This window comes from Podarcis gaigeae, assembly GCF_964106915.1.
Source record: "Podarcis gaigeae genome assembly, chromosome: 3".
Lineage (NCBI taxonomy): Eukaryota > Metazoa > Chordata > Lepidosauria > Squamata > Lacertidae > Podarcis > Podarcis gaigeae.
The window spans coordinates 31,543,209-31,615,297 of NC_139680.1; the positions used below are offsets into that span (position 1 = coordinate 31,543,209).

Below are 72,089 nucleotides of genomic sequence, written 5' to 3' on the forward strand. Positions count from 1 at the left end.
GTGTTGCAAAATGTACTAACAATCTACGAAAACACAAATGCAACACGCTGGCTAATAACTGTTAGTGAATATATAATCGATTATGATATCATTCAAAATATACGAATACACACACACACACATATATAATGTCATTAAGAATAAATGAGATTTCGGAGAGACGTCTTCCTTTGAGACTTTTGCCTCAAAAGGACAGTACTGTATATCCGGAATAGTTCAACTGTTTCACAATAAAGTCTTCATCAGCAAATAATTATCAATGAAATATTCATACTAGTGGGGATATACTGTCCTTTTGAGACTTTTGTGAGACGTCTTCGTTTGAGAGACGGCTTGGCGTTCCTCGCTATTCATTGATTTGTTTGATTCTTTATTTGACTCTGATACATATAACAACTTGTAGTAACTTGTATATTTTGTGAGATGTGTTGTATGATATACAGTGGTACCTCGGGTTACATATGCTTCAGGTTACATACGGTTCAGGTTACAGACTCTGCTAACCCAGAAGTAGTACCTCGGGTTAAGAACTTTGCTTCAGGATGAGAACAGAAATTGCATGGCCACGGCGTGGCGGCCGCAGGAAGCCCCATTAGCTAAAGTGGTGCTTCAGGTTAAGAACAGTTTCAGGTTAAGAACAGACCTCCGGAATGAATTAAGTACATAACCAGAGGTACCACTGTAAACATCATTTTGAAGTGGCTTATTCGTATATTTTGAATGACATCATAACCGATTATATATTCACTAACCATTTTAATCATGCCTGCCTGCACTTCTGCTGGACCACACGCAGTCCCTGGCTGGCTGGCTGGCTGGCTGGCTGGCTGGCAGCTACAATGGCACCAGCAGTGGCAGGCCCCCCTAAACAACAGCAGACATGGTGCCAGGTATGCTGTGGGGCAGTAGATTATGATGGGGAAGGGCTTTGCATTCTACATGCAAGAGCCTGGTTTGATTCCATGTGTCTTTTGCTGGCACATGACTGGTTTGATGCCACCATCACATCTAGGCTGGCCTTAGTTTTACAGCAAAATTGAGCATCTGCCCAGATTCCTGGGAGCATGCTTCCAACAAAAGCTGGGAACTGGCTTACTTCAATGGGGCATTCTAATTCAAATAAAAATCCAATTCCTCATTGATAAAAGAGAGCTGCCACACTAGTGGGTGGCAAAGATGAGTCACTTAATTAAATAACGATAGATTAATCTCAGGTGGACAGGAATCATTCACCAGTCAACATGGCTCCATTTCCAACACTCCCTGCATCAATGTGAGTTCTGCTATCCGGCATGTAAACAAGACTTCTGTGTTTATACATATATTGTAAGCATTAAGTGGTGGTGAGTTGCTGCAAGCAGATACAAAACATCAGGATGCTAAATGTGGGAAATGCTGTCAGTGCCTTGCGCAGAGCTGTTATCTAGTAGCTGCTGTTGTTTTGCAGCGTTTGCTAAAGTGTTTCAGTCAATCATGGAGCAGAAACCATTTTAATGCCGGAGGGGAAGAGTTCTGATCAGAGAAACCCGTAACTGCTATTGATGAAACCCAAACACTAGCTGCTTGGGAAATATACTGCGGCAAGAAGCAGAATGCCTATACTTGTCTACTCAGTAAGTCTCACTTGATTGCTTCAGTGGGACTTACTCCCAGTGAAGTGTGTATAGGATTGCAGCCTTAATCAGTGACAACAATGCAACATCGATGTTACTCTCCCCTGGGGAAAATAAATGCTTCTCAGTTCAAGTTGACCTTCAATCCCAAGCTTTAAAACAGTAAAAATTAAGCCTGATTAACAAAGGCTGTGCACGTGGAAGTAGTGATCATATAGCTTGGTGGTTTTCAACCACTGGGGTGCCTTGAATGATGGTCAGGGGTGCTGCGGGCAACACTGGCCTCTGCCCCTCTTTCCTTCCCTCCCTCCCTTTGATGCCCTCTCACAACTCCCAAAGGCTTGCACAGCTGTTTGTTGCAGCAGCTCTGGCTCCAAGATCCCTGGGTGAATGGTGCCTCTGGGGCTGGTCAGGGGGTGCTGGTTGCCAGGAGATGAGGCGGCCTCAGAGTAAGCAAGCAAGCAGGCGAGGGAGCCCAGCCAGCCAGCACTTGCTGTTGGGAATGGACAGACAAGTCCCAGGCCCTTGTGGGGCAGTGTGAGGAGGAACCTCTCTTTGGGGTGGGGGACAGCTCAGAGACCAAGGGCAGCAGCAGCAGCTGCCCAGAGGACTCCCAAGGAGAGGGGAGAGGAGAGGAGAGGAGGCTGAGGGAACACTCCACAAGGGAGGGTGTTTGAAAAAGGGTGAGAGGCTGGCAGCTCTGCAGGCAAAGGGTGATGTATCTGGACTCCTGAGCCCCACGGGGGGGGGGGGGGCGGCGCAGAAAGAATGTAGTTGGTCAAGGGATCAATGGACTAAAAAAGAGTGAAAATAATAATAATAATAATAATAATAATAATAATAATAATAATAATAATACTCCAGCCACTCTGGGTAGTTTACAGCACAAAAAATTGTAAAACATTAGTCATAAAAAAATTCCCGATACACAGTTGCCTTCAGATATCTTCTAAACAGTGGCGTAGCGTGGGTTGTCAGCACCCGGGGCAAGGCAAGTAATTTGTGCCCCAACCCATGGATTTCCGCCCCCTAACCCTAACCCCCAGATGTTGCGCCGGGTGCGGTCGGCCCCCCCTGCACCCCCCACGCTATGCCACTGCTTCTAAAAGTCATATACTTGTTTATTTCCTTGGCATCTGATGGGAGGGTGTTCCACAGGGTGGGTGCCACTACCGAGAAAGCCCTCTGCCTGATTGCCTTTTTATTTCACTACCAGAGTTAAGCATGTGCTTAAAATCCTACCACTGAAATCAATGACGCTTACACATGCTTCCTGGGTCTGGAATGTGCTGATATTTTGGGCTCCCGATCAACAGCCTTTTACTCCTTCTGGAGCAATTATGGCCTGAGATAGGTTTGCACAACATGTAGCCCTAGGACATAGATGGCATGCCAGTTCTGTATCCCAGGCAGTGAGGCAGACTCCAGACTTATGCTAGCTGCTGGTATGCATCTAATGAGTAGGTTTGCTAGGTACTGAATCATGCCATCCAGCTATTCTTAATTGGATGGTACAGTACCAGCTTACTTGCCTCTCTTTGTTTTTTTGGCATTGGATCTAACAATTCTTCCTAATATCTAATGAAGTTTCAAATTCCTTATTACAATATTTTGAAGCTAGATTTGCTAGATGCTCTGGAAATGTCGGCACATTTCACATGTAAATATATGCCTCATTCCATGCCCAGTAAGTGTGGGGTGCCTTTGCCCAGTGGTGCTGTCGCCCACAAAAAAATACTGAGCAACTTGTCCAGTATCCTGTCTGTGTGGGCTCATGGGAAAAAGCTGTCCCATTAGCCCTTGCAAAAAAACCCACACTGATCTTTAAGTACAGTGGTACCTCAGGTTAAGAACTTAATTCGTTCTGGAGGTCCGTTCTTAACCTGAAACTGTTCTTAACCTGAGGTACCACTTTAGCTAATGGGGCCTCCTGCTGCCGCAGCACCACAGGAGCACGATTTCTGTTCTCATCCTGAAGCAAAGTTCTTAACCTGAGGCACTATTTCTGGGTTAGCAGAGTCTGTAACCTGAAGCGTCTGTAACCTGAAGCGTCTGTAACCTAAGGTACCACTGTAATCCCTTTGCGAAAGGTCTATCTGATTTAATCAGCAAATGGCACAAGTGGCCTAGTAGCTGAATCTTCAGCCAGCATCTTCCCGTCACCAGAACGCAGCAGACTAGCTTAGGGGATGCAGGGCAAGCTCTGTGCTTCCCCAACTGGGCACCTGCCAGATGTATTGGACTACAACTCCCATCAGCCCCAGCCAAGTATGGCTGTGCTACTTGGGGACTGATGGGAGTTGCAGTCCAAAACTTCCAGAAGGCATCAGGTTGGAGAAGGTTGCCCCTAGCCTGACACATTGTTGCCTGGTGGTTGTTTTTTTAGAAAGAGAAATCTTTGTTATACAACGCTTTTGCTTTTTTGAAGACAGATAGGAAGAACGAATGTCTGGAGAGCTCTTTACAAAGGAAAGAACTAACATTACTCCACCTCAAGTATCATTTCTTTGCAGTGTTCAAAATAGTTAACATTTGAAAGGGTTCATTAACAGTCAAAAAGAAGTTCTTGTATAACGAGCTGTCATAAGAAAGGCACACGACTCTCTCTCTGACAGACCGTCCTTCAGAAGGGTTCACGGCTGTCACAACCGAATTACAATTCAAAGGGGCTCTTCATTATCTTTTTATTTAAGTGTTACTAAATTCTTTTTTTCTTTTTAATTTGTGCTCTCCCCGCTCCCTCAAGAGGCACTGTTTTCTAGGGACAATGCACTGTTAGCACATTTTATAATTGCAAAGTTAATTATTTAGCAGTTTTCATGTTTGCTAAGTGTGTGAGAGAATTATTAGCTCGGCGGTAGAAAAAAAATCAGATACACAATTTCGCTGATATATTTTGCTGCTGGGGAGTGGAGATGGCGGAGGCAGACAAAGAACTGGGTTTGTAATTGTATATAAAGGGACAGAAATTCGTAAAGCAAAACTGGATTAAGAACTCCCAGTTCCCAGTTACCTACGCACTCCATTTCCAAGTAAGGTCCACAGAGAAGGGCATCAATAGATGACCCAAGCCTGCCTGTCTATATCTGTTGGAGGCATTAACCAGTGTGCACTTAATTCAGTCCAAAATACATGTTACTTATTTTCCGCATTCTATCCCACAATGACAATTTTCACACATGGGCACAAATAGTGCAAGAAAAGATTAAGTTGTCCTGATGTGACAAAATCTTTTGCATCTAGCACTTGCCTCCATCTCATTAGGTAGACTGAAATGAAGAACTTTGGCTCCATGTTTATGGGTGGCAGAATGGAAGCTAGGTGAATTATTATAGCAGTCTTGAAGAACGGTGCCTCCTGCTTCAGGATATCTTCAAGTGGCTCTAAAAATCTTTAATTGGCTAAAGAGACATTTGGAATTAGGGAACAACTCCCCCCCCCTGATTACTGGATATGCTAATAAAACTCTTTTCCACGGTAATAGCACATTCAATCTTAAGAGGTTAAGGGATAGGTTTTTAGATTTAAGGAACGCTACTCGGTCCCAGCGCCTGCCAACCTAGCAGTTCGAAAGCACCTCCGGGTGCAAGTAGATAAATAGGGACCGCTTACCAGCGGGAAGGTAAACGGCGTTTCCGTGTGCGGCTCTGGCTCGCCAGAGCAGCGATGTCACGCTGGCCACGTGACCCGGAAGTGTCTCCGGACAGCGCTGGCCCCTGGCCTCTTGAGTGAGATGGGCGCACAACCCCAGAGTCTGTCAAGACTGGCCCGTACGGGCAGGGGTACCTTTACCTTTACCTTTTACTTAAAAAAAACACAAACCCAGTGTTGTGCGGATATTTCTAAGCTTTCTTTGCCTTCTCGTTATCTTCAGATGAGGATGGCACATTAAGGTAGGTAACACTGTAAAAAGAGGAGAACAAATCCCTGGTGTTTAAGTTTCTACTCTCTTGATAAAAAGAACAATAAGATTAAAATGCCGCTCTTGGAAAGATGCTGAACATGATGGGTCTTTGGCCAGATCTAGAGAACTCTTCTTTTTCACTATCGGGAAAGGGAGAAAAGCAAACCTTAAGTGAAACCTGCAACAGTTCTGATAAAGGTAAAGGTAAAGGTACCCCTGCCCGTCCGGGCCAGTCGTGTCTGACTCTAGGGTTGTGCACCCATCTCACTCTAGAGGCCGGGAGCCAGCGCTGTCTGCAAACACTTCTGGGTCACGTGGCCAGTGTGACAAGCTGCATCTGGCAAGCCAGCGCAGCACACGAAACGCCGTTTACCTTCCCGCTAGTAAGCGGCCCCTATTTATCTACTTGCACCCGGGGGTGCTTTCGAACTGCTAGGTTGGCAGGAGCTGGGACCGAGCAACGGGAGCTCACCCTGCCGCGGGGATTCGAACCGCCGACCTGACAATCGGCAAGTCCTAGGCGCTGAGGTTTTACCCACAGCGCCACCCGCGTCCCTAACAGTTCTGATAGATACTAGTATTTATTTATTTACATATACAGTCATACCTCTTGTTACGTGTGCTTCAGGTTGCATGGTTTCAGGTTGCGTCCTGCGGCGACCTGGAAGTACTGGAAAGGGTTACTTCCGGGTTTCGCCGCTCGCACATGCGCAGATGAGCAAAATGATGTCATGCGCATGCGCAGAAGAGGCGAATCGGGACCCGCGCAGACGTGGGTTGCGTTCTGCTCATGTTGCGAACAGGGCTCCGGAACGGATCCCATTCGCAACCAGAGGTACCACTGTACACCCTACAATGTATAGATCGCCCTACAACGAAGGTCTCTAGCCCACCTGCAGGAATCAATGACATCTTCCTCTCCAATCTGAATAAAATATGGGGGGGCAAGTAAGCCCACCCTGCCTAATCAATCACATGACACGGTGCACACACACAGTTTGAATGGCAATACCCATCAACTGGGGGGGGGCTCAAATATTATATGAAGGGGGTTCCACAGGGAGGGCGCCACTGCCGAGAAGGCCCTCTGCCTGGTTCCCTCTTGCAGTGAGGGAACCGCCAAAAGGCCTTCGGAGCTGGATCTCAGTGTCCGGGCTGGACAATGCGGATGGAGACAGGTATACAGGGCATCAGGGACTCCCTACCTGTAAAATGGGGGTGATGGCAGTGGCTTTCATGAAGTGTAAAAATCCCATTTGCATGCCAGCATCATTTGGTACAGAGGGGAGAGGGGCAGGGAAAGTATCACATGAAGAGACCCTCAAGCATATAATTAAATGTTCTTCCTACATTGGGATGGTCTTACTCATGCATTCCTGTTTATTCCAGACATGGTAGCTCAGTCAAACAGACTTATCTGTTTCCAACAGGAAAATGGAAACCCTCGGGTGTTTTCTTCTTCTTCTCACTATTATTATTTGACTGTTATGCATTCTTTTGGAAGCTCAAACCTTTCTGATACAAATGATTTGCCAGCAAACACTTCATCATTTAAGTACTGGAATTGCTGCCAGCTATGCTACGGCGGCTTGTTTCGAAACATTTGTGCTTAGGTGAGTGAAATGAAGACTAGTCATGCAATTTCAAATGCTGCTTTGAAGTATCAAGCACAATGGTGGGACGTGTACTGACGAAGGACCAAGTTATATAACTCCTGCTGATAGTTAAGCCTCGCATTTGAAACAAGATCCAAGGAGTATATGACTATATGGTATAATGGACTGGATAAGAGCCAACAAACAAAAGCTCAGTTCAGATAAGACTGATGCACTCTTAATGGGCAGTTCCCTAGACCGGATGGCTGGAAGGGTGCCTGCTTTTGATGGAGTTACACTCCTTCTGATGGAGCAGGTATACTTGGGGGTACTTATTGATACTTTGCAGTCACTTATGGTTCAGCTGGCCTAGGTGGTGTGGAGTGCCTTCCATCGGTTTTGGCTGGTGGCCCAGCTGTGCCCCTATCTGGAGAGGGATAGCTTAACTTCTCTTGTCTACGCTCTGGTAACCTCTAGGTTAGATTACTGCAACACGTTATATGTGGGGCTGCCTCTGAAGATCGTTTGGAAACTTCCACTGGCGGAGAATTTGGTGGCCAGGAAGCTCACTGGAACAAGATGGTTTGACCATATTATACCGATCCTGGCCCGGCTGTATTGGCTGCCAGTCGGTTTCCATGTACTGTACTGGCTGCCAATCAGTTTCCAATTCAAAGTGCTGGTTTTGACCAGTAAAGCCTTAAAAGGGTTCAGGACTGTGATGTCTCAAGGACTGTTTCCCCAGCACATGAACAGAACCTAACTTACGTGTTGCGACACAGAGTTTTGTAAAGCTCTGGTCCATGCTTCCGGAAGCAGCGCTACCTAGAGCACATGACAGCAACTTCTATGTAAAGGAGTTATAATAGAGTGAGAATAGGGAGAGGCATCTGCACACCTTGGAGATAGCAAAAGGCTGTGACTTGCTCAGGGCCACCCTTCTAGGAAAAAGAAAGGCAGCTCTGTAGGGACATTCCTATTGCGGTGCAGGAAAAATAAGCCTTTAATAAGGAGACTGCTTCAACTGATCATACCAAACAGTTTCATATTCTAAACATATGTCTCTTTGAACTGCTTGCTATAGATCAAGTGCTGTGCGCTGTCTGAAAGATTGGATGACAACAGATCACAAACCAGAGGCGATTTCTAGCAACTTCATTCCATCGTGCCTGCAGCCAGGCATTTCATGAGGACACCAATCTGAGATCTGTGTTCTGTATGACTCTTTGAATTAGTCACCCTACTTTATTTCCCCCCTATTCTTACTCCTTCCATGGCTACCTTTTCATTCCATGGCTTCCTTTTGAAATACCCCTTTTGTTCTTTTGGTTATTCTTAAAAGTTATCATTCATTGTTTGCATTTCATTAGATGAACTATTTTGGGAAAGCACAACAGGACCCTGGTTATTAGAAGTGTCTGTGTGTTCAGAGTTGGCTTTATTCTTCCATTAGTGTGCAAGTAGTGTCAATATCTGGAAGGCTGTAGCCTTAAGCACTCCTACAAGCAGCAAGAAATTTGGACAGGATACACATAATCTTCTCTCAGCGGTGTGATGTCCTGCCAAAATAAACATCTAAGCTTCTCTTTTCCTTTTAATGTTATCATCAGGTAGGAAATTCTTCTTCACAGAGAAGAGGTTTTTGTTCTGGAATGATTTGAATCACATTAGCATTGTGTGTTCTTATATTATCAACTATTTAATAGGATTAGTTCTTCCTTACCTGTTGCCTGCTGGTCCTGCTTATCATTGGTTGAACTCCTGTGATGTCATAGAATGTTAACGTTACCTGATGAAGAGAGAAGGGATTCCACATGCAATGCTGACAAACACTGTAGCTTATCTGTGAGAGGGAAGTGCAAAGTAACAATAGCAGTTGTTGTTGTTGTTGTTGTTGTTGTTGTATGTCACCCATCTGACTGGGTTGCCCCAGCCACTCTGGGCAGCTTCCAACAGAAAACACAATACAGCATAATGTCCTGTCCCTGAGGATACTGTCATTTAGAGCGCTGTGTTTAAATGTACCAGTTCAGAAATAAAAATGCAGGTTAAGAAGGAAGTGAACTCATGCCCAGAACCGACAATCATAGCTTCTTTCATTCAAGTTCATTAAGCGTAAGTGGTCCTCATCTTGAGTCCTAGCTAATATTCACCCTTCAATTAAATTCCCTGATAAAAATGTCACAAGAAACCAACAATAACTATGTCCCGCAAATGTTAACATTTATTTATCGCACTGGCAACAAGGAGAGGTTAGGACTATATAATGGAACCTTTTGGTGCAGGTCTTCACCTCCTGGATGTGTCAATAGTTGCAGGAAACAATTCACACCCCAACATTTGCCTGAAGGGATGGAGAATATACATGCCTTTGTGTTAGCTAAACTGAAATTACCCTTCAAATCAATTAACTGAACGGGACAACACGCCGGGCTGTTTTTAAAAGCAGCTGAACAATTTATGTGCTGTCAAGATTTTGAAGTACTGTTTCAAAACGCTCAGCCTACGATACTAACTCTCATAGTATCTCTCAAGCATATCATCAGTATAAATTTCCACTTAAAGATACAGGACCCTGCGAGGGGGGGGGAGCGGCAACATCAATATCAGGGGTGAGGAATCTGTGACCCTCCAGATGTTGCAGGATTGCAATTCCTATAATCTCTGACCATTGGCACTGCTGGCTGGTGCTGATGGATATTGGAACCCAGCAACACCTAGAGAACCACAGATTACACCCACTCACAATATCCTACTGCAATAGGTAGGGTTCTTGCTTCCCCGCTCCCACCATCTCTCTTAATATATTTTTGTTAATATTTGCACAAATCATCTTTCATTTTTTTTTCAAGCACAAAGGTTAATTAATTAATGGTTAACGTGCACAGGTCAGAACCTCTCAGAGAAACTACACCTTAAGCTGATGCCAAAATGAGCATCAAATATACAACTGTACTGCAATGGTTGCTATTTTTGCCCCATTCGTTTAAAAATAGAACTTGGGCCCTATTGAAATCTATATGACCACATCTATTATTATTAATAATAATAATAATAATAATAATAATAATAATAATTCAACTTATACACCACCCTATACCTGGAGGTCTCAGGACACTTCACAACAAGACCACAACACATAAAATCAAACCAAAAGCAGTAACCCAATAAACGCCCCCCCAGCCACATTCTAAAAGGGTCTTAGATGTCAATAAGATCAACCAAAGGCCTGGTTAAAAAGGAATGTTTTTGCCTGGCTCCTAAAGGCGTATAATGAAGCCGCCAGGTGAACTTCCCTGGGGAGAGCATTCCATAGATGGGGAGCCACTGCAGAGAAGGCCCCTTTCTTGTGTTGCCACCCTCTGGGGTTAGGGGTTGGACGAGGGCAGTCCAACACATGGCCCGAGGAGCGCATGTGGCCCTTGAGGGCTTTTTTTATGGCCCTCAGCAACATTTGACATCCCCTCTCCCACAAAGCCAGGTAAGCAAGGTGCCGGGCTTTGGGAATGAGGTGGGAGGGCTCTAGGACCCTGCAAGAGCTCGGTGCCCCCCTCAGTCCCCTGCAGGATAAGGCATTGTGTAGCCCGCAGGTTCTAAGAATAATAGAATTGTAGGGTTGGAAGTGACCCCAGGGGTCATCTAGTCCAAGCCTCTGCAATGCAGCTTCACTTGGTGTGAGAAATTGTACCGCCCTGGCTTAAGACTAATAATGAAGATGTTTGTATGCATAGATGCGGGCTTAATCCTTGTAGTACTTTATGCTATCATCCAATAATATGGACTATCCCAGAGAGTAGTTTTACCATTGCAACAGAAAGATGTATGATCTGCCGGAGGTTAGCAGAACACCTAAAAAGGAGGCTAGCTTTCTGAGGACATTACCACCAGTTTAAACAGATTTAGACAATGGTTTATTTATTTATTTTTAACATGTCCTTTATCTCCTTGCACTGCCATTGCCATTGGGCAGCAGCGACCAGAGCATTTCAGCTACTGGCACACAATCAGTTAAGGAAGGAACATTGTGACATGATAAATCATCTGAATTAGCATGTTCCATGATTTATTAGCCTTTCAATTCAGTGTGTAAAAAAACAACAACCCTCAAATTCTGGCTTTGAGCAGTATGAAAGGTTACCACTTTTTAAAATAATAATAATAACAACAATAGACTCTATGCCTTGAACAGGCAGAAGAAGTGTTTCCCAGCACAGCGACAAAATTTCAGAAAGACAGTCATATTAGTTTGCTGTGATTATGGAATGGGTGATTTATTGACCCCCAACTCACTTTTTGAGTGACCAGATACAAAGAAAGACATGGTCCTATATCATAAATAACTGGACAGAGGAGACAATTGGCTGGTGCTATAACTATGACTGCTGTGATTCTGCTAAACTATTCACAACTATTTAAAAGTGCAGAAACCCTGCCATCCTTTTGCACAAGACCATGCCGGCTCCCTCGGCTAATAAAGCGAGATGAGCGCCGCAAGCCCAGAGTCGGTCACGACTGGACCTAATGTTCAGGGGTCCCTTTACCTTTTTATTCTGAAGCATTGGTCCCTGGATTGAATTTGGTCCTAAAGTGACAAAATGCAAACTCCTTGCATCGAAGTATTCTTGGTAGGTGCAGCTTGTCGTACAGGTCTGGATTCAAGTTTCTGACATTTTCTCTTCTTCCAGTATAATGATTCTGTCATCCTTTTTCCCTTTACATCTGGTCAACCTGGCCTAGTTGGTGCTATCCAAAGTTGAAATCCACACTATGTAAGATCGTTTGTTTGGAGCAAGTTTCTTCTGAGTATGCTGAAAATTTCTCCCACATTTTTTCCCTGGCCATTTCCCCATCAGTTAATGAGAAAAAAACAACTGATTAAAAAAATTATCAAAGTGGAGAGGAAAAATTCAGTTAAATTCTCACACTTACCTTACTTTTCAGGTGGCGATATATACATTTTAGGAATCAATCAATCAGGGGTACTGCAGGTAAACTAAACCCCCTGCAAGTACATAAACTGATTTAGAGGTTAAACTAAAATAGATAATTCAATTCCACTATATCTGTCCATTCTATCATGCTTCTGCAAAGGTTCTAGGCTTCAATGAAACTTTATTAAAAAGGAGAGATCAGTGATACTCATAATTCCTGTGTATCACCTAAATCTGAAGTTTCTTGTGCACAGGCGAGACAGATACCAAAGCGACTTGCAGGAGATGGTGTGAAATCTGTCAACACCAGGAGCTAGATAAGGTGACTGATGTTACATAGTAAAGCCTGGATGGAAAGTCCAAATCAGCCTGGATAGCTCAGTTGGTTAGAGAATGGTGCTGAGAACGCCAAAGTTGCAGGTTCAATCCCCGTATGGGGCAGATGGACTACATGATCCCTTCCAACTCTACAATTCTATGATTTCTAGGATTCTAACATGAGACCAAAAGTCGTTGCTTCTGAGAGGGAACCATGGCTCAGTGGAAGAACCAATCCCTGGCACCTGCACTTTGAAGGCTCACAGAGTTGGAGGCATGAAAGTCCTAAGACCCTGGAGAGCTGCTGGGCTAAACAGACAAATAGTTTGACCTGGTGTAAAGTCGCTCGGACCACTTGCCTTTTTGAGGTGCAGTGGTGCTTCAGGTTACATACACTTCAGGTTACAGACTCTGCTAACGCAGAAATAGTACCTCAGGTTAAGAACTTTGCTTCACGATGAGAACAGAAATCGTGCTCCGGTGGCGCAGCAGCAGCAGGAGGCTCCATTAGCTAAAGTGGTGCTTCAGGTAAAGAACAGTTTCAGGTTAAGAACGGACCTCCAGAACGAATTAAGTACTTAACTCGAGGTACCACTGTATTAGTCTCAGGACAGACTCTGGCATATGTGGATAAAGCCAAACAAGACTTCTAGGATCGAACCAACTTTACAAGCACTTGCAGGTTTGCATTGCGAGATCCGAAGAGATGGCAGTAGTTCTGAAAGAGGTTTTTTTTTTAATATATAAAGAAGAGAGTGAATTTCTTTGTTGTGCTGTAAAACAATGGTGTTTTCTTGTGGGTGCTTGCATGTTTGTGTAAAAGAGGAGGCAATAAGGCTCCCGCCCTCTCCCCCATCTATGGTAACCGCCAGAGATAGCCCAATTATTTATGTGACACAGAAATAAACAAATGTTTTAACTCTGATTTACTGAAGCTGGGCTGGCGATAATAAAACCATCAATAGTCCATAAAGGGCTTTAAAGGGTCTCAACGAACTTTCATTGCTGCAATAAGTGTGAGGCTGTTTCCTTTGCTGTTAACAGAGGGGTTTTTTATGACGAACCTTTGAAGAACGTTCCAGAGCTTATCAGCGCAGCTCTATCTGCTGCATGTAAAACAAGAACAAACAGAGGGAATAACTTTCAAGTTCTGGCCCATGGTTACAAATGGAACCAGGCCAAGTCAAGAGCTTCAGTCAGACTAAAGAGGGTGGGGAAGAAAGCTAGGTGAGTTTCAAGGGATCAACATCTGTTTACACTACTGTTCCGAGGTATCTATTTATTTCTCCGTCTCTCCCAGTCTCTCTTTTGACAGAACTCGCAGCTTGTGCCTGAAGTTTGAACACATTTGCAAGACTCTTGTTGATTTCTGTGAAACTTGCTCCCAGGAGCTTCTGCTTAAGATGCAGTCTTAAAAACTCCCGAGACAGATGCTTCAATGACCAATTTCTTTAAAAAAGAGACATGTCCAGAAATCAGAGCCTCTTGGATGTCTAATGCATGGAGCTTGGCTGTGGTTGCTTTATAGTAAAGGAACAGCATTCTACACATGCTCAGAGGCATCTGTATGGTCATCTATATTCCACCCTTGAGGTCTGCACTGGACCCAAACTGAAGCTAAGGGTTTCTGCCGGTAACGAGGCCTGTGGATGAGGAAGTAGAGTCCAGAGGGATAAAGTATAGTGGTACCTCTAGTTACAAACTTAATTCATTCTGGAGGTCCGTTCTTAACCTGAAACTGTTCTTAACTAGAGGCGTGCTTTCGCTAATGGGGCCTCTTGTTGCCGCTGCGCTGCTGGCACACGATTTCCATTTTCATCCTGGGGCAAAGTTCTCAACTCGAGGTAACTCTTCCAGGTTAGCGGAGTTTGTAACCTGAAGCATTTGTAACCTGAGCCGTTTGTGACTCGAGGTACCACTCGAGCTTGGTATAGGGCTCCAAAAATGGTGTCTTGGATAATTTTTTGGAAATCAGACAAATGCCCTGGAAAACCGACAATGGGGGCAAAATTGTGCCGAAAATGTTTAAGAAATGCTCCCAAACTAAAATATTCTTGTAGCAATTACTAAAAGAAGCTCAAGAACTTTTGTGTTTTTCCTAGAAAAGCTTGACAAATTAGGTGATCTCCTCAACAAACAACAACAAAAACAAATACTATTGGGGTCTTTATTTAAAAAGCTCAACAACTTTCAGGGTGCCCTGGCTTTTACTTTTTAAAATATGGCAACCCTGGTTGAATAGAAGGTGCCACTTCAAGCTGCAAGTGGGGCACGCCATTTTAAAACGTCTCCTCACGTTAAAAACACACCATCCCAAGATATATAGATATAGATGTGGCGTAAATTCCCTTTCCTACTTGGTGGTACTATTTGTGGGGAGTTTTGAACAGGTGAAACCTTGTTGTCCTGTTTCACTGCGTGAGGCGAAACAGGAAGGTGCCGCCCACCACCAAACCTCGCTTACCAGGGGCGCGCGAGATTACGAGATCTTGCCAGAAGTTGCGTAACCCTGGCAGCGATGGCAGGTGTGTGGGGGGGGTGTCTGCAGAAGCACCGCCTCACGGGATTCTGCTGCCTGAGGCAGCTGCTTCAGTCCCTGGTTTCAAATGGACAGCAGAATTTAAAAATGGCGCCCGCCACCTGCAGCCTAAAGTGCCACGGTCTATTCTATCTCCTCAGAAGCCTGTGGACCTTGTGACTACCAAGTCCAAGGTTTTAATAGCTGAAAGCGGTATCCGAACCCAGGGCTCTCAAGTCTACAGCGCATGTCTGTAGCATCCATTAGGGGCTACCATCCTAAATGTGTAGAGCTGCAAATGCTTTCAGGGTTAATCCTCCTTTCGGCTTATGTTCGAAAATGAGTATCAGATGCAGGAAATGAAAGCCTTCCACCTCAAACATAAAGCAGATTCCGAAAGCAAAAGCTAAAGGATTCACGCTTGAAGCTCACTCTCAGTGGGGATATTCGCCCCACCCCCTCTATTGATGCCATTTGGAGATATTTGAGATGGGGGCTGGTGGCTATATATCTGTCTGTCATAGCACAAAACTGCATTCCCCACTCGGGGAAACCCTGCCCTGTGCTGTGGGAGATATCAGGCTGTCTCCTCACACCTCCTTACTATGGTTGGAAAAAATAGAGAAGGAGGCAAGTGGTGTAGTTGTTAGAGTGTTGGACTAGGACCTGGGAGACCAGGGTTCAAATCCCTGCTCAGTCATGAAACTCACCTTGGGCAAGTCACCGACAGCCTCTGAGCCTTACTTAGCTCACCGAGTTGTCGAAGGATAAAATGAGGAGGAAGAAAACCATGCAGACTACCATGAGACACTTGGAAGAAAAGGGTGGTGTAAATGTAGCAAATGAAATAATAAATAAAATCGCCTCATTGTTGTTTATTATTTCTACTGCTGTTGCTTTTTATGTACCGTATTTTTCGCTCTATAAGATGTACTTTTTCCCTCCAAAAAAGTAAGGGGAAATGTGTGTATGTTATGGAGCGAATGCAGGCTGTGCAGCTTTCTCTGAAGCCAGGAGAGTGTCAGGGATAGCTTCAGGGATAGCCACCCGAAGCCTCCTGAGTGCAGCCGCTGTGCTTCCGCTGTGCTCCGGAGGCTTCGCTGAAGAGGTGCTGCGCAGCTTTCCCTTTCTGCGCAACACCCCTTCAGCAAAGCGGGAGAAATGGAAAGGGCTCTGCTTCTCCTGCCGCTTCGCTGAAGGGGTGCTGCGCAGAGAGGGAGAGCTGTGCAGCACCCCTTCAGCGAAGGAGGAGGAGAAACGGAGCCCCTTCCATTTCTCCTCCCGCTTTGCTGGAGCAGCGCTGAGCAGAGAGGGAAAGAATATATTTTTTCTTGTTCTCCTCTAAAACTAGGTGTGTCTTGTGGTCGGGTGCATCTTATAGAGCAAGAAATACAGTATATACCCTTTTAAATGCCCTTTTAAAATGTGTTGGAGAGGGAGGGAAGGGGTCAAATATTGGGTTGTTCTTGTTCTTGTTTTATTATGCATTTTTGCGTTTTTATATTGCACAGCATTGCGGGAGAAGTTTGAAAAGAAGCACGATGGCCAGATACAGAGAAGTAGCATTGGTGGCGAGAGGGAAATGAGAGAAAGAGGAGGGAAGAAAGAGACATGGATGGTGAAATATACTCGGAGTTGAGTGCTGATTTCATGTTCTTTATTTCATCTCATGGTAAACAGTGAGTGAGTGCTTTCCCCCAAAACGTCTGGCTATATATACATTATTTACAGAATGGGTCCCGCGTGCTTGGCTGTTTCAACTCCCCTCCTGGAGCCTGATTGGACTGTTCCTGCAGACCAATCAGGTTGCTGCCTTCTAGGATCCTACCTGCCTATTGTCCTAGGATCCAAACTCAGTACATAACTGATGGGGAAATAGGAGTGGAGGGGAGCATAGCCTAACTGTGAAACAAGGGTCACCAGCTTGGGAAACTGAAAGGAGATGGAACAAATTTGGGAAGATTATCAAGGGTGGCTACTGGTCAGGATGACTAGGTCCAATTTTAGAGGCACTATGCCTCTTAATACCGGTTACTGGGGAATGTGGGAATTCAACCCTCCTAGAATCGATGACAGACACCAATTTGGATTGATTTAGAAGAGGATTAGACACATTCATGGAGGACACGGCCACCAGTGCCTACTAGCCATTAGCTGTGCACTATCTTTAATGCCACTTGCAACTCAGGTCTGGATTTGGGCTTCCCAGAGCCATCTGTTTGGCCACTATGCTAGATGAACTTTTGGCCGGATCCAGCAGGGCTCTTCTCATGCTCTTACGTTCAAACGTATAGGGAGTGGGGAGTAAAATTGCAGGTCTAAGCTGCCTAGAGTGGCTGGGGCAACCCAGCCAGATCAGTGGGGTAAGGTAGGTAAAGGCAAAGGACCCCTGCTTGGTTAAGTCCAGTCAAAGGTGACTATGGGGTTGCGGCGCTCATCTTGCTTTCAGGCCAAGGGAGCCAGTGTTTTTCCACAGACAGCTTTCCAGGTCATGTGGCCAGCATGACTAAACCGCTTCTGGAGCAACGGGACACTGTGACAGAAACCAGAGTGCACGGAAATACCATTTACTTTCCTGCCGCAGTGGTATCTATTTATCTACTTGGCTGGTGTGCTTTTGAACTGCTAGGTTGGCAGAAGCTGGGACAGAGCAACAGGAGTTCACTCCATTGCGGGGATTCGAACCACCAACCTTCTGATCGGCAAGCCCAAGAATCTCAGTGGTTTAGACCACAGTGCCACGTGCGTCCCTACACATGCTCCTCATGCTCTTATGTTCAGAAGTATAGGGAGCAGGAAGTAAAATTGCAGGTCTAAGTTGCCTAGAGTAGCTGTAGTACAAACATAACAACAACAACAACAACAACAACAACAACAACAACAACAACAACCTCTATTCATTAGCCCCAAGTCAGACTAAAGCTGAAGAGCAGAAAAATAATTCTAATTCCCGCCCAGTTTTGCGCATTCTGACATTATTTATTTGCTGGCATTCACAATGGATTAAAGACTACTGCAAACATCTCCCCATCCCATCAGGAATACAAACCCAGAATCTTGAGCGCTACTACGAAAAATATTTCCTAAAACATATTATTGGCTTAAAGCTGATTTTTGCTTTTAATCCTTCCTTTTAAGCCTTTTTCCATCTACGCTTTGGGATTACGCTTTCAAGTAGTCCTTGGCTACTTTGAGGAGGAGAAATATTAGACCCAGCTTTTTAAGTAGGTTTTACAAATAAATCATAAAGACTCGTAAAGTGATCGGGGAGGAACGTATTTCTGAATACAATTTAATTTGTAGTTTAAAAAAGAAAAAAGGTGTCGATACCTATGGTTCACTTTGCAATTAAGAAGACTTAAAATGAAATCTGAATTGGGTATTTTAAGAATATTATGGCATTAGGCATTATTTATATTATATTATATTAATTATATTATCATATCATATCATATCATATCATATCATATTATTATATTTTATATTATATTATTATATTATGGCATTATGTAGTCTGTTTTCTTGGGGGAGTACCATTTCTCTTGTGGAGAAATGTGCTTTTATTTTCAGAAAAATGCTTGGAGAATATTCTTTTTTTCTTTCTTGGCAAACTTATGTGAAACAAGGCAAATTCTAGGGACAGCTGCTGGAGAAATTTACTTCCTCACCCTCTCGTTTGAAATAATAGGAATAATCTCAATGAAGTGAGGGGGAGGGATTGCACTGCTCTGCACAAGTCATCTGCTACCAATGAGAGACTATGGTGACTTGCTCAGGGTTAGTCTGTACTACTGGTACCGTATATCCCATGCATATCCAATCTGGACATTTATAAAGGCAGGGCTGATTTAAAAAAACAAAACAAAACAATCCTGATGTGTTGTTTCTCAACACACCACTCTCAACACCAGAGCAGCACTGGATTGTGGGGTTTTTTTTAGGTAGGTGTGTGCTTGGTCCTCAGTGGCTACAGCATGCTGACGTTTGAAGGTGGGGGGATTGAAAACTGGGGTGAGGGGAGAAGAGACTGGAATGGAGACTGGAATGGCCACACTGCAACATTTTGTTGCAAACTCCACACTGCAATATTTTGCTGCAGACTCTACTTGTCTCTATAAAGCCTATTATTATTATTATTATTATTATTATTATTATTATTATTATTATTATACAGTGGTACCTCAGGTTAAGAACTTAATTCGTTCTGAAGGTCCATTCTTAACCTGAAACTGTTCTTAACCTGAGGTACCACTTTAGCTAATGGAGCCTCCTGCTGCCGCTGCTGCACGATTTCTGTTCTCATTCTGAAGTAAAGTTCTTAACCTGAGGTACTATTTCTGGGTTAGCGGAATCTGTAACCTGAAGCGTCTGTAACCCGAGGTACCACTGTACTGCCCTATATCTGTAGATGTCAAGGTATTTGACAACATAAAATTACAATATATAAAAAACTCAAAATACGTAATAAAAATAAGAACAAACCAACATAATGAAGGCGCCAGACAGCTGCGGAGTATATGTCTGCGCTGCCCAGGGTGGGCGTGCTCCTGAGGGGGGCAGGGCGCAGAGGGTGCCCCCCCAGGCATGGAATGGCCACTCGGGTGCATGTTGCCATGCGCACATCCTGCAGCCGGGGGCGGAGCGAGCCGCCATTGGTGGATATACGGTGTGCCGCCCGCCTGCAACTCCCCAGCCTCCTCCAGCTGTCAAAACGAAGGGGGAAGGGGGGAATGCAGCCAGCTAAGCAGCGCAGCTTCCTCCGACAGCTTGGGCCCCCCCCACCTTGCTCCACCACCGGCGCCAGGTGAACCTCCCTGGGAAGAGCACCCCACAAAATTCTACATAGAATTGTTGAGTTGGAAGAGACCCACCAAAGCTGTCTAGTCCAGCCCCTGGAATACATGAAACATGGCTACAGAATCCCTGACAGACGACCGTCCAACTTCTGTTAAAGAAACCTTCAATCAATGAGAGTCCACCCAGCCCCCAGCCCCCCCCGCCCCCCGGAAGGAGACCGTTCCATTGTTTAATAATAATACTATTTATTTATTTATTTATTTATTTATTTATTTATTTATTCATTCATTCATTCATTCATTCATTCATTCCCCGCCCATCTGGCTGGGTTTCCCCAGCCACTCTGGGTGCCTTTCAACAGAATATTAAAATACAGTAGTCCATCAAACATCAAAAGCTTCCCCAAACAGGGCTGCCTTCAGATGTCTTCTAAAAGTCTGGTAGTTGTTTTTCTCTTTGACATCTGATGGGAGGGCGTTCCACAGGGCAGGTGCCACTACCAAGAAGGCCCTCTGCCGGGTTCCCTGTAACTTGGCTTCTCGCTGTGAGGGAACCGCCAGAAGGCCCTCGGCACTGAACCTCAGTGAGCACTTGAACAGCTCTCACCGACACAAACTTCTTCCTAATGTTTAGTCAGAATCTCCTTTCTTGAAATTTGAATCCATTGGTTCAGGTGCTACCCTCTGGAGCAGCAGAAAATATGTGTATTCTGCACATGCCTAGGAACATACTCCTCTCCTGTTGACTGGCATGAAGTTTGGGATGGTGACGGTTCAGAGGTGGCTCTCTGAACCCAACTCCCAGTTTAGGCAAAGCTTAGCTCAGAATGTTGCGTCACTTGGAACCAAGGTGGGACTACGCAGATGAAGGAGTAAGAGAAGATAGACAGGAACAAGGTTGGTGTTTAATGGCCAGGCGGAATAAAGCAATATTAGGCCTCATTCCAATGGCATCCCATGCAGTGTTAGAAACTGAGATATGAAGGCTAGGAGACCTTGAACTTAGGTTATGAGTGCCGCAACGGAATCTGTGTTTTTTTATATATAACAAGAATACAAAGCTGAAAATGAATGAACTGCAGCTAAAATCTTATGTTCATTTTTCACATGGCCTAGTCCTCATCTGAAGACTGCAAAAAACAAAGCCATGCTTCCCCTGCCCACCCGTCCCTAATATTCTTATGAGGGCCTCTTCTCCAGTCCTTGGAGAGTGGCTGGAAGTGGGGAGGCAGAAAAAAGGTCCTCCTTTCATTCCAGCAGTGGAAGTTTTAAACTGAAACCTTAGGTACCCAGAGCTCAGACACTGCTCACGTTAATGAAATTCCCCATCGCAAAACACGCCTAGAAGAATGGGGTCAGTTCCGAACGCTGATCCCATGTGAACGGATGTTATTCACTCCTATGGGAGTGAATTCTATGCTGAGTTTAGACTCCTCAGTGTTCAAAGTGGCCCTGGAGGTCATTCGATGCAATAATGCAGGATCTCCAATGCAGGGAGCAACTACAGCATCCTTGACGCATCCTCTGCTTAAATACCTCCAGATGTATTAGGACTTGTCTTCTGTTCCTGGTGTTAGGTGGCTTGGTTTTCCCTGGGTGGAATCCACCAAACACTCAAGACGTATACGACAACTTCTCAAAGTCGTCACAATGTACAACTTCTCCTTGCCTGCATACGTACCACCCGTTGCGATAACAGGAAATACCATATTTTTTGCTCTATAAGACTCACTTTTTCTCTCCTAAGAAGTAAGGGGAAATGTGTGTGCGTCTTATAGAGCGAATACCGGCTGCGCGGCTATCCCAGAAGCCAGAAAAGCAAGAGGGTTCGCTGTGCAGCAATCCCTCTTACTGTTCTGGCTTCTGGGATTCAGAATTTTTTGTGTTTTCCTCCTCCAAAAACTAGGTGCGTCTTGTGGTCTGGTGCGTCTTATAGAGCGAAAAATACGGAGACTTTTTTTTTTGCAGATGAAAGAGAATTATTATTATTACTTTTGCACTCTCAATATGCATCAGATGACAGGCGCTTTGAGAGCAAATTGTAATACCTGAATCCCAAACTCCGCAAGAAGCCCTGCTCCCGGATCGCTTTGCTGAAACCGGCAAGCATTCAGACTCAAGTCCTTTGTAATCAGGATGCAGACGGCTTCTATGGGCCATTTCTGTGCAGTGCTGGGAAGCTAGGATGCATGGAGTGAGTTACTTCAATTACATAATGGTTTTGACAATTGTACATAGAGAACCCATCATTAAGGGAAGCTTGTGTGCTCAACAAAGGGGTGGGGGCAGGAACAGAAATCAATTCAGCATGCGACTGGGAGACTGAAAATTTCCCTTCTGATCCACAAAGAAAACTTGGGTGTGTAAGTAAAAGAAACACGTTCAAAGCTGCAGGTGGCTGTCAGTGAAACAAACTCCCATGTAGATTTGAGGTTGTAGCATCAATGTGATTTTTTTGTTTTGTTATGGTACCGAGCGAGGCAGAAACCGAGGATAAAGAAGTATGGGAGCCAAATTTGATTACCGCAAGCATTCGGTCTGACTCACGAGCTTGAAAAACCGAGGAACAGGCAAATGTACAGAAGTTAATGAAGCCTTCAGCCTACCCACATCATGTTCCTTCCATTTGTGCAACACAAGACAAAGCCATACAACAGACGGGAGCACCTGTCAAGTCTCACACCACCAATGCCAGATTTTCTGCATGGCTTCAGCAAAACAAAAAAAGAGGGATGTTTTCAACTAGAGCTGAAAGTTCAAAGATCCAGCAAACAGAAGTTTCTGGACCCAAGCCTCATCCTGGATGGCCAGCTACTGTTCATTAGGCAGCTATGCCTTTTCTGAGGTATTAAAGCCAGTGTGTGCCCAATAAATCTTCCAGCTGGACTACTGTAAAGCACTACACGAGGGGCTGCCCTTGGAGGCTGTTTGGAACCTGCAACCTGCTCAGCACGCAACAATTTCAGCGTTACATCTAGGGAGCATGTAGAACTTATTTTCCTTGAGTTCCCCTCGTTGCTGATTTGTTTTGGGGCTGAATTCAAGTTGCCTGGATTTTACCATTGAAGCATTGTACTGTCTGGGCCCAGAATACCTAAGGGAGACAATTTGCCACATACTACTTCCCACACCTAAAATCTGCCACTGAGGATATTTGGGCATCATAGGTGCCAACTGGAAGAAAATATTGCCCCCCTCTCTGCACTTCTGTGGAGTGTACTACCCTCCCCTTCTTGCCCACCCACTAGCCTCTTTCTCCTCGCCCAAATACAAGAAGTTTCGGATTGCTCAGCTACCCCCCCAAACCCGGCTGCTGGCCTCTCCTACTGGCTGGCTGACCTGCCTCTCCCCAGCTGCCCCAGCTCAGGTGTGTTCAGAAATGGTGCCAAAAGCTGGGAAGCAAGATGGGGAAAGAGGGTGGCTGGGTGGCGGTGGCAGGAGGTGGCTACCCAAGGGAGGAGCCAACTTGCAGAAAATATATAGATAATGGTAAAGGGACCCCTGACCATTAGGTCCAGTCGTGACCGACTCTGGGGTTGCGGTGCTCATCTCGCTTTATTGGCCGACAGCCGGCATACAGCTTCCAAGTCATGTGGCCAGCGTGACTAAGCTGCTTCTGGCGAACCAGAGCAGCGCACGGAAACGCCGTTTACCGTACCGCTGGAGTGGTACCTATTTATCTACTTGCACTGGCGTGCTTTCGAACTGCTAGGTGGGCAGGAGCAGGGACAGAGCAACGGGAGCTCACCCCATCACGGGGATTTGAACCACCAACCTTCTGATCGGCAAGCCCTAGGCTCTGTGGTTTAACCCACAGCACCACCCGCTATGGGGGATAGCTTAAAATGTCATTGGGGATGCCAAAAGAACCAGGGCCCCATAGAGTTGGCACCTGTGCGTGGCATACTTTTTTGTGTGTGCTGCCCCCAACCCCAGCTAGTGAATTCACTTTCCACTACAGGATTTTTTTTTTCTGTTGGTACCGCAGAATTCTGTTAGGGTTGCCACATTTTGAAGAGCAAAAAAGAGGACACGTTGGCCAACTTCTACTTTTAACTATGGATCGCTATGACGACTCTACCCATGAAAAAGAGGACACATCCTGGTTACATGGCAACCCTATACAGTGGTACCTCGGGTTACATACACATCAGGTTACAGACTCCACTAACCCAGAAATATTACCTTGGGTTAAGAACTTTGCTTCAGGATGAGAACAGAAATCTTGCTCCAGCGGTGCGGCAGCAGCGGGAGGCCCCATTAGCTAAAGTGGTGCTTCAGGTTAATAACAGTTTCAGGTTAAGAACAGACCTCCAGAACGAATTAAGTTCTTAACCCAAGGTACCACTGTATATGGCTAATAAGGAGACTCCTTATTTCAGTGGGGCTTAACTCCCGAATAAGCCTCTGCAGGATTCTAACCTTAGGTGAGTGTTCTCTTTTGAAGCAGTAGTTTCTAATGTCATGTGCTTCCAATTTGCCTCTTCTCTTATCTTGCCATTTGATTTTATTGCACTTTTAACTGTTTGTCTCCGTGTGCAGACGCACGTGCCCTTTTGGCGAATTCCATTCGGAAAGCGGGTTGTAAATAATCTAAATAAATAAACGAAAATTAAACAAACAAAAAAAAGGAGAACGGGACTTCTTGCTCGCGCAGTGTTTACCTAGCTTGGGTGAGGTCATACACGTAATACGTTTGCCTACGCTCGGATATTGTTCAGAACGCTTGCTTCTCTTTCTGCATCCGCGAGGGGTCGCCTTTTGCAGAGCGAAGCTGCTCTGTCCTGCAACCGTTGTGTAGGATTCATATACAATGTCGGAAGCCAAGGAGGGGGGCGAAAGACGGATGTACACAACTGGAGAGGCTCGGAGAATTTGGGGAGGAGGGTGCATTATTTATTTTACCCTCAGCAGCCCCAGGGCAAACCTCTTCCGCAGGCACTTGTCCGTTTAAAGACGAAGACGTTGCAGCTTCCCTCTTTCCCCCGTCCTACGCAATCCCAGGTCAACGCATACTTGCAACAAAGCCTGAGACAAAACCCAGGCAATTATCGTGTTACCCCCACCCCAGCAACCACCTCCCTCTCTCCCTGCTTCCTTCTGCAAAATCCCTCGCCTGAACGGAAGCTTTGCAAAATAAAATAAAAATCTTGTGCAAAAAATTAAAATAAAATACATTGGGGGGGGGTGGGAGGTGGAAGAGGGCAGGATGACACCGGGAAGGAGGCGGGCGCTTGTCACGCACGGCGTTTATCTTCAATGAGGAGCTGCTCCCTGCGAGGTTTGCACCCGAATAAACTTGCACCTAGATCCACCAGGTCGGTTGGCATTGCCAACTGGTGGTGCGGGGGGGGGGGGGAGAGAGAGGGAGAAAGAGAGACGCCTCCTCTCCTTTGCAAAGTGCGCGACCCACCCACGATCAGGCGGCGGAGCAAAACCCAGCGGGAGTGCGCGTCGGCGGCTTTGCATTTCTTTTGCAAGCGCCTCTCCTGCCGCCGCTTTGCAAAGAGAAGAAAAGAAGAAGCAGAGGGGATTTTGGCGCCAAATGCCTGGCACCTCCCCTGCTTTTATGGAAATCAGGGGGGTGGGGTTAAGGCTGGATCTCTCCCTCTCTCTTCCACTCCCCCCCCCTTTCCCTCCCCGGGTGTGTCAGGATTTTTTTTTTTTTTTTTGGGTAGTTAATAACATACAAGAGCTTCAAAGCCCACTCAGTGACAGTCATCTGTCTGCAAGCAAGGGTGGATGCGGAGGCTTAAGCCCGGCTGGAGGGTGGGGGGGTCGACCGGGCTTGCTGGTGCTCTGGAAAGTGCAAGGACATCCTCGGGCTTAACTCGCGCGCCCCCCACCCCCAGTCCTCTCTCCCTCGCCCCCCACGCACCCACCCATTTTCCGTGCAGCAGCCACCGCCATCCAGCAGGTAAGATGTGCCCGGGTGCGCGCGCGCGGGTCTGTGCAAAAAGAGCCACTTGGGGGGGGGGGGGAGAAGAGAATAAAATCTGTCTTAACCGATGCAGCCCAGCCTCAATTTGGAGAGGTGGGGTGCCGTTGGGTGTGTTGTGTTGGGGTTTTTTTTGGTTTGGAAGGATAGATACCTAGTGTCTCCTGATGGCTGGCGCGTTGTCTATGCGTGTGTTGTTGTTGTTGTTTGTTGTTTCCCTCATTCATCGCAAGCCAACCATGCTGCGGTTTATTTTTATTTATTTCCGCCGCCTCCCCCCCCCCGTCCTCCCACCGCGCGCTTAAAACTGTTGATGTGGCTGTGCGAGGAGCTTGCGCGCGTCTGCGCTTTTGTGCCTTCGCTGCGTTCCGCGCGAGGAAATTTAGCAAGCCTTGGGTGGAGGTGAAATAATAATAATAATAAATAGTGGCGATCTCTCGTGTACAATAGTGGGAGCGATCAGGGGGGCGGGGCAGGCGAGAGCAGCAGCTGGGATGGCTTCGTATCCGCGGTGTGGGTTGCTTTGGCGAGCTCCGGTCGGGAAAGCTTTTCCGTTCCGAACAGTTATTATTGCTATTGATCCCGGGCTTCATTTCAGAAAGGAGAAAAAAAAGAAAACCTCCCCCACTTTCCTCTCCTCCCTCCCCTGCTTTCCTTTAATATCTCGGTGCCCGCGACGTCCATGCAGCATGGACGGGGTTTTTGTTTTGTTTTTGCTTTGGTGGAAACCTATTGCAGACTTTTACATGTCTGGACTGGCGCGATCCTGCTTTTTGCGCGCAGAATGGAGAGGTGCGCTTCGGTGCGTGTGGTGTCCGTTTTAAAATATGCCTGCAAAATCGTGGGTGCCTGGGTTGGAACTTGTAGTCTTTTTCTGTTTAATTTTTTTCGCAATTTACAACCCTATATATATATATTTCCCCCTTCCTCCCCAACCACCCTGCCTGCCCACAATCAGTGTGGCGCAAAAACTTCCTGTCGCCTATATTGAGAGGCTGTGTTGGTGTGTGTGAATGAATTTCATTCTGTTGCATAATGCTGCTGCTGCTTTGGGAGACTTCCTAGTTCGCCTTCCTACTCCCCTCTCTGCGTGTGGGTTTCTGGAAGCGCGCTTGGGAGTGAACGGAATGGCAATTTGCAAAGTAGCGCCGAGCGCGCCTCTCCCCTCCACCCCCCCCCCACACACATCCGTCGTCCTCCTTTTCCCTCTCTCTGCGTAGCCTGCAGATGACAAAAGAGGGCAGAAACTTCCTCTTACTTTGCTCGAATATCCAGAGGGTGGGTGGGTTCTCTCGCCCCCCCCCCACGGTGTCTGCCGCTGGATGAATTTCTCTCTGCATCTGTGAACATTTCCTCCCCTCCCCGGATTGAAGGGGGTGCGCCCCAAGGAGCAGACTTGAGAGACAGCAGCATGCAGGAGTTGAAGACAAGCCCTTGTACATTCATATAGCCCTATTCAGATTTTCTTGCTGTTTCCCTACAGAAGGTAGAAGAAACCCGGGAACTGTTGCTGTATGTGGGTGGAGAGCTTTTGTCTCTGTAGGACTGTATCACAGGATAGGTGTGTGTTTCTGATTTTTTAAAAAAAATCTAATTTGTTTTTGTTTTTTTCCCCTCCCACTTCTCTCCTGCTTAGTTTGTGATCCTGCCTGGAAAGGCGATTGGGGGGGGGGTGCATCTCCTTTCACACCAAGTGGGGAAAAAACAAAACACAAGATTTCTTCTCGGAAGGAAAGTACGCAAAGATGCCAGGGATGGTCAGTAAAAACCCAGATCTTGAATTCGACTCCTTGCAGCCTTGCTTCTACCCGGACGAAGATGATTTTTATTTGTGCGGTCCTGACTCTGCTCCCCCGGGGGAGGACATCTGGAAAAAGTTCGAGCTACTGCCTACACCTCCCTTGTCTCCCAGCCCGGCAGGTCTGCAAGAAAACCCCCCCGGGGGAGCCCCCGTTTCGAGTTGGGGCGGGGCGGGGACTCTAGGGGGGTTCCGAACCGCCGACCCTCTGGACTGGGCTTCGGAATTGCTGCTCTTGCCCCCGGAAGCGGACCTGTGGGGCGGCGGCGATGGAGGGGACTCCTTCGAGACCGGCTTGGGGGAGAACAGCAACCTGAACGCCATCATCATCCAGGACTGCATGTGGAGCGGCTTTTCCGCCAGCGAGAAGCTGGAGAGGGCAGCGGCCAACGAGAAGCCGCAGAGCAAAGGAGGAACAGCTGTCGCGCCGGCCACAGCTGGGTCTACAGCCCTCTCTGCTGCCGCCGCTGCTGCTGCTGCAGCCACCGCCGCCACCGCCAGCAGCTCTGCGAACAATGGCAGCAGCAGCAGCAGCCAGGCGCAGCTGAACAGCTCTGTATCGGAGTGCGTGGATCCAGCCGTGGTTTTCCCCTTCCCTATGAACAAGAGGGAGCCGGCTGCTCCTGCTGCAGCGGCTGGGATCCGAGGGAACCTTGGCAGCGGCAGCGAGGCGGTTCCAGGGGTGGCAGCTCCTGCTCAGCATAGCGGCTGCCACCCAAGCGCAGCCAGTGACAGCCGGACCGGCAGCAGCTCTGGCGATGACACGCTCAGCGATTCCGGTAAATAGCCACATGCTTTCCGGCATGCACGCATGGCTCCATTGGGAGGGGGGTGTTTCGGGTTGCAACGCTCTTTCCCTGCCCCTCACAGCAAGCCAGCACAGTAGCACGGCTGCCTTGCTCAGTTGTGCCACCAGCCAGAGTGCAACAGCTATGACTGGATAGCTCAGTTGGTTAGAGCAGGGTGCTGATAACTCCCGGGGTTGCAGGTTTGATCCCCGAATGGGACAGCTGCATTGCAGGGGGTTGGACTTAAAGGTCCTCAGGGTTATGATTCTGTGAATCGATAGGAAGCTGGGTGGGTGATCCCCAGTGCATGGGTGGCTGATCACCAATGCTGTTGAATGATCCCAGTGTATCTCCATTAGGCTGGTGCATTTGGACAGAGCTGCCTCTTTACCTATGGACCTAGAGAACAAGGAAATGGTCTCTTCTGGTTGTTTTGTCTTGTCTCTCAGGCTGTAACCTTTTCCTTCCTGCATCCAAATCATAGTTAAGGCTTACCCCTTCCCCGCCCCTTTACACACCAAACCAAAGTATGCAGATCTGTATATTCCTATAGGTCATGTCTCAGTAATAGTAAGACTGAGTGGAAGTTACTCACAGAATTCTAGAGTTGGGGAGGAACCTTGGTGCTTCTTCCCTGCAATGCAGGAATATGCAGCAGGATTGAACCTGCAACCTTGGTGTTTTATCAGTACAGCACTCTTAACCAACTGAGCTATGCCCAGGGTGGTCTGATCTCCAGGCGAACCTTCTGCTACAAAGCAATAAGGTGGAAAGAGAGGTTTAAAGCAGAGGTGGGAGGGGGAAGGAGAGAAGCTATTTGACTCCTGTGGAATTGAGGGAGGGGTAATGAATGCTGCTGATATTTATGCCCAGGAGCTCTGCAAAGACAGGATACATAGGGGTACTTTGTTTATTTCATGGGGAGAAAATGCTTGTAGAACATAGCCTGCTTGCATTATTATTATTTTTTTAAAAAAAGATTAATAAAATAATAATCTAGACTGGCTTACCAAACTGGTAGGTGAGTTTGATTGCTTCCCTGCTAGAACCATTACAAAGCATGACCAGTAGGTGGCAGGCTACATGCCTCTCTCAGGTCATTATTCTTACCAAAAAAGTTTCCCTTGGGGTCTCTGTTCCAGACAGTTGTTTGGGTTCCTCCTACCTTACACACAAACATTTGCAGTGCTGATGATGGATGGATGGATGGAAGAAATTCATTTTTTAAAAATAAATTTGCAAGCCTACAACACATTTATGCTAAACATCACTGCAGTTCTGCACCTGGTTCTATTACTGCTGCCATATATACTGTATACAAGTTTTGCATGCAACAGCCTATTGTGAAAACACAAGAGCGATTAGCTCTTTTGTGCTGGGCGTGGATTGTTTATTTTGCACGAGGCATCAAAAATTCATGCTGTCCCTCATCGTCCAGCAGTTTAGCAGGTGTTTTAGCAGGGCGGAAATACAAAATGCTGAGCTGCAAGTTAAGTGAAACATTTACACTCCTGGTGGGAGAGAGGGATAGTAATAAACACAGCTTCCCATATGTAAATGAGAGTATCCCTATGGCCAGAATCATAAAAGTTGACGAACAGCCTCCTGTTTCAAATACTCGCTGCTCCCTTCATGTCTGCATCTTGACAGCTTTGAGTGAAGGAGCGTTTCCTCCCAACAGCTGTCTTCCTGGCAGTAAACCAAAACTTTGGCTACCAACTGGAAGAGCTCTGCATTCCCTGTTAGAACAAATCCAGCAATTGTTTGGTTTCCCAGTCCCTTTTCAGTCAAGCAAGATGTGTGTGTGTGTGTGTGTGTGTGTGTGTGTACATTTAATGTGCATTGTGTGCCTGCTTGTATTGTCCGTGCAATTTAGAGCACAGACTGGTGGCTTAAAATGCAAATTAGGGTATTTCGTTTCCAGATTTATTTCCATCCTATGATTATTTGGGTTGCAAATTTATTTGCTTTCCTGCACAGCTTGAAATCCAGTGCTTTGTGCTATTTCATGTGGATCTAGAGCTACATCTTGGTTACAAGACCTGCAGAGCTATATAGAATAGCATGTAGCCTCTAAGACACATGTATACAAAGTCCTTTCTCTTTTACCTTGAAATGCTGTTTCCCTGCCTCCTTTGCGTTGCTTAAATATTTATACATGGGCATTTGCCCTGGGAATTGCTTTCATTTCGCACACATATATGCTAATTAATGCTAAATGCTTGAGAGCCTTCTGGTGTGCTTTCCTGAGATGGTAACACCTTCCTGTTTCTTCTCTCTCTCCCCGATGTCTTAAAAGATGAAGATGACGAAGAGGAGGAGGACGATGAGGAAATCGACGTGGTCACCGTGGAAAAGAGGCGGTCCTCATCCTACAAGGCCGTGACCACCCTCACGGTCGCGACGCGCCCCAGAAGCACCACCTCTTTTGCCTCCATGAGAACTCAGCCAAACGAAGTCCTCCTCAAGCGCTGTGCCCCTATTCACCAGCAGCACAACTACGCCGCGCCTTCGCCTTACATCGAAAGCGAGGAGGTGCCGCCCCAGAAAAAGCTAAAAACTGAAGCGCCCCGTCCCGTCAAAGCCATGACCCAACCCAAGGCCAAGAGCTCCAGTCCTCGAAGCTCCGATTCGGAAGACAGCGAGCGCCGGCGTAACCACAACATCTTGGAGCGCCAGCGGCGCAACGACCTGAGGTCGAGTTTCCTCATGCTTAGGGACCATGTGCCGGAACTGGTGAAAAACGAGAAGGCGGCAAAAGTCGTCATCTTGAAAAAAGCCACCGAGTACGTTCATTCGCTACACGCCGAGGAGCACAAGCTGTTGCTAGAAAAGGAAAAACTGCAAGTCAGACAACAGCAGCTGATAAAAAAATTGGAGCACATGCAGACTTGCTAAAAACAACAAAAAAAGGAGATATTACAAAAAAATAACAGCGTTGTTTTTTTTTGTTTTTTTTTAAAAAAATTGTCTGATCTGGACAGCCACTGCCACTTTGCACATTTTTGATTCCTTAAAGAGAGTTATGTTTTTTGACGTTAAGAATGTTGGTTTTACTTTTCAATCCAGTCTCCGAATTGGAAGAGACTGCCAAACCGTGATGGAGATGCCTTTTGTATTTCCTCCTAGAACTGTATATGTTCTTTATAAATGTTGTGAGCCTTTGGATCTGCTTATGACATCCAGTTGAGTTTGGAAATATTCATTCCTTTTTAAATGGTGCTTATGTTCTACCAGGTGTTATGGGGCAAAACCATTTTGTACCCTGGGGGGGGGAGGGCGGGGAGAGAGAGGGGAACAAGCCACACCTCTGTAAATAAAATACACACCCACACTTGCCTTTTGTACATGTCTTGGGTTATGAGAGGTGACATTTTGCTACCAATATTAGACTGGAAGTTCATACCTAAGTACTGTAATACCTCAATGTTTGAGGAGCATGTTTTTGTATGCAAATATATTGTTAATCTCTGTTATGTACTGTACTAATTCTTACACTGCCTGTATACTTTAGTATGACGCTGATACATAACTAAATTTGATACTTATATTTTCGTATGAAAATGGTTGTGGAAAGTTTTGAGTAGATATTACTTTATCACTTTTTTGAACTAAGAAAACTTTTGTAAAGAAAATTTACTATATATGCCTTTTTTTCCTAGCCTGTTTCTTCCAGTTAATGTATTTGTTAATGTTTGTTGCATAGAACTGGGTAATTGCAAAGTTCTGTGTTTAATTTCTTCCAACGATGTACATTTAGTGCTGCATCTTTATAGCACTTTGAAATACCTCATGTTTATGAAAATAAATAGCAGTTAAATGATGTGTTATACTTCCTGCTTATTATAGACATTTCCCTTTCATTGATAGAAAATAATGCCTGCAAAAAATGTAATACAGCTTAGTATTGCCCTGTAATAAATTGCTTGCTGAGCAAACTTCAGTTAGAATTCAGTGCTTCCCAAACTTGAGTCTCCGTCTGTTTTTGGACTAGACTACAATTCCCATCATCCCTGACCTTGTTAGCTAGGGATGATGGGAGCTGTAGTCCAAAAACAGATGGAGACTCAAGTTTGGGAAACAGTGTTAGATTTTGGACCAGGCCCGGTATATGAGGTTGGATCAGGCATGGGATAATGAGTTCAACGTAGATTTTCATCAGGTGAGAATGTGGTCTTTAGAATTAAAAATCAACAGAAACTGTGTTTATCTGGATCATATTTTGCCTATGACCATTCTCAGATTAGCCAATAGGGATTTTTGACCTTGACCTCCTGCAATTAGGACTGATATTCAGGTCAGCCTGTTTAGTGCCGATTCTGATTCCGAAATGTGCATTGGAATATAAGAAAAGAAATTACAATAGCTATCCTGTTGACTTTGGTAGGGATTACTCCTAAGGAAGCCAGCACAGGGTGGCAGTCTGTTTACTTGGGAGCATGGCATGGGCGTAGCCGAGGGGGGGCAGCCGCACCCCATCAAGTAAAACAATAGAAATACAGTCTTACCTTGGATCCCAAACTCCGCAAACCTGGAAGTGAGTGTTCTGGTTTGCAAATGTTCTTCGGAACCCGAACATCCATCGGGGCTTCTGATTGGTTGCAGCAGCTTCCTGCAGCCAATCAGAAGCCACACTTTGGTTTCCGAATGTTTTGGACGTCAAAAGGACTTCCGGAACGGATTCCTTTCAACTTCCGACTGTACTTAACTACCTGACCAATCACGCTGATTCTGCCCCTCCCTTAACAAAAGTCCTGCCCCGCCCCTAACAAAAATCCTGGCCATGCCCATGATTAGAATCTGTTCCAGGGTGAGGATCAAGACTGCCCTGCTGAAAGGAGAGCAGTGGGAAGAGAGATTATAAAACACAACCCCTTTCCCCTTTGGGCTTCCCACAGTAGTGTGGCTCTTGAGCCTAGCATTTCAGGCAAACAACAAAAAACCACTCCTCACAAAGCCCAGTCAGGTTGAGAAAAGAAACTGCTTCCCTCTTTTAACAGTGGTGCTGTCCTCAAGATTTCTCAGTGCTTCAGTAAGAACATCTGAACTCTCCCCTAAGCCACCAGTTTCTTTCTGTGTGCAGGAATGATCCCCACAACACGTTAGCCATTTGCAACTTTGCGTTGACCACAATATTAAGCACCCAGAACCTGTTTATTAGTAGGGGTCAATGAGACACTACAGATTCTCAAACGTAGCTTGGCTAACTTAGCTTGGGTAAACTGGGCGCCTTAAAACGGCGCTTCTGACAACGAGGAAGTTTGTGCTCCCAAATGCAGCTTTTTGTGGGCTTTTGTATCGTTTTGTAGTGTTTTTGTATCACCTGAATCCAGGACATAGGCACTTCAAATTTTGTTTCCCCCTAATAATAATTATAGTAGTTGTATATTCATTTTTAAGTTCATCTATGCTCGCTGAGTTTAAACCGGGACATTTTTTGTGTTTACCTTTTGTTCAGGAAAATGACAGTTCATTGCATTTGTGTATAGTTGAACAGCAGTGATTTTTCAGCAAAGTTGTGCTCTAAAGATCCTGGAATTTGTAGGCAGGTGTTGGTGTTTCAGGATAACAGCCACTGCAGTAGTGGAAATATAAATGAACCCTGTATAATCAGCCAGGCTCTTATTCATGCTGATGTTTTTTAAATGGATACCAAAAGACACTACAAAGTGTTCCCCATTTTATAAGTAATAGGTACATCTTCGAATTTTTACACTAATTGTGAATGACCGGCTGAAGACATGTAGCAATGTATTTCTACTAGCAGGGCCACAATTTTGGAGGGTCCTTTCCTTAAAGCAGGGTGAGGACCCTGAGGCCCTTCAGACATCATCCCTGGCCATTGGCCATGCTGGCTGGGGGTAATGGGAGATGGAGTCAACAACATTTGGAAGGCCACAGGTTCCCAATGCTTGTCCTGGAGCAATGTTTCCCAATTTTGGGTCTCTAGCTGTTTTGGGACTACAACTCCCATCACCCCTAGCAAGGGGTGATGGGAATTGTCAAAAAACAGCTGGAGACCCAAGACTGGCAAGCACAGCTGTGGAGGCTTGCCACAGTCCAAACTTCAGCGTTATTTAGAAGTCCTCTAGGATGGCATTTGATGGTTTTGGTTAAGCAGCCATAAGCATTTCATGTCATACATTTTAAAATCTATTTGGAAAAGCACATTTGATGCCTTTTCTCTCTCTACCCTAGGGTGAGACATAAATCATATCAGCCTGGTTTTGCCTGCTCTTTTTAAGAGTTGTTTCCCTTGCGTCTCCAACTGTTTTGGACTACAATTCCCATCATCCTTAGCTAGCAAGACCAGTGGTCAGGGGTCATGGGAACTGCAGTCTCAAAGCAGGTGGAGACCCAAGATTTCTATATGCATGCTCTCTGACGGTCAGTTAGCAGACTGCAAAAGTGGGGAAAGCTCCCACTGACCTTCAATTCTCAAATTTATTTAAGTGGGGCTTGCACTTTTGCTAAAATTCTGTCTAGGGGACTGTTCTATTAGGCCAAAGATGGGAACCCCAGACAGCACGGCCAAAGGTCCAGTGGATGGGAGCTGGGAATCCAGATGTTATGTGGAGTTGTATTAGGACATGCACATGACATTTTTTCAAAGGATAACTTCTTGTACTTCACTTAGAGACTCTGTTTTGCAGCATACCTGAGTAGCTCTTTGCTGATGAATTCAAACACGGATCCAATAGCCTGGTTGCTGTTTTTTAAAAAAGATGCTAAAGGAGACCTCTTTTTAAAAAAGATACTACAGATACTTCATATCTGCAATAAATACTCGGTGTGTCACATTTTTCACACCAGAGGCACAATTAATAAAAGCGTAGGAATGCAGAAAGTTGCCCTATACTGGGTAAGGCAATTGCATACTCACCAACATTTCTCTGATGAAAATAGGGATGTCCTATTCCATTACTATTATTATTACTCCCTTGCCCATCAGACTGGGTTGCCCCCAGCCACTTTGGGTGGCTTCCAACATATACGAAAACATAATAAAACATTAAAAAAATCAAAAACTACAGTGCTGACTTCAGATGTCTTCTGTAGGTTGTATAGTTACTTATCTCTTTGACTTGTGGGGGTCGCATAACTCCATCCCCTCCAATTTTTCTCCAATGAAAATAGGGGCATCCTAAGGAAAAGCATGGCATTCTGGGATCAAATCAGAAACCAGGGTGGCTTCTGTAAATCCATGACTGTCCCTGGAAAATAGGATGCAATTGCTCCATCTAGCTCAGTATTGTTTACAATGCCTTGCAGTGGTTTTCTGGGGCTTCAAATAAGGAACATTCCCAGTGCTACCCAGAGATGCTGGGGACTGAACCTGGGACCATTTGCATGCAAAAGAGATGCTCTGCTACCAAGCTAATCAAACCTTGGCCTGGGACTCTTCAGTCTCTATGAGAATAGCCTAGGACTCCCAAGGGTCTTGCTCTTCTGAGCTTGATATGCTCCTGAGTACACCAAGGTGGTGTGGAGAACCCAACAATCTTGCCTTGCTGAAGGATTCGGAACATCTAAAGCTGCCGTGACAGGCCACAACACGTCCATCTCAGACGTTCCTTGCAGAATAGAACTAGAACCCTGGCATCTCTTCTTAGGCTTGTTCCAGAAGCACCTCTGCCTGCACCAGAACCTGTAGTTTTGGACCACATTTCACTTGGGGTGGAGCTCTCCTCATCCCTATTTCACTTGCAATCAGGCAGAACAAACTCAGGAGGCGATTTGCGACATTTTACGGAGGACGTTCAGAGATGTGTTTGCATCAACTTAGATCATCGCACCGTAGCATAACTATTTTCTGGACCAAGCTGTGTTTAAGCTGCATGTTATTCCATTCTTCACTTCACCCCGTTATTAGGTAGTTTGCTGTCATCCCCTTCCTCTCCCATGGGACTGTATAATCATTTGTGTTTTGAGCCGTTTAAGCAAACCGCATGCTGGGCTGTTATGTGAATGGTGGATTGCTTTATTGTCACTTCAGCTTGTCTCCTCCTCCTCCTATTCTTCTTGTGGATATCCTGGTTTACACCTAGTCTGTAAACCTTCTGGGAGAGGAAATGTCTGGTTTCTTAGTGGGCTTTACAGCGCCTATGTCTGATCCTGAATAAAGATAGTCTCCACCCCTTTTGACTGATTCCTTAATTGTCTCAGCATGATGAACTGGGCAGGGTGGAGAGGACCTCAGAAACACTTTTGCCATCTGTGCTGCTCCTTAGCTAGGTGGGTTTAGGGGTGATACCTGGGGGGGTGACCCTTTTCTCAAGGAAGAACTGAGAAAACTTGTGAAAGATCACACGCTGTTTCAGACGATACAAAGTGTGTGTATGCACATCATACCCTCCAACATCTCTCCTATGAAAATATAGACATCCAAGTCTATTATTATTATTATTATTATTATTATTATTATTATTATTATTATTATTCCCTGCCCATCTAACCAGGTTGCCCCAGACCCCTGGGTGGCTTCCAATATGTATAAAAACATAATAAAACATTAAACATTGAAAAACTTCCCTAGACAGGGCTGCCTTCAGATATCTTCTAAAGGTTATCTCCTTATCACCTTGGCTCGGGGGGGGGGCAGTGTCACATAACTCCATACCCTCCAACATTTCTCATTTGAAAATAGGGACATCCTACCATACCCTCCAACATTTCTCTAATGAAAATAGGGACGTTCTAAGGAAAAGCAGGACATTCTGGAATCAAATCAGAAATAGGAACTGCCTCTGTAAATCCGGGACTGTCCCTGGAAAGTAGGGACACTTGGAAGGTCTGGCACATGTATGTGTGCATAAACCTTTGTATTACTAGTATTATTTCTTTTAAAAATTATTATCCCACCTTGCAGCCAATTAAGCATTGCCAGAGAGACTCACAGAAATATGTAACTATATATTCACAAAAGCAAACAAAGAAAGAAGTGAAAGAACTGGGAAGGCCCTTCTTTGATCTATAACATGTCTAGGTAGGCGTTGGTAAGATTCCTTGCTTGAAATCCTGCAAAGGCATTGCCAGCCACTACTGCTGACACTACTGATGGTCTGACTCTGTATAAAGAAGCTTCCTATGTTCTCAGTGCAGCATTCTAGAATGCAACAGGAGCAACAAAGGTACGACTTATTATGTGACAGGGGGCAGAGACACCGAGAAAGTACTTTTTATTAGAAATGTTTATGATGTTCCCCTGGTAAAGACATAAATCAATCTTCTTGTAGACCATCACTGTGATTCCAAACAGGGTGAACGTGTTATTTGGAATGTGATTAAAAACGTGGCTTGTCCCAGGTGATATTCTGAATATCTCACTGCCAGAAACACCTCCACTGTAACATTCATATAAACTGCCCATTGGGTATGAAAAGTTCATGTGTGTTGTTTTGCAGTGTGTTCCATTCAAAAATGCATGTGAGCAACCAGCGGGTTTTGTATACTTGTTCAGGCAGCTTCAAGCGGGTACCAGGTGAAGGACTGGCACCTTTTGAGACGAGATCTTTTCTCAAGCAGAGCTTTCCTTGTAATTTACTTACCTATCTATTTTTTTTTTTAATGAGGAATATAGATCGGGTGGCCAGTTCTACAAAAAAGGGGATTTGCATTGTTAAGAACATGGACAGAAGAGGATGCAAATTTGCATAAAATACTGCATACAGTGCAGCAGAGATGTAAATTGAGAAACAATTACTGTCATTTAAATAGAAGTGCAATAAATCTATACCATAATGGGGAAGACATCAGGTGACTTGCAGGCTTGCTCAAACTGACCCGGCACTGCTCACGGTTGCTGGTCAAATTCAAGGCTTCTGAGCTCCCTTTGTATGGTTCCTTATTTCAAACCAGACATGGACAGGCCAGTCTTCAGATAGATATTTTCAAAACAGAAGACTGTACATTTTGGCTCATGAACACCGCAAACCTGGAAGTGAGTGTTCCTGTTTCCAAATGTTTTTTGGAAGCCGAACGTCCAGCGCAGTTTCCTATTGGCTGCAGGAGCTTCCTGTAGCCAATCGGAAGCCATGCCTTCGTTTCCGAACATTTTGGAAGTCAAATGGACTTCTGGAAAGGATTCCATTTGGCTTCCAAGGTACGACTGTACAGTAAGACACACAACCACCTTAAATATAGAATGGTGTGGAAGTAGGGGCATTGTGTACCCAAAGTTGCCAAAAATCTTTTTAATAACTTTAAGAAAATATTCCTTTCCCCCAACCCCCGCCAAAAAATGTATATAAGTTTGGTTTCCTATAGTGCATCAAAATCTCTGGATTTATTCCAGCCCATGTTTAATAGGTAGCGGTTGGACCTCACCAGGCAAATCATGAAGCATTCAGCTAGGCCTAATTCTGTTATTTCAGTTTGTAGCAGCTGTTTAAAATGGGAGGGGGCCCTTTTGTAGTTTGCAGTTACCGCCTTTTCCTGCAGCTTCCTGCTCCTGCATCCTATCATATACCAGGGGAGTAAGATGTGTCTGCAAACATCCTGTAATATTTACTGTTATTAAAATAATGTTGATATGCCATGTTACTTTTTTTCTTTCTGGAATAAGCAACATATTCAAAGCGAGAAGGTACAAAGCTGGGAGCTGGGTAGCTTGAAAGTCTAGTGAATGCAAAGTTGCTCAAGGGTAGTTTCCATTTCAATTCTTGTGTCTAACCCTGTAAGGCTACATTCCTAGGCAGACTGGACTTGGGACAAATCATCATCAAACCCAAAGAGGCTTACTGCCAAACTAAGGCACTAACAGCCTACTGAAAGTTCACTTCATGCATCTGACCCAAGTGGTTTTGAGTCCGCTAAAACCTATGCCGCAATAAATGTGTTGGCCTTTAAGCATCCGCAAAATTCTCTGTTGTTTTCAGTAACAGTCTGTATGTGTTGATCCTCCAAAGAAAGTTATTTTCTGTTCATGTGATATCAGGGCATGGGCTGAGGGGGATTCAGAGGCCGTATCAAGCGTAGAAAGGAATATTTTTGTGGCTGTTAAAGATAGGTCACTCTGTGGAGATAAAGTAAGAATGTGGAGAACTATTACTTCAAAGGATATCTTCATACTACTACATTTCCTATTAGTACTCTGATTCTTAAAGTTTACATATGGAAATATTTGAATGGGCAATATTGAAAGAAAACAATAATATTGATATTCAACATGGTTGGAAAACCTGAAATATCTTAGGCTATGTACACCACACATTTCAAACACATGACTTCCCCCAGATAATTGTGGGAAGTGTAGTTTGTCAGGGTGCTGGGAATTGTAGCTCTGAGATGGTTAAATGACAGTTCCCAGTATTCTTCGGGCAAAGCCAGGTATTTTAAATGTGCTTCAAATGCATGGTGTGCACACAGCTGCAATGTCTTAATTATATCAAAGGGTGTCCTAAATGTGATGCAATAAATGATTCCTTTATATCATTCTGGGTATTTGTAGCTGAAAGCTTTGTAGGATAGAAAAAACAGCACGTACGCACACACGTAATAATAGAAAATCGATAGGGTTTGTAATTTAATGTTTGGTCGGAAGTATAGATGAGAATATCAAGAGCAGTGAGCTATGACGAGATTTCCTTTACAAAGTAAGACCTCCAATTGTCTGCATCTCAGACCTCCTATTTCCTCAGAGTAACCCAAAGATATGGTATACGGCATTATGCTTTCTTTCAGGGTTTCTACAATTGGGGGGGGGGGCAGGGAGGACACTCTCCTTACAATAATAGGGAAATTGAGACCTCTAGCAAATTTGCAGAGAAATGCTTGCAGGAGAAGTTGTATACTTTTAATGATTTCACTTAATCATTTGTGACCAATGTTTTCACAAACGCTTTATAGAACATTCTGGAATCTAATCAGAAACTGGGATGGCTGCTGTAAATCTGGGTCTGTCTCTGGAAAACAGGGACACTTGGAGAGTCTGGCATTTTAAAAATCACTGGAGAGGAAGATGTTATTCATTCCTGTAGGCTAGCTAGAGGCCTTCACTGTAGAGCAGTCTATACATTGTATGTGTGTATATGGGAATAAATATATACTGGTATCTACCAGAATGGTTGCAGGTTTCTCTCTTTTTCGTAGTGAGAAGAAAGAGTCTGGCTCAGGGACTGCATCACTCCATTGCCTCCATCATTTCTCCGATGAAAATAGGGACAGGGTGGTGCTGTGGGTTAAACCACAGAGCCTAGGACTTGCCTATCAGAAGGTTGGCGGTTTGAATCCCCGTGACGGGGTGAGCTCCCATTGCTCTGTCCCAGCTCCTGCCCACCTAGCAGTTCGAAAGCACGTCAAAGTGCAAGTAGATAAATAGGTACCGCTCCGGCGGGAAGGTAAACGGCGTTTCCATGCGCTGCTCTGGTTCGCCAGAAGCATCTTAGTCATGCTGGCCACATGACCCAGAAGCTGTATGCCGGCTCCCTCGGCCAATAAAGCGAGATGAGCGCCGCAACGCCAGAGTCGGCCACGACTGGATCTAATGGTCAGGGGTCCCTTTACCTTTAAGGAAAAGCAGGACATTCAACTCAGAAACCTTCTGTAAATCCAGAACTGTCCCTGGAAAATAGGGACCCTCGGGGGGGGGGGGGTGTCTGTAGTAGCCAATCAGAAAAGTTTCCAAAGTCGGCAATGGGTGCGTGAGGGCACTGAAAGCAAGGCAAGTAGACAGCTTCCATTCACTATTCTCTGAATCAGTAATTCCCATTTGCTGAATGAAGCCACCACTCTGTATTTGTGATCTCAGAGAGGCACAGTGCAGGGTTTATTTCCCACCTCCTCTCTTTGCCATTTTATCCACAGTAAAGTTAAAGGGCCCCTGATGGTTACATCCAGTCGAATTTGACTATGGGGTGCGGCGCTCATCTCCGCTTCCAGGCCGAGGGAGCCGGCGTCTGTCCGCAGACAGCTTTCCAGGTCATGTGGCCAGCAATGGAACACCGTAACCGAAGCCAGAACGCATGGAAACGCTGTTTACCTTCCTGCCATAGCGGTGCCTATTTATCTACTTGCACTGGTGTGCTTTCGAACTGCTAGGTTGGCAAAAGCTGGGACAAAGCAACGGGAGCTCAGCCCATCGCGCAGATTCGAACCGCTCACCTTCTGATCTGCAAGCCCAAGAGGCTCGGTGGCATCAGTTGTGTCATTATTTTAAGTTAGGGATGAACTGCGACAACAGATAGGTGTAGGGGGAGAAACTGGTACTCAGGAAAGAGTTCTGTCCCAGGCTGGCTGGGAACGAGAGAGGGTTGGGATGTTCTGGGAGGCAGTATTAATTGTGTTATTTCGTACAATGGCAGCTGGAGAGACTTCTAGTAGCTGATTCAGAAAATTAGATAAATAGTTAAGTTTCAGTGAAATCCTGTGACCCAGGTATAAAAAGTTGAGGGAACTTTGCTCTGAGATTGGCTTGCTAGCATCTTCTTACCCCCCCCCCGAAAGATGGCTGTCTAGCGGGTGATTCGTCGATAAACAAAACTAGTTAGAAAAAGTACTGTGGGTGGAGGATGAATGGTTGGGGAAGTGATCTGCATCTCTAGTTATGCAGCCCAGCTATGTGCAGGGCTTCTGAAAGGATATAAATAAACAAGTTGTTAACAGTATCAGCAGTCTCTGATGTCTACCCGCCCAATGGCCTGTAATACTTCAAATAGCTAACTCCTGCTATGTAGCATACATTGATATTTTTTCGGAGGGTGTTGGATGCATGAGAAATGTCAGCTCTGCATCTATTTAAAGCTCTGAATCATATCTGAAGCAGTGAATCATTTAGAGAAAGTTCAACAAAATAATTTAATATTGCTCAATATCCATTTTGATTCAGAGTGGTGTGGATCTCCTATTTTTATCAAGGAAAAAATAATAGTTATAGCAATTTATAATGAAGTGGGGGGAATGGTTTTTTTATTGGTTTTGGTTACGAATTTATTTTAATTAAAAAGGGTATTATATTTTTTTTCTTCTTTTTCCTCCTCCTGCTCACTCTTCTTGTGATTACATGGTCTTTCTTTTCAATTCTGCTATAAATTTTTAACCAAGAAAATTACCACAATTAATTTTATAGCACCCAAATCACTCTTGTTTTGTTTTTTTAATGTCAATTTTATTTCCATAAAATGAAATTCATTATTTAAAGAATTTTATAAGCATTTTAAAATTTGACTTAAGTTCAGATAGGTGCATTCAAAATTTCTGATTTGTACTCCAAAGTGTTTGTATGGAAGCAGTTTGATTGCACTCAACTGCTGAGGTCTAGTCTGTATGTATATATGCTTCGGCAGTAGAAGCTCATTCTCGTTCCCATTGTGGTAATGGTAACCTATGACTGCTGCATTCAAGTTCAACACAAGGTCTACTAGACACATTGATACCTTGGGACCTTCTGCATGCACCACAAATGCTTAGCCACTGAGCTATATCCCTTCCCCAAGAGAAAGACCCCTTCCACTATCTGGGACTTCGGTCAAGATGGCGACCGGGCAGCTAGCTCTGAAGCAATGTAGAAACGCAATTTTCACTGAGTTTAATTGAGTTTTAATGGGTTTTAATTTCTTTTTAAACAATTATTTTATCAACAACTTATGTTTTGGAGCTGTAATGCCAACCGCAATTAAGTTTTAATGAACTCTACCGTGCTATCGGATGATGTAGCGTTTTCGGAGCGAAGGCAAGCCACTGGGCGCATAAATCTCAAAGGTGCCGGCCGGTGCTGCGAGAGATAAGGAAGCTGTTTCTCTCCCTTTTCTCTCTCCCCTGCTGACTTTGAACTGTAGATAGTACACAGCTGACTGTTATCGTCCGCCTACAAACAAAGTACAAGCCTGTTCAATCGACTGCCTGCTTGTTTGGGAGTAGGGAGAGGTATATAAGATACTGTATTTACTCGAATGTAATGCACACACCCTTTTTGGCCAAATTACATCTCAAAAATTAGGGTGCGCATTAGATTGGACGTCGCACTAGACTTGAGTGCAAGCTTGAAAAACACTGCTGACATAGCAGATACTTTTTTGGTTTCCAGCTTTTGTTTTTTTTAAAAAATAATATTTATTAACAGTTTAAAGACTACAAAAGAGAGAAAAGAATTAAACAATACAATACAATATAATACAAAAACAAGAACACTGCATAACACTAACACTAAAACATTGAATTAACAAAACAAAACAAACACAATTTAAAACACATCCAATAATTTCAGTATCTTATCTTTCATTCACTTGTTTCCACGACCTCCTCACACCTCCCTTTTTGTATTCCACTTCAATTACGGTAACTGTTTCAGCAATTCCTTTCCATCTTCCTCTGTTTTCTATCCTGTAATTTATCTTAACATATTCTAACCTTATTTTTTCCCTTTAATACATTAAAAATCTATTTGTACTTAATTCCTTATAACATTTCTGCTAAAGCCATATAACTTCATTCCAACATTTTTCTAACATTCATTGATTTTACAGTATTTCTGTAAATAATCTTTAATTTTTTTCCAGTCTTCTTCCACCGACTCTTCTCCCTGGTCTCGGATTCTGCCAGTCATTTCTGCCAGTTCCATATAGTCCATCAACTTCATCTGCCATTCTTCCTGGGTGGGTGGTTTCCAGCTTTTGAAAACTGAGGAGCGCATTAGATTCGACGCTTCATTAGATTCGCGTAAATATGGTACTTTGTAATGGCAGTCACCCATCTTCAGTCGCAGCGTTTGCAAGTGAATAGAGCCTGCTTGAGTGGCCAGCAGAGACTACCTGGAATCACCATGAGTGGCTATTACTTGTATGCTATGAGTCATGTGTCATGCTTTGCTACTCTTGTTGATCTCATGATTGGCTCTATTGAGAATAAGGCTGTGTAGAGTTTGATTAATCACTCCATGGCGAATTTGTATCCACTCTTTTGCACCAAGAGAAGCAAGTTCAGGAACAACTGGTTTCTTCTATTTCCAGAAGACTCCAGTTAAGGAGATTGAGGATTAGATGAAAGTCACAAAATCGCTTTCCCACCTCTTCCCCAATTTGGATGTGCAGATTGTTTAGGGTTATCAAAAACTACAGAGGCTTTAAATATCACATTGCCGGGGTAAGATGGGGCTTATCCGCAAATTTACTCATCAGATACACATTGAGCCGAAAGAACTGATTTCCCAGCACCTGTCCTCCAGTTAAGATATATCATGTGATTTGTAAAAAATATGCTCCTTACTTGTCTGTTGCAAAAGTAGCACTGTTCACCCAATTGACATTAAAATTAGTCAAAACAAACAAATGAAAACTAGAAAGGACCCGGAGATCAAAGATAAGCAGCATGCTGCCTTGGGAGACAGGTGTAGACGGCTTCTCACCTGCATTTTGATTTCTGCTTTGAAAGAGGTCGAAATTCATAGGTTGTCAAGGAGAAAGAGTGCTTGCTCATCTTCTAGTCTCCAGCCCTCAAAATTGCAAATCAGTTAGGATAATGCAAAGAGCACTTCTTCTCCTTGTCTTGCTAGATCTCGGGCTGCCTCAACTTTCTAAAATGGCACTCATTCCCCCAAAGAACCTACAGTATGTAATCCTTCAGGCAAATGTCCAATAATACCTTTGGAAGCAATAGTACTAAAGAGATGCTTCGTGCAGAATTGGCAAAAGAAACTGCAGCACCTCAAATGAAGACAAGTGCTTGCAATATGCAGGAGGGTCAAGAAAAGTCTGCTCTAAAGGGATCAGAACCAAAGCTGTAAACATCCTAGGAGACTTCTAGGCGTGAGAGCCGTCCGATTGCTGCTTCTGAAGAAACCAGTGAACCTGGATCTCGGGGTACCTCAACTTCTAGAATTGCAGACACTCCCCAAAAGAAACTACGCATTCATTTAGCCAAAGGTCCAATACCAATAGCTGCCATCAGTACTAAAGAGAGGTTTCGTGCAGAATTGCAAGAAGAAACAGCAGCACCCCAAATAAAGACAATTGCTGCAATATATAGGAGAACCAGGAAGAGATTTAAAGAGATCTGAACCAAAGTGTACTGAACTGGCAGGGCAACGGAGAAGAGGATACCAGCGAGGGCTGTAGCCAGGAGTGGGATGCACCTGGGCAAGCTGGGGATGGGAAAGCGAGGCTGGTGCAGGTAGTACTCTTGGGTTGATGGAGGATGATGAGGGGATGGGGGTTAGTGCACAGGAACCAGAACAGCAGGACCCATTGCCTGAGCCAGAGGGGCCCCTCCTTCCACAAACACAGCAGGCTCTGAGCCACAGGAAGCAGTGGGTGGGGCACTCCAGGAGGCTGGGGCAAGCAAGGGTCCAGAGTCCACCTCCCTAGCTGGCCAGGTGGGGCTCACTAGCTCTGGAGAGGAGGGGTGTGATTCCTCAGCTGGAGTAGGCTTGGAACAGGTGAGGGTCACATGCCTCATCAAGCCCAGGTGCTGCCATCAGCAGGCAAACTATAAAAGGGAAGCAGAGCTCAACTGCCCATGTTGATGGACCTTAGTTTGGATGCTCTAGGATCTCCATGGGACTGTGCTTCCTTTGGAGTTTGGATTAACCCAGGGATGAGGGACTTGACATTGTGACTTAGGTATGCCAGGGGTTCAGGATACAAAACATCTCTTGGAAGTTTCTAGGCATGGGAGCTGTCGGATTGCTGCTTCTGAAGAAACAACTGAACCTGGGTTGTCAAGGAGAAAGAGTACTCAGTCATCTTCTAGTCTCCAGCCTCCAAAATCGCAAATGGATCAGGATAATGCAAAGGACGCCTCTTCTTCTTGTCTTACTAGATCTCGGGCTGCCTCAACTTCTAAAATTGTTCTCCCAAACAACCTATGTAGTCCTTTAGCCAAAGGTCCAATAGTACCTTTCGAATCAACAGTAGCAGTCTGTACTCATGAGGAGCTTCACGCAGAACTGCAAAAGGAAACAGCAGCACCCCAAATGAAGACAAGTGCTTGCAATATGCAGGAGAGTCAGGAAGAGTCCACTACAAAGAGATCAGAACCAAAGTTGGAAACGATCTAGGAGGTTTCTAGGCATGAGAGATGTCAGATTGCTGTTTCTGAAGAAACTAGTGAACCTGGATCTTGGGGTACCTCAACTTCTAGAGTTGTAGACACTCCCCAAAAGAAACTACGCAATCATTTAGCCAAATGTCTAATACCTATAGTAGTAATCCATAGTAAAGAGAGGCTTCGTGCAGAATTGCAAAAATAAATAGCAGCACCCCAGATAAAGACAAGCGCTTGCAATGTGCAGAAGAGTCAGGGATCAGAGCCATGAAAGCTGTCTGATTGCTGTTTCTGAAGAAACTGCTGAACGTGGGCCAAATATAACTCCAGATAGATGCTCTTGAGGAAGGAAAAACGGTTAGAGAACCGAAAACAGGAGGCAGAACAAAAACAGATCTGGAGGAGGAAGGAAAGCAGAACTTGGGAGATAAAGTTGGAGAGAGAGGATCTCCTTTCCAAACTGGTACAGGCTTGAGAGATGGAACAAAGAAGAGGTTGTGAGACCACAAGGCGAAGAAAGAGATGTGTCTCAAGGCAAAAAGAGCCCACCTGAGTTTTGAAGTTGGCCCAGCTGAATTTTGAAGCTGGAAGTTCTTGAAGGGCTATTCCACAACACTGTGTTACTTTTTCTCTGTAATTTGTTTTTCGGGATGTCTACAACTTCTTGTATTTAATAATAATAATAATAATAATAATAATAATAATAATAATAATAATAATGAAATGATTTGACTTGCAGAAGCTTCTGAGGCTTGGTAGAGCTTCTAAGGTTTCTTCCATGTGCTCAGATTGTATTCACCTCTGTACAGTTTTATTTTTCTCTTCCATTCCCTTATAGACAGGAAGGGGGGGGGGGACCTCACATGAACTGAATATGCCTCATTTTGCTGTATTTTCAGCCTGTGATGAAACTTTATTTTCCACCTTAAAATGGTGAGATTAACAGTAGCATATCCAATTCCATGGATGGAATGTGAAGCCCAGACATAGTTCTACACATCCAGCCCTGCAGCCTTAACCACATATAACACTCTCATTGATGTTTTGAGGCTTGCAGGAGACCAGGGTGCAATTAGGGAGGAGAGCTTTATGCATGTGGGGGTAAGGCAAGTCCATTTTAGACTTTTCCCCCTCCATAAACACACCTTTCTTACTTCAGGCTGTTTTTCCTTACCACCTGAGAAACTGAAGATGGGAAATACTTATTCAAATTTCTGTAAACTGACTGCACGTTATTTTCCCTTCCATGAATTTTCTGTGCACTTTTCTGAGGCAGGTTTAAATTTTCAGTGTCTACAGGCAGTTCATAAAATCGTAAAGGACAGCACCAAAAGTACTGCTGGATTTCCTACTTTCCTAACCCCAAAAATCCTTTGATGGTGGTTGGTTTTTTGTTTTGTTTTTCTCTAAAGTAGATATATTGAGCACTTTAACTGCACAAATCCAAATTTCCACTTAAATCCCTCCCACAACATAAAGTCTGGAGGCAACCTATGGTTTACCACAGGCATAGGCAAACTCGGCCCTCCAGATGTTTTGGGACTATAACTCCCATCATCCCTAGCTAACAGGACCAGTGGTCAGGGATGATGGGAGTTGTAGTCCCAAAACATCTGGAGGGCCGAGTTTGCTTATGCCTGGTTTAGCAGCTTCAGAACAAAGCCAATGAAACCAACATTAAACCATGATTTTAATACTGGGGCTTGTTCTGAAGCTAGCAACCATAGTTTCCCAGTTTGGGCAAAACTGAGAAACTGTGGTTAGTTGAAGAATTTCTAGCTTGTTTGCTCACACCACAAAGGGAGGGCCGATGGGGCTGGGTTATGTAGGCAAAATACCTAATTGAACAGGCTCAGTTTCCCTCATTCATTGGAATCTGAAATTCAGGATAAGAGCAGAACCAATCGCACAAGTTTCAGACCGAGGCATGGACATTTTTCTACAGCTATGTCACTGTACCCATAACAGGGATACTTCATGTCTCAGTCTGGTATCTCTGGTATGTCTTCTGAATCGGAATGGGTGTGAGAAGGCGACATCTCCTGGAAGTCTTCTCACTGTATTAAGTTCTCTAGCTTATGGCCACAAAAGTGTAATATTTTGAAAACTGCAACATTGATTATTCAAGCTGATGTATGGATTGACTGATTTTTATTTCAGCAGAGCTGCTGGAGAAATACCCCGCTAGATATTTGCTAGAGAAGCAGCCTTCTGGCAAGTTGTCCCCCTCCAACCATCTCGTAGCCACGGACACCCGCGTTTTCTTTCGCCCTCGCCGGCGTCCACAATAGAATGAGAATGTGACGTTCGCGGGAGCCTTTGTACTAGAAAAGGAAATGGCAGCAGACCCCCTTGACAATGAGCTCCAGTTCCAACCGAGCACAGCCTGCCCCGTAAAACCCCCACACAGAAGCTCCTCCAGTTCCCCGTGTTACTCATTATGCATCCCCGGTGATCTGCCGCCGATGCGGAAGGGGCAACTGTGAAGGCTCACATTGATTCCCCTTTTCATAGGAGAGGAGATTGTTGGCGGAAGATCACTGCTAGCAGTCCCCCGCGACAGATTTTTTTCCAGCGCGTTGCAGGCAGGTTGGCTGGCTGCCTGACAATCGGCTGTTGAGTGACATATTTTGGGCAGAGCCGTGGCAAAATGGGAGCCATGTGGCTGATGTTAGTAAACATTATCCCGCACAGACTGGCAGGACACCGTCAGCAGCGGGAGGGTGAATGGCTGGCAGGCTGCGTGAACTGGACACACAGGCAGCTAAGCACTACCTAGGAGACGCAAGCCAAAGCCTACAATCTAGCAGCTGCTGCGGTTGCCAGGGCAACTAGAGACGAGGGAACAATGAGCTGGAAATCCAGCATGCAAGCTTTTATTGAAAGGTTTCCCCGCTACCCAGCCCAAGCAAGGTCACACTCCCAACCCCCCCCCCCCATGTTAAAAAAACGTTTTCGGGTGGCGGCAGCTCGCTGTTGTTGTTTTGGTTATTGTTGCTGCATGGATCAATAGAGATATAGATATAAAGCACAAGAAGCAATAGTGTACAGAGCCATTTCTTTTCCAATGAACGGTGTGTGCAATTGGCGACGTGCTTTCGCTCCGTGTGTGGACTATACAAATGATAGGCTCACATACAGATCTCCCGCCTTTATATCCATTCCATCATAGTAGGGTGAAGAAAACATGCACGGCGAAAAATAAGAATGAATTCATGAGAGGATATGTTTTCAAGCAGGAAAACAAAACAATTCTCTCTCCTCGCCCCCCTCCTCGCTTCTCCTTCACACCACAAGTACTAGGCATACAAATCAACCTAGCCATGCAAAATATAGTCTTATTTTCTTTAAAAATGTAGTCTGTAACAGAAAGCACACAGGGTTTCTCAAAATTCATGTTTCGCTCTAGTTATTTCCCCTGCATTTTTCAGTGTATTAGCGCCTTGTTTCCAAATTAAGATCAGTTTGGCTGCTCTTTTAATTACTGTAGTAAAATCATTTCACAGGGGACCAGGTATTCTGCCATTTCACTTACAAACCCAGCTAATAACCTCCCTCCAGATTTTTTGGGTTACAGTGCGCCCTAGCCAGGGGTGGAAGAAAGCAAATGTTTGTTTGCCTGAACCATTAACCAACCGTGCCCAAAACGAACAGGTAGTTTTTGTTACTACCTGCCTCCCTACATATCGCTGTTATTTGTGGGATAAAAAGAATAGGGGGGGGGGGACCCTTTTCTAAATCTTTCCTACTTTGTCACAGAGACAACCAGGCTAGCGGCTATTTCCAACCCTGAATTGAAGAGCCAGTGTGGTGTAGTGGTTAAGAGTGGTAGTCTTGTAACCTGGGGAACCGGGTTCGAGTCTCCGCTCCTCCACATGCAACTGCTGGGTGACCTTGGGCCAGTCACACTTCTCTGAAGTCTCTCAGCCCCACTCACCTCACAGAGTGTTTGTTGTGGGGGAGGAAGGGAAAGGAGAATGTTAGCCGCTTTGAGACTCCTTAAAGGGAGTGAAAGGCGGGATATCAAATCCAAACTCTTCTTCTTCTTCTTATGTGCTGGGCCCAGTTTGTACGGATGGGAACGAAGAAATATTGGTAACGAAGAAACATGTGACCGTGCGTGGACATTTGTACTCTATATTCTTGCAATTAATCTGCCTCAAGGAAGTGGGGCAAAGATATTAAGTAGTAGGTTATTATACTCAACACACACAGTACTGCGATAATAAATATTTTGGATTTTTTGACTATGAAAAGCCTAGCATTATGAATTTAAAGTGCCATTGTTGGAAAAAAATGTAGTGGAGCTGACATTTAACACGTTAAACTAAACGGCAATGGGTTAATTGTATTCAAAGAAAGAAGTCATCACGGAACAAGGGCTTTTATGGGGCAGGAGGGAGATAACCTTGAAGCACAAGCATTTTTACAAAATGCGTATTCTCCCAAGAATGGCTTAGAATGCTCATTGAAATACAAAACACATTAGAAAGATATATATAATGCATTGCGTTTTGAGTAAGGTAAAGGTAATACATATTTTGCACTCAAGACTGCAAAAACACCAGAGTCTTTTTGAATCAGTGGTCTGGTCACTCAGAGAATTGCAATTGCAATGCAATGCAGGAATATGCAACTCTCCCATATGGGGATTGGACTTGCAATCTTGGCTTTCTCAGCACCATGCTCTAACCAACTGAGCTACCCAGGCAGACGCACAATTGCAATATACAAAGTTAAGCCCAGCTGAGGCCTTCATTTCTGTGAGTTTAAGCATGGAATGCGACCTCTGGAAGGTTTCTATGCATTGTGACTTATCTGCAGCAAGGCTGAGGTAGCTTTCCTTCAGCTCTAGAGTCACACCCTTTTGGTACAGAAAAAATGGCCCAAAATATGGACCCCATTAAATGCAATGACTCGGCAATAACACAGTATGGATTCTCTGTAAAGGCTGGGTAGGCAAACTATGCAGATTCTGGAGAGGAGAACTAGCATGGAAGTAAATGCTGCATTCAGAGGCCTGGGTCTCTTGAAGATGAGAATCTGGGCTTTGTAGAGGAAGAGTCTTATTTTATACTTCCTACTTTCTATACTGACAGACTGCTGTTCTTTCCAGAATCTTTATTGTCCTGTCGGCTTAGCATAAGTCCTGGTGTGGATTTCCTGGTGTGAAGAAACCCTGGCCTAGATGAAGGAATGGTTCTGACACAAGCAAAACAGTAAACCTAGCTTTTCCTAAGAGTTAAAAAGTCATTCCAGGGCTGTGTTTGAGTATAGGAAGATTGTCGGCTCAAAAACGTTTGCTCAGTTTATAATGTTTTCCATGAGATACAGGTAATAGAGATGTCAGTGGTCAGAGATGTCTCTTATCACATCAGGCCCTTAGCTAATGGTGAGGTACCACAGTGATTTCATACCCTCCAACATTTCTCCAATGAAAATAGGGACGTCCTATTTTTACTTTTTGAAATATTGAAACTAGACTCTATATGAAATGTAAGTCCCACTTTTGAGCTTTTTGGGCAAAATCACTTTTTTAAAAGGCCGTTTTAAAGCTTTTTTTAATGGAAAAGCGGCAAAAACAGCACTGCCGACATGGGCTGCCATGAATCCGGATTTCCCTGGACATTTCCCCCCAATTTCCATCCAGACACTGCTGTGGAATTTTGGATATGTCCAGAAGATATGTAGGCAACCCTACTCGAACCTTACTCCCCCCACACTGCAAATTTTGCCAAATCATTCCCTTCATAGCCTCGTAAAGAAAAATAGCTCAGTAGGCTACCACAAAAAATTTAAGAAGCTAAGCCCCCACCCCTGTAATGTGAGCATTGGTAACTGAAAATAATCTGGCAGGACCTGAAATTCACTATAGTCTGTTCTGGTACAGACAGGGGGAGAGTCAGAATAGTTACTGGGGTTAGAGCATACTAAGCCCGAAACATTTATGGAGGAAAATAACATCTCCAAAGTCGACAGCATGTAGACCTCCTTTTTGTTTTTCATGTGAGTATCTGTATGCAGACATCAGAAAGAATATTTCTGCTTTGATTCATAGCATTTGCAATTGTAACGATATGAGCCTAAACAGGTGAACTGTGGTTTGTGACAGCTAGATTGTTATGAGAGAAATTTCTGAGCCAGAATTCTGGTCTCTGGTGAATAGCTCGCCGCAACTCTGTTTATGGAGACGTCCAAGGGTGAAGAACACTAATACAGTTGTCCGTGCACAACTGTAACAAACAATCTGCTTATTGTGTATTTTAAAAAAGCAATTCTTCATGCAGGCTAACAGGTGGCACAAAGTTACTGTAGGCACACTGTTGGAGAAGAACAAACCCCATTTAACGGAGATATTTGCATGGAGAGGCCAAAATTCATTTTTTTAAAAATGATATTGTCAATGCAAACTGTCAATCCCTCATGTTACACAGATTCCTCCTGTTGCATTCAGTCTGTCTCTGGACAAAAAAGCCTCTGCATGAATGTAGGGAATAGTAGTAGTAGTAGTAGTAGTAGTAATAATAATAATAATAACAACAACAACAACAACAATAACAACAATACAAAGAAGAATGATGACCTCACTCTGGTCTTTTATATTATGGTTTTCAAGTTGTATTATCAATGCAATACCCGATGCCATATAATTTTTCATACATTTCAGCTTCTCAAGAGGTTATCTAGTTGTCTCTCACTTGGACTACTGCAATGCCCTCTATGTAGGGCTATCTTTGAAGGTGACCTGGAAACTATAACTGATCCAGAATGCAGCAGCTAGACTGGTAACTGGGAGCTGTCGCCGAGACCATATAACACTGGACTTGAAAGACCTACACTGGCTCCCAGTACGTTTCCAAGCACAATTCAAAGTGCTGGTGTTGACCTTTAAAGCCCTAAACGGCCTCGGTCCAGTATACCCAAAGGAGCATCTCCACCTCCATCATTCTGCCCGGACACTGAGGTCCAGCGCCAAGGGCCTTCTGGCAGTTCCCTCACTGCGAGAAGCCAAGTTACAGGGAACCAGGCAGAGGGCCTTCTCGGTAGTGGCACCTGCCCTGTGGAACGCCCTCCCACCAGATGTCAAAGATAAAAACAGCTACCAGATGTTTAGAAGACATCTGAAGGCAGCCCTGTTTAGGGAAGCTTTTGATGTTTGATGGACTACTGTATTTTAATATTCCGTTGGAAGTCGTCCAGAGTGGCTGGAGAAACCCAGCCAGATAGGCGGTGTATAAATAATAAATTGTTGCTGTTGCTGCTGCTGCTGCTGCTGCTGCTAACTGAAATGAAATAAATGGCCATGCTTTCAAGCTATATGCATTAATGGAAAACACAAAGAGTGATTTCATTACAACGTTCCTAAGTCTTAACTTTGCAAGATCTTTTAAGGGAGAGTAGGTGGGAAGACAGCAAGCTAGCCATACAGATGGCTTGAAGTCAGACCCCAGTTACTGAGAAGGGTTAATTAACAGTGACCACAAGCTTTGCCATCTCTTATGAGGTTGCTGCAGACGAACTGTTGCAACACTTGCTTTTTTTCACTGCCCCTTCCCTGCAAACAGGCACCTTCTGTTTGACTGGAAAACCCTTTTATAAAAAGTAGTCTTTCAGCAGTCAAGGTTCTTCATTAAACGACGCTTGCTCTGTTCCAGTTGCGTGTATTCCAAAAAGCTGACGTTCATGTCCCCATTTGGAAACCTGTAGATAAGTATGTCAGAATGACTGCAGTGTAGAAGATTTGATGGCTGCTTCATTGCATCCAGTCCTTATGGTACAAGCATGTAGTGTTGTTCAGCCTGCACAGGTATTTCCATTGATTCATCTGGCTGAGAGACTCTTAAGACAAGCACCAGCGTGGACCTTTCACTTGGTCAAGGAGAGACTGGAAATGAAAGCTCCCTGCCACTTCTAATTGCTCGCCTTGCAGTTTCATTTGTGAATTATATTGCAAAACTGGGAGCCTTGTATCAACAACCCTTGATAGAGGTTTGGGTTCAGCCCTTCTTGCTGACATCAGATTGCTGCAGTTGCAAGCGAAGCATTGTGACTTTCTACTACCTTGATGGCAGAAGGTGAGGAGGAATTAAAGAAACCTTTAATGAGGGTGAAAGAGGAGAGCGCAAAATATGGTCTGAAGCTCAACATAAAAAAAAAAACGAAGATCATGGCCACTGGGCCCATCACCTCCTGGCAAATAGAAGGGGAAGAAATGGAGGCAGTGAGAGATTTTACTTTCTTGGGCTCCATGATCACTGCAGATGGTGACAACAGTCACGAAATTAAAAGACACCTGCTTTTTGGGAGAAAAGCAATGACAAACCTAGACAGCAACTTAATAAGCAGAGACATCACCTTGCCAACAAAGGTCCGTATAGTTAAAGCTATGGTTTTCCCAGTAGTGATGTATGGAAGTGAGAGCTGGACCATAAAGAAGGCTGATTGCCAAAGAATTGATACTTTTGAATTATGGTGCTGGAGGAGACTCTTGAGAGTCCCATGGACTGCAAGAAGATCAAACCTATCCATTCTGAAGGAAATCAGCCCTGAGTCCTCACTGGAAGGACAGATCCTGAAGCTGAGGCTCCAGTACTTTGGCCACCTCATGAGAAGAGAAGACTCCCTGGAAAAGACCCTGATGTTGGGAAAGATGGAGGGCACAAGGAGAAGGGGACGACAGAGGACGAGATGGTTGGACAGTGTTCTCGAAGCTACCAGCATGAGTTTGACCAAACTGCGGGAGGCAGTGGAAGACAGGAGTGCCTGGCTCTCTACTGCTACTACCTTAAAAGCCTTGCATCATCATCATCATTTATTAAATTTCACCTGATCCCAGGGCGGTTCACAACAGAAAACTATAAACTAATATATAATAAAACAAAAACAAACCAATAACCCCCACAAGCCCTTAAATGTTACTCAGCAGAGCGTCTGGCGGAAGAGAAACATTTGTAATGATGGTGCCAGGTGAGCCTCACTGGGGAGGGCATTCCAGAAATGGGGAGCCACTGCAGAAAAGGTCCGCTCTTGTGTTGCCACCCTCCGGACCTGTCTTGGAGGAGGCACATGAAGAAGGGCCTCAGATTATGAAATCAGGGTCTAGGTCAGTTCATATGGAGAGAGGCAGTCCTTGAGGTATTGTGGTCCTGAGCCATTTAAGGCTTTAGAGATGAAAACCAGTATAGTGGACGCTCGGGTTGCGAACGTAATCCGTGCGGGATGCACGTTCACAACACGCAGCATTTGCAACCCACAGCAGTGCATCTGCTCATGCGCGGGTTGCAATTCAGTGCTTCTGCGCATGCGCGACCCCCGAAACCCAGAAGTAACCCATTCCAGTACTTCCGGGTTTTGGTGGGTCCATAACCCTAAAAAATCGCAACCTGAAGCGTCTGTAACCCGAGGTATGACTGTACTTCGAATTGGGCCCATTGAGCTGGTGCTCAGACTATATGAATATTCACAGTTTGGACTTCAGATCAGTTCACATGAACCCACCTGTATCAAGGAGTCTCTAAAACTCCTTGATATTAAATTAAATGCACAAATATACACATTTATGAGCGGAGAGCTTGGACATTGGCCAACAGTTACAAGCAGAAATTTCCTTGAGCTCAAAATTCTAAGTACTGTAATGCAAGGTGCAAAATTATTGCTGAATCGCCATTATAAGTGAATGAGCCTCACTTATGAAAATCATGATATGTATTTTCTTGGGTAGCCCAGCATAGTTAAAATACTTTCTTTGATATTCTAGTGCTGTGGGTCCAGTACTATGACTGCCTTCTTTAAGGTGTTTGATTTCAGCGAGGATGAAAGCTCCGGCCGTACAAAAGAAAGTATGTAGCGTATCAACACGAGCCATCTAATATAGCTCAGTAAGGGTGGGTTGTTGTTTTTAAGTAATACAATCTAATACTTAAGATAATTTGCTATTATATGTACAAAAATACTTGGCGTTAGTTTCAGGTGATGTGAAACTTGGTCGATTGACCCTATGCTGAATTTTAATTCCTTTTCCATACATGCTTAAAAAGTGCCAGCATGTTTTGGAACATGTATGCCGGGGTGGACAACCTCTGTCTTGTGGGCCAAATGTGATCCGCCGGGATGTGTTCCCCAAACTACACCCACCTGCCCCACACCTGTTGTCATATGTAGTCTACAACCGTAGGCTTAGATCTAGAGAGGTATTTTTCCTGTTATGTAAAATAAAATGGGCATCAACAGAAATGCACATAAAATAGATACATTATATATAGATATATAGATATATCTATATATAGATATATATGCAGGGCCGGATTTAGGTTTGATGAGACCCTAAGCTACTGAAGGTAATGGGGCCCTTTATATGTCCAGCTGTCCTTTGGCAACAACAAATTGTCACTGTTTTTTTGTGTCAAATATATGCTATATGGTAATTTATGAACCTAATATGTATCTAAAGCTATTTGCACATAACAAAATATGTATTTTATCAAAGTAATTGTTGAACTGAAATACAGTTAAGAAGAAGTATATTAATAGTGAAATACAGCCCTATTTACAGTATAGAAATGAGCAAACCAGTGATATTTTAGGGAGCAGGCTAGCAGGCGGGGCCCATTACTTACATCACAGGAGCCTACACAACACAAAACACTGCTGCTGTATATAGGTTTTATTTGATTTGTCTTTTATCTTATATTTTGGAAATGTACATCCAGGTGTTTTTTTCCTTTAAATTTTTTTGGGGCCCCCAAGAGAGTGGGGCCCTAAGCTATAGCTTGTTTAGCTTATACGTAAATCTGGCACTGTAGATATATAGAGATATATAGATATACAGCATTTTTAAAAAAACATTCTCCCCAGATATATTGTGACAGATGCAATGAACAATTGTCACAGGATCCGTGGGAGAACAAAAATGAATATATAAACCTAGAGATGTCTTATGTTGCAGAAGTGCAATCTTTCAACCATATGTTCATAGATGGATGCTATACCTGAGGCAGTTCTGAGATGGTTAAGCATCTGCTTATACCTTGGTGGATAGATATCAGCATATTCTAATGCAGGTCACAAGTTCTTGATGATCTGCTTTTGCCTAAGGGGCTCAATTTAAAAAGAGGTCTGAGTGTTTGTCAAGTGGTGTGGCCCAGAGGATTCTTCTTGTAAATATACAAAAATACAGCTGACAGTTTTCTAGTTGCAAAGTGTGATGCGAGAAAAGCATTTAAAAGATAAAGAACGGTAATTACAATCCTCAGAATGCATCCTGTTGCTGAACCTTTCACCTGATGAACACACCACAAACTTGTTTCCCAGAATATGCATTTGGTGGACTGATAGCTAGGCACAACATCCTCAACTGTCTCACTGTAGTTTAGTTGCCCTCACGAAATCCTAGTACATTAGGTGATCTGTAGGGTCACAAACCCACAATCTGTTAATTCTTAATGACTGATCTGCACTCGTTTTGACTTGTCTTGCTTTTGCTGCTGTATTTTAAATTTATGGATTCTCCTTTTGCCTTGCATCCACTCCCTAGTTGTCCATCTGTTTGCTAGCACTCCTCAACTTTTTTCTTTCATTCTCAAGGGCAAGACTTTTTAAATGAAACACTTTCCCCTTTTACACAACTGTATGGACAGAGACACCACCTTCTCTAGATGATTGAAGGGGTCTGACACGATAACCTGACATCATGCAAGCGGTGTAGCGAGCAGCCAGGGGGCACAGCTATATTATTGCTAAAACATCTTTTCTTAAAATAGAGCATGTTTGCAGAACATATGGAAGAAAAATGTAAATGTACCAAAAAATCTCCTTTTAAGATTGCATCGTCTATTGCAGAAGAGCACCTCAGGAAAAGGTAAGCTCCAAACAGTGCCCTTTCCTAAGATATCAAGGTGTTTCTCAGGCAACATTAGGTCTATGGAGATAGCTGGTTACTTTTGGTTCCTTCCATGAGCCGATAGCTCAGTTGGTAAAGCATTAGACTTTTAATCTCAGGGTTGTGGGTTTGAGTCCCATATTGGATGAAAGATTCTTGCATTGCAGGGAGTTGGACTCGATGAACCTTGTGGTCCCAACTCTTTGATTCTATGATTCATATGATCTCATCCAGCCCCTTTCTGGAGTTCTGACAAGGCAGATACCACTCTGCACTTTGGAAATGTTATGATTGTCACCTTCTGTTTTGAGCATCATTCCATGACGCAAAGCCAATGCAAAGCACCATCTGTAATTTCCATACCCTGGATCGAGCCAAGCGATAATTCTACAAAGAAGTATTCCCCCGAAAGTAGATTTCAGTTCTACAGCATTCCATACCCTTCTTTTGTCCCTAGTTAGGGAGTTCATCATCTTGTGTGTACGCACAACATGTAACACATCAGATGTTTCCCTTGGGGGTTTCTGCATATAGCTTGAGATACATGAAAGGAACAGGGTGTAACAGGAGGCCACAGAGTGCTTGCGCCGTCATCAGACGGCCTCTTCACTTAAAAGGATTTATTTATAGGACAAGTCGCTGTGTCACATGACCACGTGGGGAAACAGACCACAACTCAGCTTTAGGAAGAAGGCCATTCCCTCAGGAAATGGATGAATTTTGAATGACCTAGCTGGAGGGCCAAGTTGCTATAGTGATTAAAAGCATGGAGGCAACTGAAGAGAGATCATCATTGTTGTGTGATGACTCGGGGAGGACCCAATATTGGAGCATGCATTGCTAATATTTCATCTTTGGGGGATGAGGGATGGACTGCAGTCATTGCTCTGAGTAAACCACCGCCAGTCGCAGAACAGTAGCAGAAATGCTGACCACGTTTGCGGTCCTAATAAGCTCTCTCTCGGCGAATCTAATGCGGACGCTCGCTGCTGTTTCAGTCTCCCTTTTTGTAGTAGAACATTCTTCAGATTTCAATCTCTCTCTCTCCCTCTCTCCAATGCCCTGCTAGGCTACTGGTAATCTACTGCTAATCCTTTCTCCTCAGTAGCCACATAAAGAAATAAAAAGATGCCAGTTTGTGGCTTAGGCAGCCTACATTGAGGAAACCTCCACATTGCTGCCAAGATTTTCCATCTGCCACCTTACAGGAGCAGGTGCCAGGGAGTCTCCTCCGTACACAAAGCATGATAATAAAATACAAAGGACCAATGTGCAGTAATAATTGCTAAACACACAGAAAGAGAGGCAAGAACTTTCTCCTTTTTTATATATGAAAGTTTACTTAAGTCTGCGGAGATTTGCATACAGATGGCTAGGTCAGAGCACTGTGTGTGCTGCCTGGCCTACCCAGGGCAGGGTGCCTTTATAAGCACACACGGCTTTTACTATAGCATAGTGTTGTGGAGAGGCCTCATTCGGCACATACTGAATAGTCATTCAAGTAGCTTGCTTTGAAATGAGAAAAGACCTTGGATGGGAGGGTTGGGGGGGGGGAGAGGGAGGGAGGGAGCCGGAGTAAAAGAAAGCAAATTCTTTTCTTTGTGAGACAGAGGAGGAGTGTTGGGAAAGGGGCCAGAGGACTTAAAGAATGCGGGTTAGCAACCAGGAATTAAGAGGAAAGTTTCTGTGGAGACACACAATTAGATATGTGGCATTCACCCTCTCCTTCTAGTGGGCAACAAGAGCAAGCACATTTCAAAGGGTTCATGGTGTGCATTAAAAGAGAGAGAGAGAGAGAGAGAGAGAGAGAGAGAGAGAGAGAGGAGAGAGTCCTGTTTCTTAAGCTATAAAGATAAGTATAACTGCCTGGAAGTAACACACACACACACACACACACACGGGTTAACTTAAAAGCAGCAAGAAAGTTCTTCCAGATGATGGCACAAAGCAAATAATGAACCACCCCAGATTCATGTGTCTTGTTGGCACATGCTTCCTTGGCAAGGACAGGCCTGTATACAAAGGGACTGAGGGTTGCCTTGTAGACTGGTGCCATCAGGAAGGACCCTGCTTTGGACAACCATATGTTGAGTACCTTGCGAACTGGACAGACCTCAGATAGTAAAAAAACGAGACCTTATCCCAGGTTTTATCTTCAACATTAAAAGTCCACCCAAAGAATCCAGCCAAGCCTTCTCATCGCCTTCCATGTAACGAATGGGCAGTTGCAACAGGTTTTCCTCCGCCATCTTGGGCAGACTGTGTGAGGGATCTTGTATGAGGGAAAGCCCACAAAGGCATTCTGATTTGTTTTTAAGTTTTCAGGATGTCTTGGCCTGGCCAGGTGGAGAGTCACTGTATCATTCATCATTATGAATGGTGTCACATGTCCTATCCACTAGGTGGACATGACACTCGGCCACATTCCTCATAGACCTGTCAATAGTTGGGGAAGAAGCATTTTCCTGGGAATGTCAGGACCTTCCTAGTGCTGAAAATGTGTGGCGTCTCCAGAACATAAGTGTGTTATAAAATGTGTGTTTTGTTATGTTTTTGGCTTTGCGGTTGTCATTTGGCAGACATTTTCTAAGCCTTAAAATCTAGGGGAAGATGAACGTCTGAAAAGACCCTTCTTGAGCAAAAAGCGAGGAGCTGTCCATTTCACATATTCACAAGATGCCAAAGTACGTTTCAGGATTTGATTTGTGATTTTGAAAAGCTTTGATTCTGTTTTCAAAGACACAGCCGGCTCTTACCTAGGCAAAACTAAGCACTTTGACAAGTCATGGATTTCACTAAACAAATATCCAACTTTCCGACTTTCAGATCCATGAGATCCAACACAGGGTTGTCCGGATCATGTCCCTTGGGTTGTATCCAGACGAAATTAGCTGCACAAAGGTCCCACTGAAACCAAAGTGAAAATTATAACCAAGTCTCACTGAACTAAATGAAACTAAGAGCAGGGACGAGTGTGAGAATTTGTAGCAAAGCAAGCCCAACATTCAACAGCTTGGTGGCTTGCTGGGGTGAAAGGTGGTAAGAACTTTACTACTACTATTACAATTATTATTATTTATTAGATTTCTTACCCGGCCTTCATCATAAGGTCCCAGGCACATTACAACCATGAAAAAACAAAATATTAAAATCAGTTTAAACATTTTTGCCAATCAGAAGAATGCACTGCATCCTTCTATAAATGTATGTGTTCCTGTGCATATCACTTTCTTCCCCCACCCTGACTACTGTACCCTCACTTTAGGTGCTGATGAACTCTTTACACAAGGTAGCTGTGAGGTTTAGCCCAGGAATTCAGCATTAAAGCCCCAAGGTATAATTATGAACCCAGTCTGGAGCAGCAAGCTGCCAAACTATGTTAATTTCCTGAAGAGTACACCCATTTTCTAGGAGTGGCGGGGGAAAAGCAAGGCTAGAAAAGACATCTCTAGTGAAAATTTAAATAAATCTGAAATTAGTGGTCTGAACGTGACAGGCTTGCATTTATATCCATACTAAAAAATAAAAATTCAAGTTTTAAAATTTGCATGGGAAAAGTAGTATTCGAGGTTAAAAGCTAAGCTAAACAAGAAGCCAGATTTCTTCAAGGTGACATGGTCATTTTGCATCTAGTTGCTGACTTAGGCATGTCTGCCAGTATCTGATTTATGATTTGCCATTGCGAGTGCCAAGTCTGCGGTTGGTGGAACCATAACATTAAATTCATTTTGTCACCTTGTTGTGCATAACTGTGTATGTGCTTCGTGTGGTCAGTATCCCAGCGATGCCAATGGCAAACACCCCCCCCCCTGATTTTAGTGGATCTGGCTTGCGACTGCAATTTCTCCCTCCCCCCCCAAAAAAATACAGGCATATGCCAAACCCAACCATTGCTTGCTTCTCTGCGGAACACCTAACATGCTGGAAAGGGAACAAATATGACTTATTTCCGTCCTGAATATATATTTTCATAAACTTTATGGCCGCAATCCTGCATAGCATTATACACACATAAATCCCTTTCATTCCAGCAACGCTTGCCTATCTGTAACTGTGCGCAGGATTGTAGCCTATGACTTCAGGGTGTGTGTGTTTTGTTCCCCCCCTCTCCCCCCCCCCATTCCTAAGGTTAAGTCTTACATAATCACATAACATTTTACAAGCCATCTGAGTAAGGCAAGAGAAGGGCGGAAGAGAGTGGGGGGGAGTAAGCCATGGACAAAATCCAGACTCTTGAATAGTCCTAACTGCTAAATTTCCATATAAATGATCCCTTTAGGAGTTAGGCATTTACTTCCAAGGCCTTCCTGGTCTGTGAGGTCTGAAATTATGCCAGTCTGGGGTTCAAAGCAATCTCAAGATCTCTAAGAATTTCCTAGAACCATGTGCCCCTGGGCACCGCTGAATACATTAGGTGGTGGGGTGGGGAGGAATTTGTGGCTTTTCTGCTGTGCTACAAACACAGCTTGCCCAACGGAATGGCCTCCCTGCTTCTCCCCTCGAATGTTGTTCTGGGGGTTCTCCTGACACCACCACCCCTGAGCAGATTTGGGGGGGCACAGAGGGGGAAAGCCCCATTGTGTTGGCAGGAAACCTTGCACTGGTTTCTGCTAGCAGACCTATTTGGTTGATTCCAGTTCTGTTTTCCCCAAATCACACCATATTCAGTTATATCTCAAATGTTGCAAAATACTACAAAATGATCTTTTTTTAAAAAAAAAAGTATTCAGGATGATATGTATTATTTTATAAAACAATTTCTCTGCTTTCTTTCACTTTGGAGTGCACTGAGGCAGCTTAAAGGTAAAGGGACCCCTGACCATTAGGTCCAGTCGTGCCCGACTCTGGGGTTGCGGCACTCATCTCGCTTTATTGGCCGAGGAAGCCGGTGTACAGCTTCTGGGTCATGTGGCCAGCATGACTAAGCCACTTCTGGTGAACCAGAGCAGTGCACGGAAACACCGTTTACCTTCCTGCCAGAGCGGTACCTATTTATCTACTTGCACTTTGACGTGCTTTCGAACTGCTAGGTTGGCAGGAGCAGGGACCGAGCAATGGGAGCTCACCCCATCCCGGGGATTCGAACCACCGACCTTCTGATTGGCAAGTCCTAGGCTCTGTGGTTTAACCCACAGCGCCACCCGCATCCCTGAGGAAGCTTACAACTGGTTAAATAAATAAATAATACCCTGCCCATCTGGCTGGGTTTCCCAGCAAAATATAAAAAATTAGAAAAAGTCAAACATCAAAAGCTTCCCGATACAGGGATGCCTTCAGAAAATTGTGTAGTGCTTTATCTCCTTGACATCTGATGGGAGGGTGTTCCACAGGAAGGGTGCCACTGCTGAGAAGGCCCTCTGTCTAGTTCACTGTAACTTCGCTTCTCACTGTGAGGGAACCACCAGAAGACCCTTGGAGGAAGACCTCAGTGTCTGGGCTGAGCGATGGGGGTGGAGACGCTCCTTCAGGTATACTGGGCCAAGGCAGTTTAGGGCTTTAAAGGTCAGTACTGACATTTTGAATTGTGCTCGGAAACGTACTGGGAGCCATTGAATATCCTTTAGGACTGGTGTTATATGGTCCTTGCAGCCACTCCCAGTCAGCAGTCTAGCTGCCGTATTCTGGGTTAGCTGTAGTTTCCAAGTTACCTTCAAAGGAAGCTTCATGTAGAGTGCATTGCAGTAGTCCAAGCAGTTCTTTACTGGCGTTCTATGAGCACTGTAAGAAGCCCCACCGTATTCTGCACCAGCTGCGAGTCCAAACTTATCATAAGGTATGTGCCAATGAGGCCATAAGGTTACCAATGGTCCAGGCTAGAGGTTACCACTGTGCTGAAGGTATCTAATGAACATAGCAACCATTGCTGCCCATTGCTGCCCATAGCCACTGATGTCACTTGAGTCTCTGGTAGCAATGTTGGATCGAGGAGCATCCCGAATTATTTGCTTGCTGCTCCAGAACATGTCCACCATTGTATCCACGCATCAGTTCAGAATATTTGTGTGTGTTTGTCAGACTAATTAAACCCACAACAGTCCCAAAGGAAGACGAAATACCTTCTCAGCTCTTTCACCTGATCTCCCCGCTGTCGTTTTTTGAGCATGTTGCGCTTTATTTTCTCATGATAAGATGTCTGAAAAGAATCATTTCCCAGAATGAATTCCCTCCCTTTTCACTCTGATGGGGGGAAAGATTCTGCCATGAAAGCAACCGGCAAGCTATAGAAAAGCCTCTTCGTGATATTTCGCTTAAAATCACAAAGCAATCAGGAATTTGAAATGACAGCCTCTTGTTCTTATGACTGATTTCACATAAGCGCTGAAACAACTCCAAGTGATGAATTCTATTTTTTAAAGAGGAAAAATGATGCTTGTTATACAGTAAGTAAGCAAAAGCGAAAATCAGATTCCAAACCTTGAGGTACTTAAATAAAAGAAGAATGTACTTGAGTGCAACACCTTGCAAAGGAGATTGCTTTTCCCCGCAACTATAACTGAAATGTGTAACATGCCTTTCATCCGTATGTTATTTAATAGGTAAAGTATCTAGGATGGTTATCAGTGTGTTTAGCAGTTGCTGCATTGATGCCATTTGGAGCATATCATCCAGTTTCCAGATGATCTAGCACCTATGCCAGCATATGAAAATCTGTGGGAGAGGGGATTGCTGTGTGTTTAATTAGTGTGCCACTGGAAAAACATAGATTTGCTATATATCTAAATGTGAAAATGTGAGGGTGAGATTAAAGATAGGTAATAGACAGACAGACAGTAGATAGACAGATAGACAGACAGACAGATATAGATAGATGGATCAAGATAGATAGATAGATAGATAGATAGATAGATAGATAGATAGAGGTAAAGGATAAAGGACCACTGGATGGTTAAGTCCAGTCAAAGTCTACTATGGGGTTCAGCGCTCATCTCACTTTTCAGGCCAAGCGAGCAGGCGTTTGTCCACAGACAGCTTTCCGTGTCATGTGACCAGCATGACTAAACTGCTTCTGGCGCAGTGGGACACTGTAACAAGTGCCAGAGCACAGGGAAACGCCATTTACCTTCCCGCCACAGCAGTACCTATTTATCTACTTGTGCTGGTGTGCTTTCAAATTGCTAGGTTGGCAGAAACTGGGACAGAGCGACGGGAGCTCACCCCCATCGTGCGGATTCAAACTGCCAACCTTCCGATCGGCAAGTCCAAAAGGCTCAGTGGTTTAGACCACAGCGGCACCCTCATCCCTAATGATAGATAGATAGATAGAGTTGCAAGAGCAGTACATTAATGTAAGTGGCTTGCTGCTGATGTGTGCTCACTGCTCCATGAGATATCGTCCCTCCCCAGCTTATGTAAAGCGAGTGTTACAGCCATACTGCTCTGTTATTCAAAGTTTCATTTTGCCATGGCATGAATTGTCCACTGACAAGGAATACTGATTAAACAGTCAAGGTAACAGATTACATGGTCTTCTCATGCTTGCCTGCAAAGAGGGAGGAGACCATTTAACTAATTTTCCCAGTCTGAGTGTGGTATGTGGGTCAAAAGGTATGGAGTGCAATTTCACTTCACTGCCAGAAAGAACACTCCAGCTGCCCTGGGATTGCCGAGCTGAAGGGCAGCCCACTCAGGATGCTGCCCACTGGAAGGTTGCGCAACCTCTTTGCTTCTTGGAAAGAGCATTGTACGAAAAGCAAGACCAGCCTGACCATGTGCATCGGCCGCAAAAGGATCAGCCACAGAGAATTCACTTCCCACCTGCCTGCCAGAAGGAACACTCATCTCCAATAGACTGTTGCCCTGGTGGGACAAGGGAAAGACTCTGTGGCCACATCCATAGGCCAAAGGAACAAGAGCCAAGTTCAGACTGTTCCCTTCTCTTTCTGACTTGTCACAAGACTATGAGAAATGCCACACTCACTCTCCTTAGGCTCTCGATAGGGGTCCTTTAGATCAAGGTGTGTTTGTGTTGTACGGTTGGCTGCCAGCTTATATTCTACTGTCTGAAGCAGCATCAATACATACTCTGGCACTTTCCTTTCAAGCAAGGGTAACTGCATATTCGTAACGGACAGACACTATAACTCTAGCAAAAGCTCCTAAACCTCTGGGAAGCATGTGCACAAATATGCATGAGTGCTGGACACATCTTGTAACGCTACCCTATTTATTGTGCCAAGCCACAGGGCCGTGCAGTTGGTATTGCGATGGCACATAGAATAGAATCCCAGAATGGTAGAGTCGGAAGGGACCCCGAGCTTGTTCAGACCCTTAAAAACCCTTTATGGACTATTGATGGTTTTATTATCGCCAGCCCAGCTTCAGTAAATCAGAGTTAAAACATTTGTTTATTTCTGTGTCACATAAATAATTGGGCTATCTCTGGCGGTTACCATAGATGGGGGAGAGGGCGGGAGCCTTATTGCCTCCTCTTTTACACAAACATGCAAGCACCCACAAGAAAACTCCATTGTTTTACAGCACAACAAAGAAATTCACTTTCTTCTTTATATATTAAAAAAAAAACCTCTTTCAGAACTACTGTCGTCTCTTCGGATCTTGCAATGCAAACCTACAAGTGCTTGTAAAGTTGGTTCAATCCTAGAAGTCTTGTTTGGCTTTATCCACATATGCCAGAGTCTGTCCTGAGAGTAATACCTCAAAACGGCAAATGGTCCGAGTGACTTTATACAAGCTCAGACTATTTGCCTGTGTAGCCCAGCCGCTCTCCAGGGTCTTTGGACTTTCATGCCTCCTATTCTGTGAGCCTTCAAACTGCAGGTGCCAAGCCAGTGCCGGATATAGTATAAGCTTTAGTATAAGCTAAACAAGCTGTAGCTTAGGGCTCCACTCTCTTGGGGGCCCCCAAAAAAATTCAAGGGAAAAAACTGGATGTACATTTTCAAAATATAAGATAAAAAAAACAAATAAAACCTACATACAGCAACAGTGTTTTATGTTGTGTAGGCTCCTATGATGTCAGTAATGGGCCCTGCCTGCTAGCCTGCTCCCTAAAATATCACTGGTTTGTTGTTGACAAAGGGCCCCATTACCTTCAGTAGCTTAGGGCCTCATCAAACCTAAATCCGGTGCTGGTGCCAGGGATTGAAGCTGAGACCTGTGTGCAGAGCTTGGGCTGTGCAACTGAGCCATGGCTCCCTCTCAGAAGCAACGAGTTTTGCTCTCACGTTGGAATCCTAGAAATCCTAGAATTGTAGAGTTGGAAGTCCAACTTCCTGCAATGCAGGAACATGCAGCTTTTCCATATGGGGATCAAACCTACAACCTAGGCGTTATCAGCACTGTGCTCTAATCAGCTGAGCTATCCAGAGCCTGGAAGGGAGAAAGAGTCCAGGAAGAGGGGAGTATACTGGCCTATAGGATGACTTTGTTCCCTGTTGCGTACCTTAGTGTGGATAGGGTTGCATTCCTGGAAAGCAGCGTTTTCATCTGGCCAGAGAAAGAAGTGCTTTGTTTTTGTAGTTGGCTGGGAGAAAGGACAGGAGTGCTCACGCCGTTATAGGACTAGCACACAGCCACCCTGCATGTCTGCTTGGTCAGCTTGCCTATTTGTAAATAGTCCAGGGTTCTCAGAAAAAGAAAGCAGCATGCAAACCAAGCCTAGGGCTTCCTGCTGCTTTTGGGTGTGGGGAACATGTCATTTTCCTTTGACAAATGGTGGAGGGAATGAAGTAATTCCTGGCTACACGGTCTGCGGCAGCAGCCATTGGCAATGGCAGTCAGTGGCCGTTTGGCACTGTGCAAGGGGTCCTTTTTTCAGAGGAAGAAAAGTGGGGAGAGTGCCAATGTATCGGAAGGCCCAGTGGAATGCTATCGCTATGCAACATTATGCCAACAAATCAGGGCATGATCCTGCAACCCTACCACAGCTACGTAGGCCTGGGTTTTGTCACTTCCTCGGCTGGGGAGGGCAGGATACAAATAAATTATAAATTATTATTATTATTATTATTATTATTATTATTATTATTATTAGCTGTCAACAAAACCAGTTTCTGTACTCCACTCTAAGTTGCATCATGGTAGAAAAGGTGGGATCTAAATGTAAGAGATGTTAAGAAGAATGAGTGCTGTTTAAAGGCAAGTAGGTAAAACATCAAGGTTCTTCCTTACTGACTATCAAACAGAACACCAGTGTAGTTCTTGAAGTGAGAAAGGATTGGTGTCCAGATATTGGAAAGTAATTGACCAAACACCAGTGTAGCAACTCCCACCAGAAAGATTGCCCAAAGTTTTTGAGCTTTCTGGGGGGAGATAACCCTATCTATACTGCCAACCTAGCAGTTCGAAAGCATGTCAAAGTGCAAGTAGATAAATAGGTATTGCTCTGGCGGGAAGGTAAACGGCATTTCCGTGTGCTGCTCTGGTTCACCAGAAGTGGCTTAGTCATGCCGGCCACATGACCCGGAAGCTGTATGCCAGCTCCCTCGGCCAATAAAGCGAGATGAACGCCGCAACCCCAGAGTCGGCCACAACTGGACCTAGTGGTCAGGGGTCCCTTTACCTTTACCTAACCCTATCCAAGCTGGGCACATGGCAGAGATGGTTGCTTCTGCACCCTAAAGCCCCCGGGCCACCCACCAGCATTTTTTCAAACCTAATTGCTGGGATGATAGGCAAGTGCATAGTTTTGCATAGTTGCAATATGTGTCTGGTGTTTGCATAAGGCATCCAGAACAGTTTCTCTGGTTTGCAAATGTGCCTTTGGGTTAAAAACTAAGTTGGCAACCCCTAAATTAGAGTGTTGAACAAGGGCCAGGGACACCTTTCTGTCCAAATCCTCACACACCCATGAAGCTCACTACTGGTTCAAAATACACTGGAAGAATCTTGAAAAACAAAAGCCGCAACAGAAAACAAACTGGAGTGAAAGTCACATTGAACTCAATGAGGTTTACCTTTTAGGAAAACATGCTGTGAACTAGGCTAAGTGTAATTTTGTGTGTGTGTGTGTGTGTGTGTGTGTGTGTGTGTGTGTATGAGTTGTACAACAACATCTGAATATACAATTGTCTTTAGAAAAAAGCACTTGAGATACGTTCACCACCACTGTCCGGTCTTCACACACCTTATTTAAGTAGATCCAAAGGAAACCTCAAAAACTTGCTGCTAATGATGTTGCCTGTTAAAAATTGGGCAATGCTACCTGCAAATGCGCCTCACTAAATAACTGTGGAGATGCCAATTTTAAGGTAATTAAAAAAAAAAAGCAACTCCACTAATCAGCATCCCCTTTGATCTGTTTAACCCCAAAGGTCAACACATCCTGACCCCATCAATGCTCTTGCTCTGCAGTTGCCTGGCTTGGGTCATTTCTCCCATTGTTTTATTCATCCCGTATTAACTTCAAAACGAAGCAGCAGCAACGTTCCAGTGTACCTTGCAAATCCTCCTGATCTCACAATAGGTGAAGGCTCATTGTTTCCCTCCGAATCGGTCCCCATTGTGCCCATTCAGCAAAATCGTTCATTTCCTCAGTCTAATGACTGCATCCTATTCCAGACTGAAAGCATTTTATCATTCTGACGGTAGAGGATATTCAGGCCCTTTGATCTTACCTGTTATTGCTTTCAGTTCTTCAGCTACTGAGCTGGGAAAAGAACTGTGCTTAAGCTGGAAGCCAGTAAGTCTGTGTGTGAGTGAGTGAGTGAGTGAGTGAGAGGGGGGCTTGCATGAAATACCATTTATATACCTTTTTTATTACAATATCATCGTGAAGGTGTTTCCATTGACATGCAGAAGTGTGCAAACCCTTTTTTCCCCGTTTGAAAGAGGCTTTTGAAGGTGGAGGTATTCCAAAGTACTTAGTGCGGGCTGACAATCGCCACCGCTGTAATGAGCTCCCATTTAAAGTAAGCCTATTACTTGGGAGAGATGGGCACTATCCTGCCAAAGGGAAGCACATTTTAAGTCCGACAGGAAGCTTGCAGCCAAAAGGGTTTGCTGGTTAATTCAGATCAGCGTGTGAATTTCTGCACCCAATTCCCCTTTATCATTGTCAAGTCACACTACCGCATCCATGGTAGAAGCTGCAACCTTTCGAGTTCTCTCTCTTATGAGCTAAATGGACAGGAACACCTAAATGTTTAGACCTGCCATGCCTATGTCCTCCATTGGGCACAGTACCCAAGTGATATCTTCATAACCTCATCTACCTGTCTTTCCCAAAGTTTTTTTCCTTGTTTTGCCCCCAAGTTTGCACTCCCCTGTTTAGCTCTTGGTTGCCTAGCACCTGAGGTTTTCACCTCAGCCAAACTGACAATTATCTCTTGCCACAGAAGTTTGACTGCAAGACTTCATAGCTGATTACTTTGCTTCTTGAACACAGAATAGCCCATAGCATCACACCAGCTCAGCCAACCAGTCTCAGATGCTTCACTGCCACAAAGCCCACTGTGGATGTATAAAATCTGTTGTTTTGAGGTCGCACAAAGTATGGCTGTTCTCAAGAAAGGGCAGGGCTACAAAGCATGAGCAGCATAAATGTTTCTTACTTCTAAACACTAAGTCAAACTCTACGTTTTTCTTATTCCTGTCAGAGATTATGAAAGACATTTCTTTATATGAAAGGAACATCCATTTGCCGGTTTTGATTCTTCTGTTAAGAATTAAATTGCTCATGATCGAGGTGTTCAAAGCAATACCAGGAACTGGGTTTCTCCATATGTAAAAAAAGCTTACAATAAATGCTGCTGCAATTTCTGTTTTGTAAGTGGCCAGTATCCCAGTGAGGGATTTCAATCTGTGAAATGTGGGACAGGTAATTAAAATATAAACCAGAACTGATAACAGAGGGGTGGGAGCCAAGATTATACTGGCAGGCAATAAATTATTCATTATAAGCTTTTATTTTTTTCCGAAAGATGTACTTGTTTTATTCATGAGTTTGCTTTTTTTCAGATGGTTCTGTTATAACACTGGAACTTGAAAGTAGTAAGCGAAAATAATTTAATTTTTGCAGGCCGGATGTAGTGTTTGGGAGCATTTAATTCACTTTGCAGGTATCAGTTCGATCTGATATTCTCAAGCTGCATTTTCCCCATTGCTTGAAAAAAAAAAAGTGAACCGACCCCAACCAATTCTTACTGATTGGTTTTTTTTGTTGGTTTTTTAAACCAGAACATTTCTCTATTTTGTTATCTGAACATCACTCACAATCCCGAATGCCTGTTGCATGGTAGAAAGATATTCACAGAACTAAAATGATAGAACACTTAACACTGGTCAAATGTACAGGTTTATAGATTTGTAGATTACAATTATTATGTAGAATTGTTGCCTTTTTTCTTCTTCTTCCGGCGGAACTGCAGACATGAAAAGAAGTGCGAGATAACCCTCTGGGGGGGGTGTCTCGAGCGGTGTCGGGGCTATTTGAGAGGCTTCGCAAAGGCTACGCGATAACAATAATAGGTTGCTGATCAACTTCATGATCAAAAATACTCAGCCTCATCCTATGGATATTGACTTGCAAGAAAGTCACACTGTGTCTAGCAGGGCTTACTCACAGGTAAGAGTGTCGGGACTGCAGCCTTTCTGTGTGGTACAGATTCTGCTTGGGCAAGCCTACACTACACAACAAGTGCATTGTTTGATTCCTTTTCTTTCTTCCTTTCCGTATTTACCCCACACATGTGCAGAGCAAATTGAGAGTGATCAATTTCATTAATGACATGGTATTGCAGAGTTCATTGTTTTGGGAACCCTCTGAATTAGCTCCACAAAGGAAATTGCTCTTCTGATCTGCTGCGCCGATATAGAAATGAATGTGTTATATTTTCAAGAAATAATAGGCCAGCTACCCCCTTAACCCACCTCTCTCTTTGCCTCTCTTCCTTTAGGGTATGTGGATGAATTAATTTTTGCCCTTCTTTTGTCCTTTACTGCTTCGTTTCCCCCTGGGTTTCATAATTTTAAAACCCAGCTTCCATATTCCTAGGAATATGGTATTTCCTCTTTTTTGAGCCGGCTCCAAAATGCTGTGCATCTCTTAGTATACAACATTGGTGCTCAGGAACGCT

General features: G+C 44.5%; 1 protein-coding gene and 1 long non-coding RNA gene across 5 annotated transcripts; one reads left to right on the top strand and one right to left on the bottom strand.

Annotated features, from left to right (window-relative positions):
* The first annotated feature begins 24,962 nt into the window (after positions 1 to 24,962).
* Positions 24,963 to 32,022, top strand: MYCN (MYCN proto-oncogene, bHLH transcription factor). Of its 4 annotated transcripts, none has more exons than XM_083731857.1 (3): positions 24,963 to 25,592; positions 27,250 to 28,190; positions 30,499 to 32,022. In XM_083731857.1, exons 2-3 carry the CDS (start codon positions 27,359 to 27,361, stop codon positions 31,095 to 31,097), a joined length of 1,431 nt encoding a protein of 476 aa, XP_083587983.1. In that variant the 5' UTR covers positions 24,963 to 25,592; positions 27,250 to 27,358; the 3' UTR covers positions 31,098 to 32,022. The 4 variants fall into 4 exon arrangements, with proteins under 4 accessions (XP_083587983.1, XP_083587986.1, XP_083587985.1 ...); XM_083731860.1 differs by lacking the exon at positions 24,963 to 25,592 and adding an exon at positions 25,991 to 26,015; XM_083731859.1 differs by lacking the exon at positions 24,963 to 25,592 and adding an exon at positions 26,068 to 26,415.
* Positions 32,023 to 48,309: 16,287 nt separating this feature from the next.
* LOC310842342 lies at positions 48,310 to 49,052 on the bottom strand. The gene is made up of 2 exons (XR_014563078.1): positions 48,670 to 49,052; positions 48,310 to 48,499 (listed from the first exon to the last, which is right to left on the bottom strand). It is a non-coding gene; the product is annotated as an uncharacterized lncRNA (long non-coding RNA).
* Between the last annotated feature and the right edge of the window lie 23,037 nt (positions 49,053 to 72,089).

What these genes read in the sequence shown, in the direction of transcription:
- MYCN (XM_083731857.1), top strand. Translation starts at nt 27,359, where the DNA reads ATGCCAGGGATGGTCAGTAAAAACCCAGATCTTGAATTCGACTCCTTG. An exon ending in TGACACGCTCAGCGATTCCG is followed by an intron (nt 28,191 to 30,498) that starts GTAAATAGCCAC and finishes ATGTCTTAAAAG; the next exon opens with ATGAAGATGACGAAGAGGAG.